The sequence below is a fragment of the Dioscorea cayenensis genome, chromosome 18, assembly GCF_009730915.1.
Source record: "Dioscorea cayenensis subsp. rotundata cultivar TDr96_F1 chromosome 18, TDr96_F1_v2_PseudoChromosome.rev07_lg8_w22 25.fasta, whole genome shotgun sequence".
In the NCBI taxonomy this organism is placed as follows: Eukaryota; Viridiplantae; Streptophyta; class Magnoliopsida; order Dioscoreales; family Dioscoreaceae; genus Dioscorea; species Dioscorea cayenensis.
The window spans coordinates 14,158,073-14,230,161 of record NC_052488.1 but is presented as its reverse complement, the minus strand read 5'-3'; the positions used below and the strand labels follow the sequence as shown (position 1 = coordinate 14,230,161).

At 39.2% G+C, this 72,089-nt stretch overlaps 1 protein-coding gene and 3 non-coding genes across 4 annotated transcripts; all 4 read left to right on the top strand.

Annotated features, from left to right (window-relative positions):
- The first annotated feature begins 12,128 nt into the window (after positions 1–12,128).
- Positions 12,129–14,931, top strand: LOC120282426 (WAT1-related protein At1g21890-like). The gene is made up of 7 exons (XM_039289238.1): positions 12,129–12,362; positions 12,472–12,534; positions 12,776–12,892; positions 12,988–13,225; positions 13,346–13,504; positions 14,303–14,454; positions 14,558–14,931. Exons 1-7 carry the CDS (start codon positions 12,172–12,174, stop codon positions 14,709–14,711), a joined length of 1,074 nt encoding a protein of 357 aa, XP_039145172.1. The 5' UTR covers positions 12,129–12,171; the 3' UTR covers positions 14,712–14,931.
- An 11,025-nt stretch (positions 14,932–25,956) lies between these two features.
- Positions 25,957–26,063, top strand: LOC120283160. The gene has a single exon (XR_005543160.1). It is a non-coding gene; the product is annotated as a small nucleolar RNA R71 (small nucleolar RNA).
- A 19,879-nt stretch (positions 26,064–45,942) lies between these two features.
- On the top strand, positions 45,943–46,049 carry LOC120283221. The gene has a single exon (XR_005543216.1). It is a non-coding gene; the product is annotated as a small nucleolar RNA R71 (small nucleolar RNA).
- Positions 46,050–49,611: 3,562 nt separating this feature from the next.
- Positions 49,612–49,718, top strand: LOC120283084. Its single transcript, XR_005543085.1, has one exon. It is a non-coding gene; the product is annotated as a small nucleolar RNA R71 (small nucleolar RNA).
- Positions 49,719–72,089: the final 22,371 nt, after the last annotated feature.

The window sequence follows — 72,089 nt, the reverse complement described above, 5'->3', positions numbered from 1 at the left end:
AGCGAGTGGACGCCTAACTGGGTTACCAATCTTGTGTGTCTCCTTCTTGTTTGGTTTATGTGAGCTTTTTATGAGTGTTTGAGTGTCCTCTAAACCACAAACCACATCAACGGAACTAATAAGTGGTATCAAAGACTTGGTCGCCATGTTCACTTTGGTTTCAAAGTCGGCGAGGTCCTAACAAGTTCCATTGATGGCCGGAAAAAAAGGAGCTTCTGTCACACGACCGCCGTTGCTAAATGGATCCAATTACCCATATTGGAAGGCATGCATAAAGCCTTTTATCAAATCCATTTATGAGAGTGCATGGATTACCGTAGAAGAAGTATGGTCTCCTCCCACTCTAGTTGATGAAGACAAGAACACGATCATGAAGAAGAAAAGTAATTAGAGTATTGAAGACATGCGCAAAGGCACAAACTTGGTTAAACTTGGTAAAAACATCCAAACTCCATAAAGGCACAAACTTGGTAAGAACATCCAAACTCCAAATGCTAACAACTATGTTCGAGAATCTCAGGATGGGAGAAGATGAGACGATAGCCATATTCAATGCCAAGTTAATGGATATTGCAAATCAAGCTTTCCAACTCGGCAAGAAGTACTCGGATAAAATGCTAGTCCGAAAGACTCTGAGATCTCTACCAAGAAGATTTGATGGTAAAGTCTCTACAATAGAAGAAGCCAGAGACATCATGACTATGAGACTTGACGAGTTGATGGGATATTTGCAAGCATATGAGATGAATCTAAATCCTAAAAGAAAAATAGAAGATATAGCTTTTATGGTAGAAGCAACAAAGCAGAAGGAGCTACAACAGACTGTTGTAACAGAAGATGAAACGAAGAAAATAGTAAATTTATATTTCTGTCAAGAAAGCTGCACAACATGACCAGAAAATACAAGACAGAAGGCAAGAAATTCCATAGAAAAGATCCCCCTAGTGAAGAAAAGGAAGAATTTGAAGATCATCAAAAGAAAGTCAAGTGTAGAGAATGTGGAGGATTTGGACATTACCAAGCCGAATGTGCTAACACTCTCAAGAAGAAAGGAAAGTGGCTCAATGCTAGATGGAGTGATGATTTAGATGGTAGCATGGAAGAAGACGATGAAGGAAGTCTGAGCAACCATCATACATCCTTTCCCACTGTGATGAATGAATCCAAGCTTGTTGAAGAATATGTTGCAACATCAGTTACAACATCCACTGAAACTGACAGTGAGTACAATGAGGTAACAAAAAATGATCTTCTCACAGGTTATAAAATTATGATGAACAAATTCAATGAGATGATGTTGCAAAACCAACTTTTGTAGGAAATGTTGAGTGTATGCAAACAAAAGTTATGCCATGCGGAGAAGACCTTGGACTCCATGAACAAGTGTAAAGCCAAGATTGATGAGATTCTATCTGTTGGAAGACCAAGTAAGCCTGACATGGTATTGGATATATTGGGGAAACTTCAAGTGTCATGACAGAAGGTTCAGGAGTTGTGTTTGTCAAGTCAACTGCTCAATAAAACAATGAAGAAAAGCAAGTCAAAGTAAGGGAAGAATCGAAAAGAAAAGTGCCTACATGCTTTCATTATAGAAAGACTGGCCACATAAGACCCAAGTAAATCAAATTAAAAGAAGACTTGAAAAGTGATGTAGTTAGACATGAGCAGGCAGTCATCAAAAGGAAAGTCAGAGGAAAAACTATTGTAATCAAGAAATTATGAATCTAAAAAGATAAAAAGCAAAGAGAAGATGTAGAGGTCTCTAGTTCTGATATGAAGATAGTAAAAAACGGACAGATACAACATCATGTTACAACCAACAATGTGTTGACCTTGGACCTATGAAGTCAACAAGCAAACTACTCTAACGAGTGAAAATCTCTTGATGTCTCTCAAAGATTTAAAAAAAATTCAAAAACAAAAAAAAAAGGAAATAAAAAGGGGGAAATTTAAAAAAGAATTTTAAAAAAAGGAGGGATATTTTTTTGAAAAGAGATTTTTGAAAAATATGAAAGGATGCCTTGGAAGTTATAACTAATTAAAAGGGCATAAAAACCCTAAATCCTAATTTATTTCCAAAGCGTTTTTTAAATCAGGAGGAGAAAAAGAAGAAGAAGAAGAAGAAAACGGCGTTTGAGAAAAGATGAGGACGAAGAGGATGGCCCGCCATGCTCCTGCGATCCCACGAGAAATTGCTACCTAATAAGTGCTTATGTATTAGTAATACAAAGCATTTTTTTCTTACAATGAGCATTAATTTTCTCATATTTTATCGCTCATACATGTGAATTTGTGTTACTTTTGTGCATGTAGGGTTGTGGAGACAAGTATAGAAGAAAGAAGCCAAAGTAGATTGCGTTTGCACTTTGTTGATGGAATCTTGGAGTGAACAAATGTGAAGACACAAGTTGTGCTCAAAGACATGTGAGTGTGTGCCAACCTCCGTTGTGCTCAAGTGAATATGCAAATTGGAGAGAGACAAAGGCAGTCACAATCATGTGTTCCGACTTGTGCAATGCTAGCAAGATTGTCGTCAAATGTGTTTTTATTTGAAGATGCAACGCGATCTACAGCATTGACGTATACACATTTATGTTGCCTCGATAAAAAGTGTGGATTCAGGAGTATTTTGGCGGAGTACTGTAGCAAGTTATTGTAGTAATTTACTACAGCAGGTACTGTTCACAAACCGCTGAAAAACGAATTTCTACAGATTCACACGGGCGTGTGGAAATTCCACATGCCTGTGTGGATACCCGATTCCAACCCTATTTAAGTCACTATTTCATCTCGATTTAAGGATCCCTCTTTCCATCCTTTGGCCTATCTTTTCTCACCTTTGGAGGCGCCACAGCTAGGGTTTCGAGAGGCTTTGGCTAGGCTTTTGGAGAGGTTTACGGACTTCGACACCGCATTTCCTTCGGAAGAGAGTTATTGGGAGAGCTTTCGTTGACACCGATTCGGTGAGGTGTGCCCTAGGCTTGACGAAGGGACCTTTGGAGATGACACGGCCACTCCATAAGACCATCGACACGAACACCAAGGGGTTTTATTCATGGATTGCATATTTTCACTTTTGATTTCATTACTGATTGTATTTTTCTCCATGAAGAGCTAAACAACTAGTGGGTACTTGGGCTGTAAACACTAGGATGCTATTGTTTCTTTGACCTCTTATTATGGTTTCATTAATTGATGTTTTAATTGAGTTCCAATCTTGAATGCTTATTGTATTGATTTTCCCTTAGAATGACACTAGGATTGAGAATCCGTCTTGGTAATCCTTGTGGATGAGTGTTACACCATGAGGGTTAGACAATGCTAGATTGGAGAGGGTTGAGAGGGTGAGTCGAGAGGTAGCGCAGCATCCCCTTTCTCCTCCGGTGTGATTTACCCTGCCTCCACGTTCCAAGATTTCTTTGCAGTCACAATAGAGTGAAGTGCTAAGAGACGAACTCCGCTTGGGCTTAGTTGCGCAAGCAACAGAGTGAAGCATTGAAGTAATCCTTAGTATTTGGGGCTTAATTGTGATTAGGGGTCTTTCGTATGGACCAAAGGATTAGATCTATATTAGGGAATAGGATTTATCACTTGGAATATTTAGAACCTAAAGCAACCTAACACAGTGTGAGGTGTCAAGACTGAGAGATTTGTCCACTGGGGCATAGTATAGGGTGAGTCACGGTTGACCTTAAGTTTTGGGATCGTGTGTGACACACCCCTTGCATGTGACCCGCAACTACATGGGTTTGTCGAAGTAATAATACCCAGGTGAGTGGGTAGTCGAATCCACAAGGAATAGTGATGAAAAACACAAAGATTGCTACTTAACTAAAGTGAAGATGAATCTATATTGGTGTGAACAAAATCAATATGAAAAGAACTAAAGAAAATAAGAAAGAGAGGCGCAATAAAATGAGAGGAAAGGCAATCAATAGAAAGTGGGGCACTCGGACATTGCTCCCTCTAGGATTATTGCTTCAAGTGCAAGACCAATCATTATGCCTCCTAACTGATGTCTAATGAGTCATGGAGATCCTTAAACACACGGTTCCAAAACTTAAGATCAATCGTGACTAACCCTACACTATGCCCTGGTGGACAAATCTCTCAGTCTCGACACCTCACACTGTGCTAGGTTGCTTTAGGTTCTAAAGATTACTTCAATGCTTCACTCTGTTGCTTGCGCAACTAAATCCCAAGCAGAGTTCGTCTCTTAGCACTTCACTCTATTATGACCGCAAAAAACTCTTGGAACGTGGAGGTAGGGTAAATCATACTGGAGGAGAAAGGGGACGCTCCGCTACCTCTCGACTAACCATCTCAACCCTCTCCAATCTAGCATTGTCTAACCCTCATGGTGTAACACTCATCCACAAGGATTACCAAGATGGATTCTCAACCCTAGTGTCACTTTAAGGGAAAAATCAACACAATAAGCATTCAAGATTGGAACTCAATTAAAAATATCAATTAAAGAAATCATTATAAAATGTCAAAGAAACAATATCATCCTAGGGTTTACAAGTCCAAGCACTCACTAAGGGTTTAGCTCTCCATGGAGCAAAATACAATCAACAATGAAGTCAAAAGTAAAGAGATGCAATCCATGAATAAAACCCCCTTAGTATTCGTCGGTCTGTGAATAGTAACTGCTACAGTATTTTGCTGTAGTGATTTGCTACGATAACCTGCTACAATACTCCACCAAAATACTCCTAAATCCACACTTTTCATCAAGGCAACAAAAACGGGCACACGTTAATGCTATAGATCGTGTTACATCTTCAAGTAAAAGCACATTTGACGGTAATCTTGCTAGCCTTGCACAAGTTGGAACACATGCCTTTGTGCCCCTCCAATTTATATATTCCATCAAGCATAATGGAGGTTGACACACACTCATATGTCTTCGAGCACAACTTGGGTCTTCTCGTGTGTCTACTTCAAGATTCCATCAACATAAAGCATTCGCGATCTACTTTGGCTCCTTTCTTCTCTATCTAGCTCCATAACCCTATATGCGCAAAAGAACACAAAAACACAAGTATTAGCGATAAAACCAGATAAAAGTAATGCTCATCGTAAGAAAAGAATACTTCGTATTCTTAGTACACAAGCACTTATCAGTGGGTTTAAAGATTTCCACGACTCATTAGACATTAGTTAGGAAGCATAATAATTGGTCTTGCACTTGAAACAATAGTCCTAGGGTGAGCAATGTCCGGATACCCCATTTATCATCGATTGCCTTTCTTATCTTTTATTTGCGCCTCCTTTTTCTTGTCTTATTTCTATTTCCATTGGTTCTTATTCACATCACTATTAATTCATTTTTCGTTCTAGTTAAATAGCAATCTGTGTTTCTAATCACTATTCCTTGTGGATTCGACTACCCACTCACTGGGGTATTATTACTTCGACAAACCCGTACACTTACGGTACACACGCAAAAGGGCGTTGTCACAACCCAAATTGAAGAAGTAAGGTTGAGAGAGACCAATTCTGGATGATCTCCTGAGATGGGCGCATGAGTCTTTTCTAGGAGCATACATCAAGAGAACTAAGGAAGATGAATAGGAGGACTCAAACTACAGTTTCAGATAAAGAAGGATTAGAAGAACAATAGGCTGATGTAGAAGATGCTGCAAAATAAGAAGCAACCCCAGCACAAGTAGAAGAGGCTATCAGAGAAAGAAGTATAGATGCTTCCACTGGTGCAGAAGAAGAGGCTACTGCTATTCTAAGTGAAGTCCTGAGTAACAATCATCAACATACTAATATACCTGTAGATTTTGAACATGTTGCAGCACAAGTTACAACATCTCCTGCAACATCTGACATTTCACATAGTTCTGAAAATATTCATCTCAAAGATCATATTTCCAAGATTGCTAAAAAATGAAGGCAATGTCAGGAAAGAAGTCCCTAAAAAAAGAGGATGTAAAGAAGTCCAAACGGAAGTCTTTCTCAGACCATGAAGTTGTAGTCTCCCTGAGGCCCAATAGAATGTGTACTGAAGCTGTAGAATGGGGGGGAGAAACCATCATCAAGCTCTAAAATGGAAAAGAAGAAGAAGGCAACTCAGCGTCCTGAAGATAGTAATGAAGACAAGTTTTTAGATAAGGCTTCAAAGAAGAAATTCAAGATAATAGCTGAGAGAGAAGTTGTTGCTGAAAGAGTGATTGATGAAGTAGCTTTTGAAAAGTACGGGCTAACTGAGCTACTAAAAAAAAGGTGTCTTTACAAGTCTGCAACATTTGCTGAAAGCTACAACTTTTCTCATATGCTTTGAAGATGGAGGGGAAGATACTGAGGGTGACTTCAGCTTGCCCCATCAATTGATAGAGCCAATGAATCCACATTTTGGGCACACCCTTCTATTGCATCCACAAGGGCCTGTAGACCACCAAACTCTCTTGTAAGTGTCTCAAATCCATGCAATAATTGGGTCACGATGTTGTCATCAGTTGCTTTCCTCGGGTAACCAATAGCAGGAGGATGACAATGGATGCTACAAGGAAGGTTGTTTTGGGGGGGAGGGGGGACGGGGACTGATCACGTTGTTTTTTACCTCTTCTGTCCTGATATATGGTGAGAATTTGGTTCAATGACCGGTAGAACTACTCAACAATTTTCCCTGACAAGGGCTTCTTCATCATTTCTAGCAGGGTCAAGGTCAAAATACTGTAATGGGGAAAGAGAAATCTTTAATTGAAAATAACTCAAATAAAGTGAAGAACATGTATTATAAAAGCTATTAATCAACATTAAACTGAAACATACACAATTATCTACACCAAAACCAATATATTACTCAACTCAACAGTAGTTAATATTTAAATAGAAACCAGTAGTATTAACGAAAAACTCAACATTTAAACAGAAAACATTGTAACAGAGCATAAAATATTATTTTCTTAGAGGAAAATGGTTTAATTGTTACAACACAGTTTATCTCCACAAAACAATAAACATACAATTGGGTTTCAGCCTCAAAGCTACATCACACAGTCTCACATATTTGGGGATGATGGCGGACACAGCATCGACAAAACCAACACCCAACTGAAACCCTAATTTCACTATAACAACACTTACCAACAAGGTTAGGGTAAAATCCTAAAGGAGAACGTAAAATCTTATATTGCAAACCCATAGACACATGTAAAAACCCTAGAACAACAAAAAAAAAAACATGAAAAATCCAACCTGCCTTCCTACCTTAGGCCACTACTTTCCTTGCTTCAGGAGTGAAGAAATGGTGTAGACGAGGTTGTCAAGTGTGTGGCAAGACTTTCGATATCAAACTCTCCGAACAGAGAAGAGGCGAACTAAACGAAGAAAGATGCAACTTCTCTTTGTGATTGCTGTGGAAGATAAAAGGGCGAAAGAGACAAACAATCCAATACCTTTTTCCAAATAAGCCTCGGGATTCACAACTGCCCAACTGCTTCCCAATGTCTGACATTGTAGGGGCAATTTCGTTAATACACTTCAGATTTAACACTGCTTGCTGATAGAAGTACTGAAGAAGAAAGCCATCAAAAAAGGAGGGACTTGGTATGAATACTAAAAATTATAAGGTTTTTTTTATGGATAACCAAATTTGAAGGCGACTTTTTGTTAATTATTTGAAAAGGCAAATGAATACGGTCGACTTGAAGGATCAGCAGTAGGCCTGCAAACGAGCTGAGCCGAGCCGAGCTTTGAAGTGTTTGAGCTTGGCTTGACAGAATTAACTACTGGCTCTAGCTCGGTTCGAGCCCAAAATTGTAAGCTCGAGTTCGGTTCGAGCTCGGCTCGGAAAAAACTCATTTATGCTATAAACGAGCCGAGCTCGGCTCGAAAGAAGTTTATTTATAATAGAAACCGAGCCGAACTCAAGCTCGGCTCGTTAATGAGCTTGTAAGCTCATTAAATCATATTTAGCTCGAGTTTGATATATTTACTTATGTAATAAAAAAATTATTTATATAATTAATTTAATATATATATCAATATTAATTAATGACTTATGCTTGTAGATATTGGTAGTAGTTAGTAAATTTTAATTAATAACTTTAGATAATGTCAATATTGCATATATAACCCAAATCTAAATGATTACATATATCATTTATATGGTGAAAATCAGTATTATATAACTCTTAATTTATATGTATGATGATAATGTCAATATGGGATGTATATGATTATTAATAATAATGCAAGTATATAATATAAGATACTTATTATAGACTAAATTATGTATACATGGATCTATCATGCATGCATAGATGGATGTGTGTGTGCTCCATGAATAATGTAACTATGTAAGATACTCAGGCCTCAGTGTGCGTTTGGTTAGCTGTAATTAAAAAAACAGTGGATTTCTATTATTAAATTAATTTATAAACATATTATTATATTTTGTAATAATATGGAATTTTAATTTTTCCAAATTTTGTAAATAATTTATTAACTAAATAAAAAGTTAAAGATTAAAATTGAGACGGTGAGCTCCATGAATTAAAAAAAAAACTTTTTATTTATTATTTCTAAGTTGAAAACTTATTTATATTCAAATAATTCAATATATATACAATTGAAGATAATAAATTTGATATATTAACATTAAGCAATTGAATATATATACAATCTCATATTATTTAATTCTTTTATTAATTTTAATACAATAATTTAAAGAATAAGAAATAAAAAAAATAATGGGAGGGGTTGATAAACTAGAAAAATTTATGCACTAGAATTAAATATGATTTATATACAACAAAAGAATTATGGGTATATAGAAACATTATTAATTTACCATGAATGTTGCATTTCCAGAACATTCATATATATATATATATATATATATATATAAAAACAAAGGCTGAAATCCCAAAAAATAAACATAATAAGCAAAAAATTAGACCAACCAAATAAAGAGATAATTATTTTTTAAAATTCTCTCAGTCTCTTCCTTTTGGTTTTTTATTTTTATTTTTTTATAAATTAATGCCAATAGTCTAAAAAACTAGTATTTTTTAAAAAATATCTATTAAACTTATTATTTGGTTGGTAGTGGTAGATATTTTATAAATTGGTTTATAACTTTATATATCATAAAAATTTATATTTTTAGAAAATATTTTTAGAAAATCTATATCATACTTGTTAGGAGGCTCGCTAGCAAGCTTGTTAAGAAGGCTCGTGAGCCTGCTCGTTAGAGCTTGTTTGTTATAAGGCTCGCGAGCCTGCTTGATAGAGCAAGTTTGTTATAAGGCTCGCGAGCCTGCTCGTTAGGACGCTAACGAGCAGACTCGCGAGCCTTAACGAGCCGAGCAGTATGTGGCTCGAGCTCGGCTCGTTTATAATTTCGAGCTCAAAATTCTGGCTCGAGCTCGGCTCATTTAGTTAATGAACGAGCTTTTTTCGAGCCGAGTTTCGAGTAGCTCATGAACGGCTTGGTTCATTTACAGCCCTAATCAGCAGTGCTTTTTGTCCTGAAATAAAAAAATATTAGATATCTGTTTTGTAGCCTTAATTACTTACATTATGTTTGATTTTACCTATATTTAAACTCACATGTAGAACTTAATATTTTAATTTTCTATATCCCTAATTGTTATGGAATATAAGTGCTTTATCCTAAACATTATTATATGAATAGATTAATCTCTTTGTACCAATTATCTTATGAACAATAATAATGGATTTACAATAGTTCAGTGAGATTCGAAAACAAATAATAAAAAATCATACATCAAAATCCATAATATATATAATTTTTATTACCATCTTCACATCAGGATGAGAACGCTTTTTCTACTAAGGGAGAGATTGGCTGTTAACTCACTATTATTGCATTGGTTAGATGAGTCACTTATCCACCTTAATACCTTAATATGAATATATATATACATATATATTAAAAAAACAACCCTCTATGTACCCTTGAAAAAGTCTCTAGTTTGTCAAGTATCAATGAAATACAATTTTTTTGTGAGCCCTTATAAGAGTTGAATTCTATCTTGTATGCTACCATGCTAACATTCACTTTTTGAAATAAATTTTAAAAAATGAATAATAAAACCATTTTTTTCAATAGCTTAAATAGAAATTTTTACTATTAGTTCAAATAAAAATGTTTTTTTTTAAAATTTTTACATTTATAAATCAATACAGCTATTTTATTTATTTTTTATGACACTAAGATACTGTTTAGTTCACAGAATCTTATATTACAACTCTGAATAAGATTACCAAATATGTGATTCCTAAATTATATCAATAGAAATATGTTTAACTTTTGTTTGGTTGACAAAGTAGTTATGCGGTTAAAATATAATATTACTATGTTTGAATAGGTGGGAATCTTATATTACCAATTATGATTTTACTAAAATAATTTTTACTTAATTGGTGCCAAATAGATTAAAGTTTATAATATTTATTAATGCAAATGTAAAAGTTGTTTAATAATAAATATTTATTATTATTAAAATTTAATTTTTAATATTAAAATATTTATTAATTTTACTAATATATCTACACAAGTAATAATCAAATCAAACTTAATTATTTTAACTAAATATAAAATTTTTCTCCAATTTAGTTGTTTAATATTTGAAAAAGTTTTAATCTCAAATGTCTCTATTATCTCCAATGAAATATTTGAAATTTTTTATTTTTAAAATTTTTAAAAATTGTTATTTTGATAATTATATTGAACTTGAGGATTAATAATGGAAAAAAAATTACATTCTCCCGGAATGTGAGATTATCATCTCTTCAAATGGCAATCGCATTTTTGGTAATGATAAACAAATTATCACATTTGGGGAATATGATATTTCTTCATTTGATAATCAAATGAAGTAATGCAAAATTATTTAATCCATATTCTGGGGTTAATATGATAGGACTCCAACCAAACACCACCAATGAGTTTAAATCTAGGGGTTCTTGGTCAGTATACATTTTCAAATAATATTTCAATTAATGAATGCAAGCCCAAGGACATATTAAAAAAAATATGATTGTTATAGCCACATATAAAATTTGATATGTTTTAACTGTATGCGGGAGTAAAAACAATAATATATATTTTAGGGTAATGCTAGTAGTCCTATAAATATACTTTCAAATAAATTGTCTATATATATGAGAAAAAATAATTATTATTATTTATTACACAAGTCAGCATGAAAAATTTAGCTAAAGGGCCTTTGGTACAACGGTTTTGGTCTCACTACAAAAGTTTTATTTGTTGGATTTTTATTGAGTGAGTTCAAAATGCATTTAATGCAGTGGCACTAAAGGGTCTCTGGTTGTGAGTGTAGGCTTGCAACCTAATTCCCATACCAGCAAAGTGAAGGGTATGGCTAGAAGCTTAATTCCCAACTGTGCATGTCTCTGAGTGTATATGCACTTGTAAAACTGACTGTATACACACTTGTAAAATAAAAATAAAAATAAAAATAAAAGTCTATGATCATAACGTTACTTTGATATATATATATATATATATATAATGTTTGCGAATTATCTCCAAGATGCCGAATGCATAATTAATTAATCTTCAACATAAACGGCTCATAAGTGGGAGAAGTATCTTTATAAATGTGTTTTTGAATGGAGGTGTGACATGTTTGTATGCCCTCCATTTAGCAAACCATAGACAACATGTCCACAAATTTCAAAGGAAGGAAGGGGAGATGAACATTGCCTCTTCTTTCAAAAAAACATAATCCAAAAGGGCCCTCCCATTTATCTTAACAACATTGTTAGCGCACTTACATATTCATCATCCATTTACTAAAACCCCTAATCCAAGTAGATGACCACTAATATCAAGATTATTGAATTTCTTATTACTAATCAGACCATAATAAAAAGATAAAAATGGAAACAGTACTCTCAAGAGCTTTTCTTAAAGCATGCCACTAAATGATGCTGCCTATCAGATACAACCCCTTGGAAATGGACCCCTTTTAGATGTTTTTCTTTATGGATAATGGATTCAACGGAAGACTCCTCTCATGCTCTAATGGATCAGACGTCATAGTATATGACTATCTACCTATCTTTCTATATATATATATGATTAACATTGTAAATTATCCATCTATGCTTATCCTTGAGATTGGTTAGCAAGCTATAGCTAATTAGAATAGTTAAGCAAGGATGTCTCTTTCAAAGGCTTTGAGCAGGGTGAAGCCATACTTGGCTATGATTTTGTTACAAGTGGGCTTTGCCGGGATGTATATCATCTCCTTAGCATCTCTCAAGCATGGTATGAATCATTATGTGCTCGTCGTCTACCGCAATATCATCGCCGCGGCTGTGATAGCTCCGTTTGCCTTGTGGTTTGAGCGGTAGATATATATATATATATATATTATAATTATATATTATCCTCCACTTTCCTCAACGTAAATCATGCATACTACAAATCTTGCATGTCTCAAATTATTTATACTGCAGGACCACAAGACCCAAGATGACATTTCGAGTACTTCTCAAGATACTCGCAATGGGACTATTAGAGTACTTCTCTCAACTCCTAGATTTTATACTACTTGTCAAATATTGTTAAAATCATGTCCCGCATCATTTTATGGAACTGTTAAACTTAACAAAACTTGATTAGTTTATTGTTTTTAAAACAAAATATTTTAATCGAGGGTTAAAGGCAACAGTTTACCCTACTTTAAAGGCCATTAATTAGTAGTTTTTTTTTACATTATTTACTAATTCAATGAAACTCTATTAACATCTACGACGACAGGCCAGTGCTAGATCAAAACTTGTATTACATGGGAGCGAATGCCACCTCAGCCGGTTTCGCTTCGGCAATGTTCAACATCCTCCCTGCAATAACTTTCATACTCGCCATCATTCTTAGGTATATATATTATTCAATGTCGGACTATATAGTTCATCTTATAATTAAAATAAAAGTTCAAAAACTTTTTTATGTTCATTCTTCATTAATTTTAGGATTGAGAAGGTGAAAATGAAAAGTGCAACTAGCCAAGCAAAGCTGGTAGGAACAGTGATCACGGTAGTTGGTGCCTTAGTAATGATTCTTTACATGGGTCCAACAGTGAAGCTCCCATGGACCAAGTCAAGTGTCCACCGTAGCACCAGTGCAAACCAAAATGGTGGTAGCTGGCTTATAGGCACTTTCTTGTTGTTAGGAAGCTGTGTATGTTGGTCTGGCTTCTTTATTGTGCAGGTGAGTAGGTTACTTTTTTAATTAATGTTTCATTATTAATCTTCATATTTGGTTATTCATTGGGAAGTGTTGTGTTAATTGTATGCACTATGGTGATGGTATAACTTGACTTTGATGCAGTCTAACACATTGGAAACATACACTGCTGAGCTTTCTTTAACTACACTGATATGCTTGTTTGGTGCCATGGAAAGCTCTGTTGTAGCTCTAGTCATGGCAAGAGGTACCAAGCCTTGGTCCATTGGTTTTGACACAAGGCTCTTCACTGCTGCCTACTCCGTAAGACAATAATACCTTTTTTTTTTAATTTACTCTTTTTATTTTATTTAATTTAGGAAGAATTAGCTATCAGTCCTTGGAATTTTACTACCTTTTAATCCCTAATTTTTATATTTTCTCTTTTCAAACTTCATTATCCTAGTAATTTATTATAATACTAATAATACTTCTAACTCACCAAAATCAGAGTGTCTTATGAGCAAGGCTAAGGATAATTTAAAATTTTCATATAAATTTGAATTTAAAAGTAAAGATTTGAAAAACATGGACCTATCACTTTTCATTAGAAAGATGGCAATTCTCTCCCTTATCAAGTGAATAGTTGAGGAATTAATTCCCTTTCACAACGTTGGTAAAGGTTAATGTATTATCCATATTATTAAATATATATATATATATATCAGTATATATAAAGCATAGATCTTGAATTTCAAGGATACAAAAAATTTTGTGAATTATTTTATTTTAGTTTATTTTATTATGAACAGGAAGAATTGGAGGGATCTTGATATGTCTCTATAAAGTAATAGTTACTCTATGTCGTTTCAAAATATGTCTCTAAAAAAGCATCAGTTGCAAATTTTACATATTTATAGTGAATTTTCAACCATGTCCTGTTTTTTATTGCAATTTCTTTAATTTTAAAATTTATTTAAGGAAAAAAATGTTTTACAAAAACATTGACGAATGTTCTTCCGTTATTATATTTTCAAAACAAATAAATAAAAAGAAAAACATATATTTATTAAAAGTAAATAATACTAAGAATATGATAATTTATTGACCATATGAATGCAGGGAATTGTGTGCTCAGGGATTGCTTATTATGTGCAAGGAATAGTAATGAAAGAGAGGGGTCCTGTGTTTGTCACTGCTTTTAACCCTATGTGCATGATCATTACTGCTATATTGGGAACTATCATTTTAGCCGAAGAGATCACCTTAGGAAGGTATTTCACATGATATTTCTTTTATAAAACTATATTCATTTAATATAATTCATTAAACATACTAATTGTTGAACATTTTTTTCCTTGTTTTCAATGTTCGTAGGGTTATTGGTGCAATTATCATAGTTATAGGTCTTTATGCTCTTTTATGGGGCAAGAGCAAAGATCATGCATCAAAGGCCAACGAGATAAATGATGAGAAAGGAGGGTTGGTTCAGTTACCAATTACAACATCAAGTAATGTTGGGAAGCTCTAATTTTCCATCAAATATAATTTTTATTTAATGGAGAATTATGAAGTGGAGATGCTGTGAGAGTATTAATTAGATACGTGTATGTCTTTTGGACTCTAGAGGATTCTTAATGTTTCCACTTAGTCCTCTTTAATTAAGTATAGTTTGATAATTTGTTATGAGCAATCGAAAGATGTGATGAGATAGACATTCGCAATCAACTCATAAATAAATTACTAAAATTTTGTGGACTAAAGTTATTAATCTCTTTATTCTATTTTTCATTAAAATATCATTCATTGTGTGAATTGAAGTAAAAGTGGTATTTCTATTATACCAGTAAGAAAGTTGAAAATTATGGTTTATCCCATAAATAATGTATTTTATGTATTTGCATGTATTTAAGTTGACCATTCAAGAATAATGAATCATAAACGGTCAAATGTTAATGTTAATTATCCAAGATTTTATCATAACAGCCTTCTAGCAAGAATAAGTGAATGTGAATGACAAAATAAAAGAAATTACAAACTAACTTCAAGAAACATATACTCCCCTGGCAATCCATACATTGCTCCACTCTGCAACTTCATAGGTTACTGGGTGAGTAAATGTGGGCAGCTGCCTGGATGTTTTACACTTATAGTAACCGAAGTTATGCATCATTCTCCACCAATCCATGACTTGTAAAGAATGCAAAGGTATCATTGAGAATTACAGACCTCAGTGTGCATAATTAGTTTGGATAACAAACTTACTGCAGCTGAGTTACTGCTAACAATGTTCAGGATTTTCTTAAATTCTGTTATCTTTATGAAGATTCACTCACTGCTTTCCAAACTGCAACTGGATTGAACATGTGCTTTGGTCTTAAAGATTTCAATGTGTTCAATTTCATTTGATGTAATCAGAAAAACAAAACAAAGAATGCTTGGTGCAATGTTTGCTTATCTTTTTTCGTGTTGTGAACTATGACCGGGTTGTTTGATATGCGAAAAACAAAAGGTGGAATGATACAATTGAATCATGGAGGGCCTCAGCCATTGAAGTATGTAGTGAATGCTGCTTTCTTTACTTCTCTTTATACCTTTTTGGTGATTATATGGATGCAGGCAATGAATCTGGATGGTCTTGTGGGGCTTTCTACTTTCCTGTGCATGTTCTCCCTTTCTCTGCTTCTTAGAGGTAAACAAACGTCAATCATATATACATACATTATATAGGACCTTTTTTCTTTTTTTTTCTTTTTTCCTTTTGAGTTGGCTGGGGAATTGAGTAACCAACTAACATTCTTTTTATCTTTATATTTAACAGTATTATTTATTTAATTATTTATTTTTTTTCAAATGCTCAATGTATAATAATTGCGTATATGACAAAAGTCTTTAATTTCGCCCATGATACTACTTCAATATAGAGTTTGATTAAAAACATTTCTGATGTTCCTATTATCGGCAACATGAATATATTAGCATAAAAGAACTAAAAAAATAAACATGATATATGATATTCAATACATTACCATAAAATAAAGTGTAAATTTTGAATACAGTAATCATCAATTTAAGATTATGTTCATTGCTGGTTGTTCTGTTATTTGGCATAATTTTTCATTTAGTTTAATTAGCAGTTGAGTCTCTTTTGTCTAGGGCTATATTATTGTAATTAGAATTATTTTCATTATTTACCTCCTGTAGCATATTGTTATCATTTGATTATTGTTACCATTTATGTGCATGTGAGTGTGTTTACATAGAAATTGTGGATTGAATCTAAGATTTTGATGGTATAAGTACAATACATCATAGGAAACAATCTAAAGAAAATGGGCTACATTGTAGGATATGAGAAGAAATTAATATCCTATGTATGTACACCTCAATCGTTCATTGATGCTAAAAAATGATGTGAAATATTTGATGAGTGCCATTTATATATATAGATTTTGGAAAGCTTATTTGTTATTTTTGGATGTAATTATAGGGCTAAAATTTGTATTTTACATAAATTATATATTTTAATGAATTAAATGCTTTTGATATAAAATTTTATTATTTTCAAGGAAAAATATAAAAAAGAGCTCCAAAGAATGAAAGAATTCGGTGGAAAAAGTAGCGAAGGCTATTAGGCATAAAGATTTGATTGACTTCAAAAAAATATAAAAAAATCTCCTTTAACTCTAGAGTCTAGACTAAAAAATTAAAAGATTTTATGCATCTTGGGAAGAGATCTTCAAGCCATACAAATTTAGGTGTAATGAGAAAGGCGGTAAGCACCGGAATCTAGGGATATGCATGTATGGGGAGCAAAGCTCAATACCGACCCACGTGCTCTCATCTTGCGTAGGACATAAAGTTTGATCTCGGGTCCTCCCTGAAACGAACACCCTACGCAAAGAATCCGATATCAATTGACATAAAAACCTTCTAAATAGGTCAAGTTACAAATTAGTCCCCTATTTTATTTTGGCACTAGGATATCTATAATATTTCAATTGAAAAATATTCGTCCAAACCCTAACAGAAGATAGTTTCCCATCCATTAGTTCTGACTTGGATTTTTTTCAATTAAAATATTATTAAAAATAAAAATATTCAAAATTGGTTCACTATGTAACAATACCCATTTAACTAATTGGATCTAGATCCATATCGGATCCAAATTTAAAACCTAAACTAACCCCTTTTCTTCCACTCTTTCTTGCACACTGGACATACTCATGATCGTGCATCCTACCACCGCATTAGCGCCGCCCGATGTCAAGCCCTTTCTTCATAGTGGGAGAACGATATTCTTCAATAGTCATTTTCCCAATTCTAGATCGCCATTATGTTTGCATTGATTATGCATTTTTCACCATTCGAGATCCCACCAACCAAGGAAGACATTTTGAAGCCATTTACAACCTCCACCCACCTAAAAATAGCCTAACCAGTTCCCTTTGCCAAGTGGCCAGACAAACATTAATTATTTGGCATTATGCTTTTGCGGTTTATATTGTTTAGTGATGTGATGTATGGAATGCAATGTAGATTTGTTTTTGTAGTCATGAGACTTGTTGCCCTTCAGATTGGCAAGGATGTAAAGCTTTGTAATATATTTGTTTGTAAGCTGAGACTGCACTTAATTAGTTCTGTTTTATAATGCAATCGTCTACATTAACATATTTTGTCTTACATTGTGGCATGGTTGTTCTAGTGAAATCTTGGATTACTCAACAGTTTGTTTATAATTCTAGATTTTATATTTCTGTCTCACACTTGACAGTAATATGGAAAAGAAATTATATATATATATATATATATATTAGTAATATAAATGACAAGCATACACTATAAACCCTTACATATGTGATAAATTATAATAAATCTTAAAAACGAAAAATTTGAACTACTAAGCTGTTAGTTTAAGGGCCGTTTGGTTCCAAGATTGAGATTGGTGAGGAGTTGAGTAGGAATGAAAAAGGAAAGGGGAGTGGAGTAGGAATGAAAATGATGAATGTGTTTGGTTGGTAAAGGAGGGGTAATTCACTAAGAATGGGAAAGTAAAAGAAGAAAATATGGTCAAATAATTTTCATGCCTTTAATGCAAGTAAATAATATTATATATATAAAATAGAGTGTTAGGTTAAATAATAGTTGTTATTTAATTATAAAATATTTTGAGTATTGTTGATTTTATTATTATAATTAAATATTTGAATTAAATATTTCACTTTGATTATTATTTATTATTAAAGTTATATATTTAATTTTTATCTGAATTAGATTGTTATTTTAATTATTAATTATTGTTATTAGTAGACTTTAATTATTATTTATTACTTTTGAACATTCAAACATTCACAATTATTAGTAAAATGTTAGGAAATAATCTTTAGACCAACATTAATAAATAACACTTAGGGCTTGTTTGGATAGCCATAAATTATGGCATAATCTGTATAATATGCATAATTTAACATTTTTTGAGAATTATGTCATATTGGCTATTTGGGCAATTATTTCAGAATATAAAATTATTGCATAATATAGGTATTATGGCATAAAAAACATATTTCACTGAGAATGGAATATTTTCTCATTGTAAAAAGTCTCTCTCTCTTTTTTGATCGAGCCACCAGCCACCAGTGGCCCAGCCAGCCTCCGGCGACTAGCCACCTGTCCACTAAGGGTCTGGCCACTGGCCGGTAACCCTCCAGTGACATGTCGAAGGTCCACCGGTGATCCAGTCACCTATTAGCTGGCATCTGGCGACCGACCACCTATGGTCCGCCCATCGGTCAATCTTTGTAATTTTTTTTATTTTATTAACTAAACACTCATTCTGTAAGAATAAAATATACCACAATTTTTGTAATAATCACTTGCACTTCCTACATAATAAAATTATGTTATATTTTTTTATTTTGCAACCAAACAGGCAGTTAATTTTAAAATTATATATGGTGAATAAGTTTTACAAATATTTATAAATGTTATATTAAGTTGATATTAACAAATGTTACTAGATAATCACTATAACAACAATTATAAATGTTGCAATAATTTAAAATTAATATAAAGAAAACTTGTAGTAACATTTTTAAATGTTACAAAAAATGATGCTTTATTTCAAAATTAAATATAGTGGATAAATTTTACCAATATTTACAAATGCTATTTTTTAAAACTAATATTTACCGAAGGTCGCAATAGGTAATTTTAAGTGACCTTTAACAACTGTTAATACATAGTCTCTATACTAACAATTAAAAAATGTTGCAACATTTCAAATTATGGCAATGAAAAACATGTGGGGACATTTGCAAACATTACATAAAATAAAACATTGTTATACTCAAACCATGTGCAAATGTTGGAATAATATCCATATTGAGACTTTATAAAAATCGGAAAAATGTCATAATAAATGTTAGAATATATAAGTACCAAAGTTTCTCCAAAAATGTCACAACAAAGTATATAAACTATGGCAGTTGCAACATATAATCGACATTTGTTATAAAGATCAGTATAGATCTATTCCAACCCTATTTAACCTTTTTATGACATATGACAAAAGTTACAATAAATATTTTTTGTTGCATTGTTTACATTTGAAGTAAACTAAATAATGGTAGGATATGATATGAATTATATATAAATAAACAAAATTACCTTTTATGATATAGTTATATTTCTTTTAAAATAGACTTTTTGAAACTATCTTGTTGTTGATAGGCCTCTTGTCCCATGTTTCGGGTGTGGTGATAGAGAGAGGGATACAATGAAACCCTAGAGAGATAAAAATCGACTAAAAAGGTAAAAAGAAATTTTTATTTTTTTATCCTATTTTACCTATTTCTATCGTGACCATCCCCATAATTTTTTTAAATTTTTTTTATTTTTTTTGCCAAGATGAGTGGCTAGGCCACTGAGAAAGGGGGGCTGTATACAAGCCTCGGTGAAGCAAGTGAGGGCAGGCCTGTGCACACGTGAGGGCTGGGACCACCTGCACGCAACAACTACTTAAAGTCCAAGAAATGTGCCTTCGCCTATGATTCGAACTCTCTCCCTTTGTGAAGGGTTCTAATGGTGACCCAGCTTCCAATAGACCACTTGGTCGTTGGTCCCATTAAATTAATTATCAGGTGGTGGGTAGGATGAAATGGGTCAATATATAGAATAAGACTATTATATCTTATTCGCTCATCAAACAATTGATAATAGTAGGATATGATATATTATTCTTTCCTATTCTTTTTATCTTGTCCACCAAATGGGTCCCAAACAATATATGATAGCATAAAATACACTTGATATAGATATTAGACATACAAAGTAAATTTTAAAGTGACGGGCTCCTTATGGGTGTGTGAATTATGCAAATATATAAACATGCAAGTATGCACTTAATACTACAATTGGTCCATTCTACCGCATGTGTATTGGTCATTAAGTAATACCTCGTGGGTGAGCACGAGGGTCGTATTTCCCTAAGAATGGTGAGAGGCTCCTATTACTTTCTTTTCACTTAATTAATAACCTAATCGTTTGCGCTCTTTTTTTATTTTACTTGTACAACACTATTAAACAATACAATTGAAGACGTCATTAAGCACACTTAGAAGGAGTGGGGAGTATGTACTATAGTTATCTTTATTACTACCTCATTTCCTTTTTATCTGTCGTGAATAACCGAATCTCACATACCAAGAAAGTTGGTTATTTCACATAATTTAATAAAAAATTTGTTATATTTCCAAAATTATCCCTAATTTATATCTTCACATTTCTCTCTCATATTAAATTTCAAGAAGAGAATTGAATATAGTGTTAGGGTAATTTTGGAAAAAAAAATAATAAATGCTTCTTGAAGTTTAAAAATGATAGATAAAAAGAAACATGGGTTTATGACAGATAAAAAGGAACGGAGGGAGTATTAATTATGGTAGGTGTTAAATGTCAATCGTATTCTAGGATCGAACCAGGGGAATTCAAAGGCCTACTAGTCCGAATAAGCCATGACAACTAGGTCTAAATTATTAGGAAGTTAAGATAGAATCTCTTTCACCCCAACCTCCTATGTTTGCCTTAAGTGCAGAATCCCATGAGAAAAGACCAACCAAACCCTGAGCCTAAGGGGCAATCAATCCCTAATCCAAAAACCTAGCTATGCCTAACCTCTTAGAACATGCATGGCTCTATCATGGCATGGCGTCATCAATATGGGGGCATATCCTCCTCATCCACATCAACAATAATAAGCAATTAAGAAAATGCAATGATTATGAAAACTAGAAGTATTTATATTAATCAATAAAGATTCATAAATAATAACCGAGAGACCTAGGCATAGAATTTCCATCGAATTAGGTTCTTATGGATCATACAAAGCAAAGCATCAAAGCACAAGAGAACCACAATACCAAATAAATAATAAATAAGCATTTAATGTATTCCTAGACTAACTCCCTCAAATAGTTCTCTGAAGGTTAGGGATTAGAGGTGATAAGAGTCCAAATGTATGTACTTATACGCAAGATTTATACATGCTAGCATTCATTTTTGAATGAATCGATGCTTGTTTTATGCCTAAATTAGGTATATTTGTGTTACAGGCCTCAGGGAAGCCAAAATGAGCTCAAGAATACAATTGGGGAGAAATCGGCACCAAAAATCACTTTTTTTTTAAGTAAGATACTGTATCAAGCACTGTAGAAAAGGGAACGGGTGTTGTAGGAAATCGGTTATAAACCTCACGGGCTCCATGCGCTTGCATGAAGACCATGAGCCTCACTGGAAATTTCAAGACCAGTACTATAGATAAATCACTGTAGTAAAAATTACTGTAGCTATTTACTATAGCAAAGTACTGTAGCACATACATGTTTTTGTAGCACATACCTGTTTTTTAGCCTCAATGGCAGTGAGCCTCAATGGCTCCATGAGCCCGTAAGGCTCGGGCAGAGCTCTTTAAAGATAAAGTTAGGGTTCAAAAGAAAAGGATCCTCTTTGAACACTTGAAGACCACTAGGAGGAGGCAACTTCACCAGTGCATTTAAAGGTGAATCTTGCAATCTAGAGAGAGAGAATCGAAGGGAGAAGTGTTATTAGGCAAGATCTTCACCGATTTCACCTTTGGGAAGCTTGGAGATGACGAGGGAAGCCGCTCCTATTGCGGTACCCGTGGAAGCCATCCACGCTGTTCCTTGTCCTGTTCTTGTTTCTATCATTTGAGGGAGTTTTATCATACTTTTTATAGTTGTTTCCATGAACCTATCTTATGTATTTGCTTGTATGGACGGCTAGACCTCAAGGTCAACGGATGTAGGTGAACCTTGGGGTAAACTTATTTAATTGAATGCTTTGAGTTGTTCAATGAATTTTGTTTGCTTCATGGTTTAAGCTTTGTGATCTTTGATGTGTTGATATGTATGAGAACTCTGTATTTCAACTTCTAGGTTATACTTGGTTGCGTGACCAACGCCCTTGTACTAGACACACTTAGGTTAATGGGATTCATATATGAGTATGCCATGACCATCGGATACTTCATACCCCTTTAACCATTAGGGTTGGACCTAGGTTGAGTATCGACCATAATTAGAGATAAACACTGTTTACTTAGTTTTAGTTTCATCAGTAGTGTTTATTCCCCGAACTTGACTTGGTAGGTTAGACAATAAGTAAAGAGGAAGTAAGGGTAGCTCCTTGGGCCAGGGAAAACGACTCTCTTGTGCTTGTATGAGAGATATTACTTAATGACCCTGTGCACATGTGGGACGATCATCAAGAGAATCCCAAGATTATCCAGATAACGTGTATCACTTACATCCATCTAATGATGATCTTTGAGAATGCCTGTCATACATGATCTTCTCCGATGATGCTCATTTATGTACTCTTGAGAAATCCACTGGAATCCATTGGAATATGGAAGAAACACCATCTCCCACCTCTTAGACCTACAGAAATCTAGTCACCCTAGGTTATTCGGTAAAAGAGTCTCCCTGAATTTAGAGAAAACTAGGGTATTTATAGTAATCGGCTTTGACATAGCCTCACCATGGGCGTTGTGATGCCCGTTGTGAGTAAGTTGTTATTTGGACTCCAAGTCACGGCCTACCACGGTCTTTTGGAGTTATGTGTCTTGACAACGGCTATTATGGACTTCACAACGGCCATTGTGAGGTCATTCTGGCTTCTATGTTACTACCGGTGAGCTCATGCTGCCATGACTTGATCACAACAGTGGTAAATGTAGATAATAGGTGTTGTGAGTTTCCATAACGCCTGTTGTGAGACGTGGTGCAACCTTGATTCAGCAATTGGCTTCATTTTGGTTGAAAACATCCTTGAATTGTCTTCTTTCTTCTTAAAATAGAAATAGGGGTCATTATGAACAAAAGAATGAAATTTTGTACTAATGATATGCTAAACAAGTACAATTTCATGCTTAATGCAGTATAAATGATATAGAAAATATGATCAATTTAGCACTTATCAAATATCCCCACACTTAAGTGTTTGTTTGTCCTCAAGCAAATAAAACAGATAAAAGGAGAATACATGATAAATGATTGATGTCAGACAACTAAATATGGAGTTTCAGTAGTACGGGGGAACAATCAAATGGCAGACAGAATGATTATTCCTTTAGAAAGAGTAGTCTACTCTGACAAAAGGTACTTTGCCAAGTGTTGATCTCCTGTTCTACAATCTTATAGTCTAAATCATGTAAAGAAACTTTTTGAGGTTTTAATCAGTCTCACTCTTATACTTTTCCTAATTTTTTTTATACATGGTTACCCTTTTTCTCTCTTTTTTTCCATAGTCAGTAGCTTTCACACTTCCCAGGAAGTATCCTTCTTTTCCACTAGTCATACACTTTGTATCCAACTTTTAGGGAGTGACTATGTGCTACAAAGGAGGTAGCTCTTTCTGCTGTGTATATATCTTAACTTAGATTAATAAAGTAAGTACTGATCATACCCCAAATATAAAAATATCACTACAAGAAAAAAATAAGGTGCAAGATGAAGTTAAGAGGGGCACAAGGTAGGGTAAAGACTCGCCGACCAGTCAAACACTTGAGGGCGAATGAAAGAATTGCTAGTCTAGCACATCATGTCCCTAAACTAAAGAAACTCCAACAAGTAAGTGCAATGGCTTCAAAGATCAACACTAGCATGTTTATAAGGTACAAGCACCCCTGAAAAAATCTCACAAGATAGATAGTATAGTAATATAGTATAGTATAGTACTAAATTCTCAATATAGTGCAAAGAAAAGCAAACATACACTCCCTCCCACACTTAAAGATGTACATTTTCCCCAATATAGGCATGCATACATAAGTGTACTACTTTATAATAAGAAAAGAAATTAAAAGAGTGTATGATCACTAGTACTCCCCTAATTTCTTAGTTTGGCCAACCAGGGCGATGAAGTTACTCTTTTCCAAGTCACAAATTATGCAGGCCAGAACAACACACGATCACCTAAAACCTTGATGAGATACAATTGGGGTAGTTATATATAAAGAAAACAAAACTATATACTGCTATAAAATAAAATCCACTAAGATCAGAAAGTACAAAAGTAGTAGGGCAAGGTGTCTCTTGTTATAATAAAATGTACAATGTACTGAAATATAAAAGTACAAAAGTGGTATATAAAAAATCAAAAAGGTTAAAGCTGACAGGAGATGTCTAGCGCGGTATATGACCGATGAAGTACAAGTGGTATCGGTGAAGCTGGAGGAGACTTCGGCGCCGCTGGAGCTGTAATAGTGGGTGATGTAGGCACCAGAGTTGTCAAGAGGTCCTGACGCTACAAATGCGCTAGGCTCTGTCATAGTAGACCCTCGATCCTCACCTAACCCTTATCGAGATGGATCAAGCACTCCTCAAGAGCTAGTGGAACTGATGGAGTCAGTGCAACAATCATCGGAGGAGGAGGAGCAGCAGTAGTAGCAATAGCAACAACAACAGGGGCTATAGCCATGATTTGGAGAACTGCGGTGGTGGTCACTGGGAGAGACTCCTCATCATCCAAAAACTCAGAGTCGGTCTCATAGACCACTCCGTACTATACCTAATGGGGTGTGTCCCGCCACTCAATCATGCACATGGCTCGGAGCGTGGTGACTCCGAGCAGCTACATGTCTCTTTCACGCTGCATATTGATAAGTGATTGTGTACGACCGACTGAAAATGTATATCTGATGATTGAACAAATCTGGTCAAAGCTTACTCTAGATCGGTCATACGGGTCTCCAAGCTCGAAACTCTATTTTTCATGTTTGGGCCTTTTGCTACCCTTGGTTACTCCATAAGAAATTGGGGTGGTTCCTCCACCCTTGGTTGTAGGTGGTGCTATAAGGATTACCTCGTACTCTTCCCGAATTGCCCACAAAGTCTACTTGTTCAGTCGAGGCTGCAGTAGCAATCAAAATAGGATAATCAGACGGTATATGTAAACCCCCACAACCATCACAACTCGTGATAGCGGCCACCCTCGGTGAAGTCAATGTATCTAATTTCTTGCTCAATGCCTTTACTTGGGCTGCCAAAGATGTAATTGCATCAATCTCATGGAGTCCGACCACTTTCTTCCTTTCCCTTATATTCCATTGGTAGCTATTCATGGCTATTTCTTCTACCAACTGTTGGGCTTTAACAGGGGTCTTGCTCCCCATTGTACCTCTTGCGGCAGCATATAGAAGTTTTCTTGTACTTGGATTCAACCTGTTGTAAAAAGTTTGAATGATCATCTATTCGGGAAATCCGTATTGTGGACACTTCCGCAAGAGATCCTTGAATCTCTCTCACGTCTCAAACAAGGATTCAAGCTCCATCTAAACAAATGATGATATCTAATTACAAAGCTTTGCCAACTTTCCCGGAGGGAAGTATCTTGCAAAGAAAGCTTTGACCATCTCATTCCAAGTCATGATGGATGCTTTTAGCAAGGAATGAAGCCACTGCTTGGCTCTTCCTTTGAGAGAGAATGGGAAAGCCCTCAATCTAATATCATCATCTAAAACTTCATTGATCTTCAATATGTCATAAACTTATAAGAAGTTTTCGATGTGATTGTTTGGATCCTCATCGGCCAAACCATTGAACTGAGCTAACTTCTGAACCATCTTGATGAATACCGGCTTTAGCTAAAAATTTGGAGCTATAATCGAGGGTCGCATAATACTAGATTATGTGCCCAAAACTGAGGGTCTGGCATAGTTAGAAAGTGTTCTCTGTTGTTCATTCTGCTCTGCCATATTGTCTGACCTTTCTATTTCAGCTTGATTGGTTGGTTCTTGCACAGGTTCTTTACCCCTTCTACTGAGTGTACGTTCAAGTTCAGGATCACCTTCAATGAATATCGAAGGGTTCCCTCGGGTCATAAAATGGAGTTACATCAGAAGAAAGAAAACAAATCAGAACGATGATAGAATAGAAAGATGTGAAATAGAATGAATGAATGAATAGCTAAGATAGCAAAGTGCAAAGTATCTCTATACGCCTACTCTCCGGCAATGAAGCCAAAAACTTGACTTGGCGAAAAAAAGATAAATGTGAAAGGTGAGAAGTTTGAGTGTTTATTAGCAAAATTTAATAAAAAGTATGAAAGGTGAAAATTTAGATGATCTAGTTGCATAAATTATGAAAATTGGTAAAAAAAAGGAAAAAAAAAATGAAAGTCTAACTTGGAAAAAATGTCATGAGAGGGGTTAAATGCAAAAAAAAAAGGGAGAAAATAAGGAATTTTGTGAAACGGAATGGTCTTTTTTGTAGATTTGCAAAAATCCTCCTCTTGACTCATTGATAAGGCCAATGCAAGGTAGACTTGCTCTTTGAGAGCTTTTCACCATTGCCTCTTGGAACTTAGAGGGAGGTAATTGAAAACTCCTGTTCTTTTTACCTATTAATGAGATTTAATACAATGTGGACTCTATCTTTGAGACTTTCTCACTTATGTCTCTTGACTCTTAAAAGGAGATAATTGAATATCCTCTTTTAAGAATTTGGCCTACTGATGAGATCTAATGCAAATAGAATTCCTTTTTTGAGAGTTTCTCACAGTTGCATCTTGATGCTAATACCCCTTAGAAGACTTCGATTCACTGATGAGATCCAAAACTTTGACCTACTGATGGACCTTTTCTTTGAGAGTTTCTCACCGTTGCCTCTTGACATTTACAGAAAGGCTATTGAATATCCTCTTTCAAAACTTTGACCTACCGATGAGATCCAATGTAAGGTAGACTCTCTATTTAAAAGTTTTTCACCATTGCCTTTTGAAGCTCTTATAGAGGCCGTTGAAGACTCTCTTTAAAGTTTTTAACCCTCTCATGAGGTTCAATGCAAGGTGGATTCTCTTTTTCAGAGTTTCTCACTAATGCCTCTTGACCCCTCATAAGAAGGTCTCTGATGACCCTTTTTTGAAGACTTTGACCCACTCATGAGATCCAATATAAGGTGAATCCTTTCTTTTAGAGTTTCTTACCATTGCCTCTAGGCACTCATAGGAAGACTCTTTCCCACTGATGAGATCCAATGCAAGAGTTTCTCACTGTTGCCTTTTGACGCTCCACTCTCTTTTAACCCACTGATGAGATCCAAGGCAAGATGGAATCGCTTTTTGAGAGTTTCTCACCATTACATCTTGATAGTCACAAAGAGGTTTATGAAGGCACCCCTCTTTTTTAACCCATTAATGAGATCTAATGCAATGTTGACTTCTTTTTTGAGAGCTTTTTCACCATTGTCTCTTAAAATTCATGGAGTGGTCTTTGAAGACTCCGCTTTTTTATTTTACCCACTAACGAGGTCCAATGCAAAGTGGAATCTCTCTTCTCACCATTGCCTCTTGAAGCTCACAAGGAGGTCTCCCTCATTAAAGGTTTTTCTTTAAAGATTTTGAGCCATAATTGTGTCTAATGTAAAATGTGATGCCCTCTTCTTGAGTGATGAAATAAAGAAAAGATGCTTTATGGTTTCTCAAGCAATAAGAAAGGAAGCTCATGCATTAGTCTATGAATTGATAAAAAAAAGCTTCCACATAAAAGCAAGGGTCTCTCATTAGTTAGTGGACATGATATTTTAAGCCAAGAAAATAAAGAGATTGGAAATATGTCAAAGAAATCAAGTTAATAACCCAATGATGTCAGAGGGTTATGCCTTATGATTTCAAATAAATGTAACTTCGAAGTCTCAAGACACAAAAATTAAAGACTCAAAAAAATGCACAAATCAAAATCTTGAAGGATTACAAGTATATAATGCCAAAGTCTTCAAACACCAAAGTTAAAGGAGATGAACTTCATGATCATAGCTTGAGATCCATTCCTAAACCAAACAAGTTAAATGTCATAGCCTAACGATATACAAGTCAAGGCTTAAAAGCATAAGAGAGTTAAGACATAAAAAATCTCAAAATGAATGAGAAATGCACTCTAGAGATCCCGCACACATTTAGCTTTTATTGATGATATTTTTATTGTGCTTATATGCATGCATTGAGGAAAATGTACATTTTAAGTGTGGGGAGTGTTCACCTTATGCATGTCTTATACTTGTGTTTTCATGAGCATGCTCTTGTTGCCAATGAAGGTTCACCATAGGATTAAGAGTTTAATTCTTACTTTTTGGAGGTTGTAAACACTAGGTTTTATCATGCTTTAGTTTTCATCCAATTTTCTTGAATGTTTTTGTCCGATTCCTACTTCATGTACTTTTCTTACTCATTAGACCTATGAAAACTCTAGTTCAATATTTTTTGGACTTTATAGTGCTAGTACATGCTTGTGTATAAGTAATACGAAGTATACTTTTCTTACATTAAGCATCGATACTGATGACAAGGTGGTTTTCTCTATGGATTGATTGCATTTATCTTTGATTTTATCCTTGACTTTGTATTGCTCCATGGAGAGTTAAACCACTAGTAGGTGCTTGGACTTGTAAACCCTAGGATGATTTTGTTTCATTGATTCCTATTATGTTTTCTTTAATTGATGATTAATTGAGTTTCAATCTTGTGTGCTCATTGATTCAATTTTTCCTTAGAGTGACAATAGGGTTGAGAATCTATCTAGGTAATTTTATGAAGGGGTGACAACTTCATTAGGGTCAAACTTAGCGAGACTGAAGAGGGTTGAGAATGTGAGTCGAGAGGTAGTGAAATGTCCCCTTTCCTTTTTGACGTAATGTATCCTACCTCCACGTTATAAGAGTTCTTTGCGATCGCGATAGAGTGAAGTGCTAAGAGATAAACTCCACTGGGGATTAATTGCATGAGCAATAGAGTGAAGTGTTGAAGTAATCCTTTGTACTGGGGTTTAATCGTGATTAGAAGTCTTTTGCCTGGACCAAAGGGTTAGATCTATATTAGGGAATAAGGTTTATCACTTAGAATCCCTAGAGTTTCAAGCAGTCCTACACAGTGTGAGGCATTGAGAGTATCTCTTTCCACCGGGGCATAGTGTAAAGGACTAGTCACGGTTGACCTTAGGTTTTGGACTATGTGTATTTGGATCTCCACGACTCATTAAACTTTAATTAGGAGGTATATTATTAGTCTTGTACTTGAAACAATAGTCCTAGGGTGAACATTGTCTGAGTACCCCATTTTACGATCGATTACCTCTCTTTATTCCTTGTGCTTTCTCTTATCTCTTTTACTTTCATTTGCATTGATATTTTGAAGCAACATCACAAATTGGTTTTCAATCTAGCTAAATAGCAATACTTTGTGCTTCTGAACAACTATCCCCTGTGGATTCGACTACCCATTGATAAGTGTTTGTATACTAAGAATATAAAGTATTCTTTTCTTACGATGAGCATTACTTTTATCAGATTTTATCGCTAATACATGTGTTTTTGTGTTCTTTTGCCCATATAGGGTTGTGGAGACAAATATTATAGAAAGAAGCCCAAGTAGATTGCGATTGTACTTTGTTGATGAAGTCTTAGAGTGAACAAATGTGAAGACACAAGTTGTGATCGAAGATATGTGAATGTGTGCCAACTTCCATGCGCTCAAGCAACTACATGGTTTGGAGGAGCACAAAGGCAGTCACATTTGCGTATTCTGACTTATGCCATGTTAGCAAGATCTTCACCAATATAGCATTTTATTGAAGAAGCGATGCGATCTACGGCATAGACATGTGCCCGTTTATGTTGCCTCGATGAAAAGTGTGGATTTGGGAGTATTTTGGCGGAGTACTGTAGGAGGTACTGTAGCAAATCGATGTAGCAATTCACTGTAACAGTTACTGTTCACAGCATGCAGAAAATCAGATTTTTAGAAATCCACAAGGGCGTGTGGAAATTCCACACGCCAGTGTGGATGCCCGATTCCAGCCTTTTATAAAACCGCGATTTGTACGATTTGGGGATCCATCTTTCATCCTTCTCTCTATCTTTTCTCCAACTTTTGGGAGGTCTGTGGCTAAGGTTTAGAGGGGCTTTGGCTCCATGGAGAGCTAAATCGCTTAGTGGGTACTTGGACTTGTAAACCTTAGTTTTGGCACCATGTATTTTAGGATTTCCACAACTCATTAAGAATCAGTTAGGAGACATAATAGTTAGTCTTGCACTTGAATCAATAACCCTAGGGGGAGCAATGTCTGAGTGCCCCACTTTCTATCGATTGCCTTTTCTCTCATTTTGTTGTGCCTCTCTTTCTTATTTTTGTTAGTCTTGTTCACATTGATTTTATTGGCACTATTATTGTTTCATCTTCACTTATTTAAGTAGCAATCATTGTGTTTTTATTCACTATTCCCTATGGATACTATAACCCACTCGCCTAGGATTTATTACTTCGACAAACCCGTGCACTTGTGGGTAACACGCAAGTGGTGTTGTCAAGTTTTTGGCGCCATTGCCGGGGAATAGGCATTTTGGAAACACTTTGCACTTTGCCATTTTATCTATTCATCATTTACTCTATTTCATATCTTCTTATTCTTCCATCATTCTGATTTGTTCTTTTTCTTTGATTTTAGGAAAAATGATCAACATACCCTAATTATTTGACATAGTCACGGGAATGGTTGAAAATATAGAACCGAAAGTTCAGTTGTTTGCAGTGCAGTCCATTCCATGTTGTTCTCTGCAAGAGCAATTCACTATTTATCATCCCGTGGAAGGAACAATTGTTGATTATATTGATAGAAGTCAATATCAGAGTTGCGAGTTAGATAGTGTGCTAGATCAGTTCGAAAAGTTTGCATTGGCGTCTATGAGCATTCATTTGGAAGAAAGTTTGGAGAGGGTCCTTGCTCAATTTGATTCGTCCTATCATGAAGAAAGACAAGAACTTTTCTCATTGTGTGTGTCAACTTCAGGGCAGGAAATCAGTGAGATAGAGGATGTTGTTGTTATTGAAGACTATTTAGATGCACATATACAAGTAGAGGAGGTAGAGAACGATCTTGAACAAGCGTCGGACAATTTTGAGGAAATTGACAGATTGAAGGAAAGAAGATTATGACCATCGATTGAAGGAAAGAAGATTACGACCATCAATTGAGGAACCACCCAAGTTAGAGCTTTAAACTTTACCGGGACATTTGGAATATGCCTTTCTAATGGAATATTCAAAGCTCCCGGTGATTGTGGCCTTGAATCTCTCTCCAGAGCAGAAGGACATGCTTGTGAGCATGTTAAAAAAACATAAATCTGCTATTGTTTAGAAGATCTCTAATATAAAAGGCATCAATCCCTCATTTTGCACTCATAAGATCCTAATGGAGGGCAATTACAAGTCAATGATTCAACCTCAGAGAAGATTGAACTAGGACAGTTACGGGCTGGCTCGTTTGCATTGACTATAGAAGGTTAAATGATGCAACTCGAAAGGACTATTTTTTGTTGTCATTTATTAATCAGATGTTGAGGCGGTTGGCGGGGCATCAGTTTTATTGTTTCCTTGATGGTATGTCGGGGTACTTCCAAATTCCTATAGCTCCAGAGGAACAAGAGAAGTTGACATTTACTTGCCCTTACGGTACTTTTGCTTACAGAAGAATGCCTTTTGGGTTGTGTAATGCACCAGCGATATTCCAATGTTGCATGACCGCCATCTTCGATGATCTTTTAGAAGACATCATGGAGGTGTTCATGGATGATTTTTCAGTGTACGGAGATTCCTTTGACATTTGTTTAAGGAATTTGGAAAGAGTGTTAGTGAGATGTGAAGAGACAAATCTTGTTCTTAATTGGGAGAAGTGCCATTTTAAGGTCCAAGAAGGCATTGTCCTTGGACATAAGATTTCTCAAGTGGGAATGGAGGTGGATAAGTCAAAGATTGAAGTCATAGAAAAGCTTCCTCCACATACAAATGTAAAAGGGGTTCGTAGTTTCTTGGGACATGTGGGTTTTTATAGAAGGTTCATCAAGGACATTTTAAAAAACAACCAATCATTAACTAAACTCCTTGAAAAGGATCTTCCCTTTGATTTTGGGAATGACTGTATGATAGCTTTCAACTTATTGAATGAGAAATTAGTGCAAGCATCAATTTTGACCATATCGGATTGGAACACACCCTTTAAGCTCATATGCGACGCAAGTGATTATGCTGTTGGAGCAGTTTTGGGCCATAGGAAAGATAGGAAATTCTGACCGATCTATTATGCTAGAAAGATTCTCACAAGTGCTCAAGAGAGCTATACAACCACCAAAAAAGAGTTGTTAGCAGTGGTGTTTGCTTTTGACAAGTTTAGACCACACCTCATCTTGTCTAGGGTCACTGTATTTACCAATCACTCGGCACTCTACTATCTTATGAACAAGGCTAATGCGAAATCGAGGTTGATTCATTGGATCCTATTGTTGCAAGAATTCGATATGGAGATAAAAGACAAGAGAGGAATCAGAGAATGTGGTTGCAGAGCATTTATCTCTATTAGAAGGGTGTAAAGGTCAAGACCCAGCTAGAAAAGAGATTAATGATTACTTTCCCGTGGAACACTTGTATGCAGTTCAGAGTTCAGAATTAGAGGGCACTCCATGGTTCGCAGATTTTGCAAACTACTTGTCAGGGAGAGTACTTAAGCAAGGCCTCATATTCCAGCAAAAGAAGAAGTTCTTCAATGATTTGAGGAATTATTTTTGGGATGATCTGTACTTGTTCCGCATTTATGCATATCATGTAGTTCAAAGATGTGTCTCAAGGGAAGAAGGATGGAATATCCTTGCACATTGTCACTCCGGGCCAGTTGGGGGCATTATGTTTCAAGTAGAATGGCTGAAAAGGCTTTGGCTACCCGATTTTATTGGCCGACTTTATTCCAGGATGCACATCAGCTTGTTCTTTGATGCGACAGTTGTCAAAGGGCTGGAAATCTATCGCGGCGGGATGAAATGCCTTAGAATCCAATTCAATTTTGCGAGGTATTTGATGTTTGGGGAATTGACTTTATGGGCACATTTCCAAATTCTAATGGTAATTAATACATTCTGGTTGTGGTTGACTATGTCTCTAAATGGGTGGAGAGTCAAGCTTCACCTACTAACGATGCTAGGACCGTGGTAAAATTTTTGAAGAGGTTGTTCACTCGATTTGGGACCCCCCGAATTATCATTAGTGATTGAGGGACTCATTTTTGTAATACTCAGCTTGAGAAAGTGTTGAAATGCTATGGAGTGCATCATCGCCTTGCTATCCCCTACCACCCATAGACGAATGATCAGGTGGAAGTCACAAATAGAGAGCTTAAGAGAATTTTGACAAAATCCGTAGAACAAGGAAAGTAGGATTGGTCGGAATGCTTGGATGACACACTTTGGGCTTACAGAATGGCATATAAAACTCCAATAGGGACCACCCCCTCTAACTTGGTATAAGGTAAATTGTGTCATTTACCTATGGAGTTAGAGCATAAAGCCTATTGGGCCATCAAGGCTATGAGTTTTGACTTAAGCAAGGTGGGGGAACAAAGAATGCTTCATCTCAATTAGTTGGATGAATGGAGAATGAAGGCATATGAGAATGCAAGGATTTACAAGGTGAAAATTCAGAAGTGACATGATAAGCATATAAAAAATCCGAAAGAGTTCAAGGTCAGTGATCAAGTTTTATTGTTCAACTCTCGCTTGAGGCTATTTTCGGTCATTAGCTAAAACCTTATTTTGGTGGGGAGGTAAGTAAAGATGACAAGGAAGTATTCTTTCTCCGAGAGCCCCCGTGAAGTAAGGCAAGGTATGTCAAGCTAAGTGACGTTAAACAAGCGCTTCTTGGGAGGTAACCCAAGTCTTTACTGTTTTTCTAGGTTTTAGTTAGCGTTTGCATGAATAAGAGCTTAAGTGTTGGTGTCTTGATCTTTTACATGTTATTGTTGTGATTTTTCTCGTGGATCTTTGGTGTTTTCATGTGCTTAATTGTGTTTGGTGAAGTTTTTTGGTCGTTTGAGTATGTTTTTCATGTTTCTCTAGTTACTTTTGCATAATATAGATAGGCTTTGAGTACTTGTAACTATTCAGGAATTTCCTGCTAAGTCTGTCTTTTTTTCTAAGTAATCTAGAGAAAACACACGGCCTTGTGACAATTTGACACGAGCATGTGTTTGCATTCAGAGCTCATCCCGAGAGGATATAGGGGCGTGTGCCTGCCCCTGTGAATGAACTTATAATAGTCACACACTGATAAGTGCTTGTGTGCTAAAAATACAAAGTGTTCTTTCCTTAAGATGAGCATTACTTTTATTAGGTTTAAGCGCTAATACATGTGTATTTATGTTCTTTTGCGTATGTAGGGTTGTGAAGGTAAGTATTAAGAAAAGAAGCCATAAGTAGATCGTGAACAAACTATTTGGTGAAATCTTGGAAGGAACAAACGCGAAGACACAAGTGGTGCTCTAAGATACGTGAATGTGTGCCAACCTCCATGTATTCAAGCAATTACGATGAGTTGGAGGGGCACGAAGGCAGTCACATTTGCGTATCCCAACTTGTGCAATGATAGCAAGATCTTCACCAATGAACCCGTTTATTGAAGAAATGACGCGATCTACGGCATAAACGTGTGCCCGTTTATGTCGATGAAAAGTGGATTCGGGAGTGTTTTTTTTGGGGGGGGGGTATTGTAGCAAATCAGTGCAGCAATGTACTGTAGCAGTTACTGTTTATAGCCGGCAGGAAATAAGAATTCCAGAGAATCCACACGGGCATGTGGAATTTCCACAGGCTCGTGTAAAAATTTCACAAGGGCGTGTGAAAATTCCACAAGGGCGTGTGAAACATCCACAGGCCCGTGTGGATGCCTGATTCCAGCCTAGTTAAAGCTGTTTTTCAGCTCGATTTCAGTAATCATTTTCCCCTCTTCTCTTCCACTTTTCTCCATCATTTGGGAGGCCATCGGCTTAGGATTGGAGAGGCTTTTGGCAAGTTTTTGGAGTGGTTTAAGCGATTTGACACCGTGATTCGCTTGGAAGAAGGTTATTGGGGAAGCTTTCGTCGGCATAGATCGGACGAGGTGTGCCCTAGGCCGGACAAGGGGACCTTTGAGGTAGACTTGGCTACTCCACAAGACCATCGACATGACTACTTAGGGGGATTTCTTATGTAACACTTGTTTTTTACTTTTGATTTCATTGTTGATTTTATTGCACTCCATGGAGAGCTAAACCCCTAGTGGGTACTTGGATTTTGTAAACCCTAAGATGTTATTGTTTCATTGATCTTTTATTATGCTATCCTTAATTGATGTTTCAATTGAGTTCCAATCTTGAGTGCTTGCGGAATGATTTCTCCCTTAGAGTGATACTAGGGTTGAGAGTCCATCTTGGCAGCCTTTGTGGATGAGTGATACACCATGAGGGTTAGACAATGCTAGATTGGAGAGGGTTGAAAGGGTGAGTCGAGAGGTAGAGGAGCATCCCTTTTCCTCCTCCAGTGTGATTTATCCTACCTCTATTTTCTAGAGTTCTTTGCGGTCACAATAGAGTAAAGTGCTAAAGGATGAACTCCGCTGGGGCTTAGTTACGCGAGCGACATAGTGAAGCATTGAAGTGAACTTTAGTATCTTGGACTTAATTATGACTAGGGGTCTTTTGCCTGGACCAAAGTGTTAGATCTAAACATAGGAATAGGGTTTATCACTTGAAATCCCTATATCTCCATGCAACTTTGCACAGTGTGAGGTGTTGAGACTGAGCGATTTCCATGACTCATTAGGCATCAGTTAGGAGACATAATAGTTGGTCTTTCACTTGAAACATTAGTCCTAGGCGGGCATTATCCGAGTACCCTACTTCTATCGATTGTCTTTCCTCTCATTTTATCGTACCTCTCTTTCTTATTTCTTTTAGTCTTTTCATATCAATCTTATTCACACCATCATTGACTTATTCTCATCCCAGTTAAATAGCAATCATTGTGTTTCTATTCACTATTCCATGTGGATATGATACCCAACTCACCTGGGATTTATTACTTCGAAAGGGGCGTTGTCAAGTTTTTGGCACCGTTACCGGGGAATAGGCATTTTAGAAGCACTTTGCACTTTGCACTTTTCTATTTTAGCTATTTATCATTCATTCTATTTCATACTTTCTTATTCTCATTTGTTTTCTTTTGTCATGTCTTACTCTTTCTTGCAAGGAGCTTAAATGATGATTGATTCGCTTTTTACTCTATATTCTCAAGTTGAATCTCTGAGTAAAAAAGTTGATAGAATTATTACTTCACAACAATAGAGCAATCCATGTTACAACACATATCATCCAATTGAACTGGGCTACGCAAACCCATTATGGAATAATGATGGACAACATTGGGAGGAACCTCAAGGTGAATGTCAAAAGGGTGAGCTACTTGGAGAGGATGCGCTTCAGTTGCAAAAAGTATTAGCTAATTTTATTGAAGCGACCGATGTCCGTGTCCAAAATGTTGAGACCACATTTAGATGTCATGAAGCCTCCTTTAAAAACCTTGAGGATCAATTAGGAGGGATACTTGACACACTCTCTAAGGAACAACAAGTATTTAAGCAAGCAATTCAAGTTCCTTCTAGAAATGATGTGGTAGTGAATGACAATGAAAAAGTAGGACAGAATGGGTATGATGTTGTACAGAGTGAGAGGATTGAAGAAGAATCTTTCTTTCAAAGTGGGAATTGCATCAATGGACAGTGTGTTTGTGAGCAAGGAATGATGTAAGAAGGCCTGGTGAAGACATATTGCTTTCAAGTTGAAATTGAAGAAGAAGCAAACCCTAAGATAATGGAACAAGCATCTCTCTTTGGGATTAATCAACTCATAAATTGCAAGAAAGAGATTTTGGGTTTGGAAAAATATGTGGGTAGGAGATTGAAGCCATCCAATGACCCACCTGTGCTAGCTTGGACAATTCCCAACCCAAATTGTTTCCTTGGAGGCCAAAGGTAAGATGGTTGGACTCTCCAACAAATATTCCGCCCCGGCAAGTAGATTTTTGGTTTAAAGGAAGTAGCTATGCAATGTCTAGTCGGGAGGAACACACTCTTTTCAAGCCCACATAAGGTAAGGAAGATTTACGTCAAGCTAAGTGACGTAAAACAAGCGCTTCTTGGGAGGCAACCCAAGTTTTTAATGTTTTTCTAGTTTTTAGTTAGTATTTTCATGAACAAGGCTTTGAGTGTTAGTGTCTGGATCTTTTAGATGCTTTTGCTGTGCTTTTCTTGTGGATCATTTAGTGTTTTCATGTGCTTAAATGTTGACAAGTTCCCTTGCGTATATCCCGCAAGTGCACGGGTTTGTCGAAGTAAAAATCCCGGGTGAGCGGGTATCGAATCCACAGGGAGTAGGGAATAAAAATACTTAATTTGATTCTTAGCTATGTAAAAGATCAATGATAATGAGTGTGACAATGATTCAATTCTCAACAGTAAAAGCAACAAGTAAGAGAGCACAAGTAAAGAAGGGGGTAAGGCAATCGATAAAGATGGGGTACCCGGATAATGCTCCACCTAGGATAATTGTTTCAAGTGCAAGAACCCTCTATTATGCTTCCTAATCAATACAATGGTGAGTCGTGGAAATCCTTAATTACATAGTCCCAAATCTAAGGTCAACTATGCATAACTTTATATATGTTCCGGAGGAGAAATCGAACAATCTCAACACCTCGCACTCGCATAGAGTTGCAATGGGCTCTAGGGTTTCCAAGTGATAAATCTCTTCCTAATTATAGACCTAACCCTTTGGTCCAGGTGGAAGGTCCCTAACCACAATTACACCCTAGATACTAAGATCACCTCAACGCTTCACACAGTTGCACGCGCAACTAAGCCCCAGCGAAAGTTCATCCCTTAGACCATTCACTCTATTATGACCGCAAAGAACTCGAGGAACGGAGGTAGAATCTATCACGTCGGAGGGGAAAAGGGACGCTCCTATACCTCTCGACTCACCCTCTCAACCCTCTCCAACCTAGCTTTGTCTAACCCTCGTGGTGTGTCACTCACTCACAAGGTTACCAACAAGAACTCTCAACCCTAGTGTCACTCTAGGGGAAATGTTCATACAATCAAGCATTCAAGGTTGGAACTCACATTAAACATCAATTTATTGAAAGCATAATAAAGAGGTTCAAAGAAACAAATATATCCTAGGGTTCACAATACCCGAGTACAAACTAGGGGTTTAGCTCTACATGGAGCTAAGTACAATCAAAGAAATAGAATGTAAAAGCAATGAATCAACAAAGAAACCCCCTCGATAGTCGTGTCGATGGTCTTGTGGAAAGTCCTCTTCTCGTCGTCCAAGGATTCCCTCGTCCGATATAGGATACGCCTCGACGGAAGCTCCCCTACCAACCTTCTTCCTAAGGAATTACGATGCCGGAGCCATAGAACCTCTCCAAAACCTTGGCCAATACCCCTCGAAACCCTAGCCGAAGCCCTCTCTCAAGTTGGGGAAAAGATGGAGAAAAGAATACCAAAATCGGGGCTAAATCGGCTTTAAATAAGGTTGGAATAGGGCGACTACACAGGCGTGGATGCTCCACGCGTGATCGCTTCCCCGCAAGTGTACGGGATCGCCAAGTAATACCTCGTGCAAAGACACGAGGATCGTATTCCACGGGGCTAAGGATCTCCTATTACTCCTTCTCGAGCTATTATCTAGCCTAAGATCTTAAGTGATGGATTTTACTCTACTAAATACAAATAAAAACTAAACACAAGATTTTGCTAGCAAATTAGAGAGAACAAGCAATAAGCAAGCAAGAGAATCAATGAAGTGCAAAAGGCCTATGGATGTGGATCCCCTTGAGGGGTTATCATGCAACATGGATGATGATTTAAAGATGCAAGGGTAAATTGGACCATGAGATTCCAAGATTAGAACAACCCCAATTTCTCGGCGATTGAACCCTAATCCCATACGAACATAAATAGGAATTTCTTCCAAATCTACATTCCTACGATTGCATTAAGTACAAGGAAATCTCGCTTAGGAATAAACCTACTCTTCTTCGGATTAAACCTACATGGAGGGCTACCAAACACCCAATTTCTCGGCGTGATGATACAAGTATCCCCTTCTAATCCATTCATGACCTAATACATGCGAGCAAGTCACATCTACATGCATCATTCATAAAAGAGCTACGGATGCTCCACGCGCCCATGCGGAATTTCCACACGGCCGTGGATAATTTCTGCACGCCCATGTGGATTCTCTGTTTCTCGGGTTTCTCGGCCGGCTGTGAGCAGTGCTGCTACATTATATGCTACAGTGTTATGCTGTAGTATCCGACCTGAATAGCTTCTCAATTCCATACTTTCAATGGGATAACGCAACGGGCACACGTTCACATCATGGATCCCTTGCTTCTTCAATGGTGTACACGTTGGTGGAGCTCTTGTTCTATGCGCATAAGTCAGAATGCTCGAATGTGACTGCCTTTGTGCCCCTCCAAATGGATGTGCCCACTCGCATACGAGGAGGTTGGCACACACTTTAGCATCTCACACCTGACCTATGTCTTCGCGTTTGAACCTTAGCAAGACTTCCTCCAAAATTGGTGCATTATGATCCACATTGGCCTATTTCCTTCATACTCGGCCTCACAACCCTGCCTGCATAAAAGTAACATAAAAACACACATATTAGTGTAAAAATCTGAGAAAATTAATGCTCAACATAAGGAATGAACGCTTCGCATTCGTATCGCACAAGCACTTATCAAACTCCCCCACACTTAAGCTTTTGCTTGTCCTCAAGCAAACATTAAAACATTCTGTGCATTAATGAAGAAAATATTAAAAGTGCTTGGCCTTAGGTTCACCAAGGTACACAACGAAAGTATTCTATAATTAAGGAAAATTTCAACACTAAATACGAAAAAAATCAATGCTCTAGCTAAAAACTTGAATCAAAAAGGACAACAAACCTAAATTTCGTGTATGTGTGTGAATTCACTCAAAACAACCCAAGATATACTCCTCAAAGTTCTAAGTGCAAGGGACTTATTTATCTACAAAAGTGACAACAATTTCAAAGATGGTAGTAGCTTCACACATATTCTAAGGTAGCCCTTTCCAAAGCGGCCGCTAAGGTGGCTTTCACACTTTCGAGGTGGTAGCTCTTTCTACCCGAGTGGTAGCTTTCACTCATCCTATGAGATACCTCTTTCTCTCATTAGGGCATAACTAGTATTCGACTTGTGAGAGTAGCTTCATACTTCATAGGTGGTAGCTCTTTCCACCCAACAAACACAAATAAACAATAACACTATTTTGTTCCTTTTTTTCATTTTCATCTTTTTATTTTATTTTTTTTTATTTTTATTTTTATTTTTTTAGAATTTAGCACAAGAAAATAAACCTAACTAGTCCCTTTAACATCGAACATGAGTTTCCAGTAGAGTTCAAAGAGTGAGTAGTGCACTAAGTGTAAATCGGGCAAAAATTCCTAAAAATTCAAGCAAGAACTAGAGCATGAAAACATTCAATGTTAGAAATTCTCCTAAACTTAAGAATACAATCATTGCAACTAAGGTGAACCTCCATTGGCTATGTGAGCATATATCAATCAAGAATGATAGAAAAGATGTGCGCATTATGAAACTCCCCCCACACTTAAGTTGTACATTGTCCTCAATGTACACATGCAAGCTCACTCAAAATATATATATCATTCAAAAGCAAATGTGGGAGAAGCAATCAAAACAATACTCCCCTGACTCCTAGTGTTGCGTTTGATGAAGCTAATTCCATGGGAGTAGTGTTCCGACAGGTTGAGAAGCTCACACGGCCAAGTGCCTCAGCACCTTGGCCGTGCCCATGACTAAGTCTCAATTCCCAAGAAGACAAGACCATCTGCACGCATACACGAGGGGGTTTAGTGAAGCTCAATAAAGATAAAATAACTCGAGTGTATATAAAAGATGAAGCAATGAATACAACTCGATGATGCGAAAATGAAAATAAACTCAGAAGGGGAATCCTTTCCGAGTGAACAAGTCTAAAAACAAGGAAAATAAAATAAAATACAGGAAAGTAAAGGAGGAGTCAAGTGTCGGTGCTGCTCTCAGGCTCCTATGCTGCTGCTACTATTGGAGATGCAAATGGTGGGTCCACCGGTGCTGGGGTCGATGATGGAGGTGCTGGAGGAACTGAGGGTGTCTGAGGAATCCTCGGCCACAATACAAATGATGAGGTGACGTCTCGCTCTAAAATCTGCTGTAACACGTCGAAACTTGCCATGAACTCTGTATACTGAGTAGCCTGCGTAGCACTAATCTCGGCAACCTCAGCTCGGACCACCCCTATAGCATTCTTGAGCCTCTCAAAGCGATCATTGGCTCGAGATGGTGAAAAAATACGCACTGGGGGTAGCTCCTCTGCCACTGGAGGTGCCTCTGTCTCCATCGTTGCTGGCTGAGGCTCGGGAACGGGCTGAGATGCTCCGGCTTCATCACCCTCATCTCCGGCTATCTCTAGAGCTGGTAGTACTAAAGCAAAAACCCATGTCCAAACTCTACGGACCATACCCATAAACCGCATCGTCTCTAGACTAAGGGGAGAAGGTACACTCGTCTTCTCGGCCCCGCGAATCGAATCCAAGAGACCCATGCCCATCATTAATCTCATAATGTAGGGGCCCGAGAAGATCGCTCCCAGTCTAGCATAGTATCTCTGATGTCTGATGTACTCTGCCAGGATGTGCCCTAAGTGAATCGGTACACGCTGTACTATTGAGTACAAGTATAGTAGCTCCTGACGGCTCAGGACACCAGTGCTATCACCACGGCCATTCACCGACCTACTCATAATGGCATGCAAGTATCTATATGCAGGTCAGGAAAGGCACGTGGCCTTGGACACCCCCGGCTCGTACTGACCTTGAGCACATAACACTCTGTAAGCTCTCTGCGGTGTCAAGGTTCCAGGGTAATTAGTCGGTAACTGTGCATATTCCTCTGTATCTGTAAATGCCTCTTCGTACAAGCCAAGTAGTACTGAAAACTGCGTAATGCTCAAGCTATGGTGGTGTCCAAATACTCTGAACTGACGGTGTCCACACTGTCGAAGCTCGCATATGATCTATCAAACTCGAATGATGATAGCACCTTCAGTGCAAACTCTTGGATGGCTGGCTATTTAATCGTCAACAACTGTCGTAAACCACCTTCTGAAACGAGATCCTCGATCTCATCAGCAAACTCATCTCCCTGCTGCAGATCTCGCAATATAGTCGTGTCTAAGAATCGAGTCTGCCCAAAACGGAGCCTCGACAGGCGCTCATAGCGAACTTGATGCTCTTGAATTGCGAACCGCATGCCTTCTGGCTCAGGAGATGACTCACGTGGTCTCTTATCAGCTTGCTTCTTTGACCTAGGTGCCATAATCTGCAAGATTTAAACGAAATTGATCAAACAAGTTGATAAACCAATACTACAGAAATCCACACGGTCGTGTGGAATTTCTGCATGCCCATGTGGATCCACGGGGCGTGAGAACCGCACGGCCATGCTTCAACAATCCAAAAATACAACTTAATAATGCTTTTAACTTCGTTCTAAACATAAATCGTCTTTCCAATTGAAGAAACGAAGCATTATTAACCAGGTTAATCGATATAAACCATGAATTGGCAAGGAAGATGATAAAAAAAATAACTTACAGACGCGATGGAGTAAGAAAATGAAGAACCGGCCAGAAAACTTCACTAAAATCCCACCAAATTAGCACTCTGAACTCGGAGAATACCTTGAGAGTGTTTTCAGGCGAATAGAAATCGTGAAGAGGGAGAGGAACTATCCTCTTTTAAACAGACTTCACGACTTTTGGCGTTCTGTGCATCCACACGGGCGTGTGGAAATTCCCCACGCCCGTGCGCCTCACTTCCCGCACGCCCCTGTGCTCTTTCGGGAAAACGCTCTTTTGACTCTGACTTCTCTCGCACGGGCGTGTGGAAAATATCCACAGGGGCAGCCGCACGTCCCCTGTGGCTTCCCTGGACATCCGAGAAAAATACTAAGTGTTTCACACACCTGTGCGGAAATTCCCCACGGGCGTGGACATTCACATGCCAAACTCACAGAGGCAGCCGCACGCCCCTGTGTTTTCTCGGGATGGAGAGAACTCCTCTTCAGAGTTTCACACGGGCGTGCAGAAATTACCCACGCCCATGCGTGGTTCACAAGGTCGCTCATAGGGGCGAGTCCATGCCCCTGTGTGCTATCGGGAAAAAGTGCCCAACTTTGTAGGAATTCACACGCCCGTGCGGAAATTACCCATGGGCGTGTGACAGTCGCATGGTCGTTCACAGGGGCAGCCGCATGCCCATGTGCCTTCTCTGGATGAGCTCGCTGCAACCACCACGGGCGTGTGGAAATTCCACACGCCCGTGTGTTTTCTCTGGATGACTTAGAAAAATCTGCAGGCTCTGCAAAAAATTTCTGAACATGTTTACACACTCAGAGCCTGCCTTATTATGCAAATTTTACCAGTGAAAAATATGAAATACAGCTCAAACGACCAAACTTTCGCCAATTCCTCATAAAACACACGATGAATTTTAAAAACCCACAACAAAATCGTAGCACAAGCATCTAAAAATTACGACACCAACACTTAACAATTTATTCATGCAAACAAACTAAACTAAAAGATAAGAAAATAGTAAACACTTGGGTTGCCTCCCTAAGAAGCGCTTGTTTAACGTCACTTAGCTTGACGTATCTTGTCTTACCTCACGGGGGTTCATGAATGAAAGTCGCCCTCTTACCCATGGCTTGGAAACATGATGTGCAAAGTCTCTTGAGGGTAGAGTGTGTATTATCGGGCTTCGAGAGAATGCCGCATGGCTTCAGCAAGGCGGTAAGTGAGTTTGTCATCTCCAACTCTCAATGTGAGCTCTCCGCCGTCCATGTCAATCAATGCTTTGGAAGTCCGCAAGAACGGTCTCCCAAGTATCAAGGGTACATCCGCATCCACATCGACATCTAGCACTACAAAGTCAACCGAAAAAATGTACTTTTCCACCTTGACAAGCACGTCTTCAATGATACCTCTCGGATGTCGCACCGTTCGGTCCGCCAATTGTAAAGCCATCCGAGTAGGTCTAGGCTCTCCTAAGCCTAGCTTTTGGAAGAAAGTGTATGGCATGACGTTGATACTGGCCCCTGAATCCGCTAGTGCCAGTTCCTCACCTAAGTTGCTGATGTTACACAGAATGATGGAGCTTCCTGGGTCTTTCTTCTTGTTCGACATGTTCTTTTGCAGCACTGCCGAGCAAGAAGCATGTAGCACCATTGAAGCACTCTCCTCCAACTTCCTCTTGTTAGTCAACAAATCTTTCAGGAACTTCGCATACTTAGGCATTTGAGCTAATGCCTCTACAAAAGGAATGTTGATGTGGAGTTGCTTGAATAAACTCAGGAACTTCTTATACTGTTCATCCCCTTGGTCATTTTTTAATATAGAGGGATAAGGGATTCTTGGCTTGAAAGGTGGGGATGCCACCTCTTTCTCTTTCTTTGCTTCCTCCTCAACCTCTACAACCTCGGGTGCGTGTTCTAGGGTTGGTTTACGTATTTCTTGGTAAACTTCCATGTGGCCTTTCGGAGAGAGACTTCGCAATTTGCCCCACCTGATTTTCAAGGTTGTGCAAAGAGGCGGTGTGGTTGCGAAGTGTAGCCTCGACTGATTCAAACCGTGTATTTTCCGATTGAATAATTCTAGCCAAGTGCTTCTCTAAATCCATCATTCGTTTTTCCAAGCCTGAAATTCTGTTTTCCACTTGAGGGGCTTGTTGTTGTTGTTGGAAACCCGGTGGCCCCATGGCCTTTTGTGGTCCTTGATTACTCCATGAAAAGTTGGGATGATTCTTCCAACCTGAATTGTAAGTATTGCTATATGGGTTCCCTTGAGGTCTCATGCCATTACCTACAAAGTCAACGTTTTCCATTGAAGAAACATCACCAATAACGATCGGGCAATCAGAGGGAGCATGTCCTCCATCACAACCGGTGCAATTGGTCACGGCCGCAACTCTATTCGAATCTATGAGATCTAGCTTCTTACTAAGACTCTCTACTTGCGCCACCAATGAGGTTACCGCATCAATTTCATGGAGACCGGCCACCTTTTTCTTCTCCCTAGCATTCCATTGGTAGCTATTTAACCCCATTTCCTCAATTAATTGACGAGCCTTATAGGGAGTTTTGCTACCTAAGGTACCTCCTACTGCCGCATCCAAGAGTTGCCTTGTACTCGGATTCAAACCATTGTAAAAGGTTTGAACAATCATCCACTGCAGGAATCCATGATGCGGACACTTTCTCAGGAGTTCCTTGAACCTTTCCCATGTCTCGAATAGAGACTCCAATTCCAACTGAACAAAGGACGAGATCTCATTCCTAAGCTTTGCTGATTTTCTGGGAGGAAAATAACGGGCTAGAAAAGCTTCTACCATCTCCTCCCATGTAGTGATTGATGCTCTAGGTAATGAGTGTAGCCACTGCTTCGCTCTCCCTTCAAGGAAAATGGGAAGGCTCTCAATTTGATGGCATCATCCATTACTCCATTTATCTCCAGCATATCGCACACCTCGAGAAAGCTCTCTATGTGACTGTTTGGATCTTCATCGGCCAAACCATTGAATTGTGCGGACTGCTGCAGCATATGAATGAATGCCGGCTTTAGCTCGAAGTTTTGAGCTGTAATCGGGGGACGCACAATACTCAATTGTGTCCCCAACACTGAAGGTCTGGCATAGTCGGATAGTGTTCGCTGTTGCTAATTCTGTCCTGCCATGTTTTCAGATTCTTCTGCTTCCAAATCAGCTGAATTATGCTGTTCTTGCACAGGTTCCATCCCTTTTCTTCTAAGTGTACGTTCAAGCTCAGGGTCTCCTTCAATCAATATTGATGGATTCCCTCGAGTCATAACCTGGAGCTGCACCAAAAAGAAAGAAAAAGAAAATCAGAATAATGATAGAATAGGAAGACATGAAATAAAATGTGTGGTGAAATAGCTAAGAAAACAAAGTGCAAAGTATCTCTAAACGCCTACTCCCCGGCAACGGCGGCAAAAACTTGACAAGGTCCCCTTGCGTATATCCCGCAAGTGCACGGGTTTGTCGAAGTAATAATCCTGGGTAAAAGGGTATCGAATCCACAAGGAGTAGGGAATAAAAATACTTAATTTGATTCTTAGCTATGTAAAAGATCAATGATAATGAGTGTGACAATGATTCAATTCTCAACAGTAAAAGCAACAAGTAAGAGAGCACAAGTAAAGAAGGGGGTAAGACAATCGATAAAGATGGGGTACCCGGATAATGCTCCACCTAGGATAATTGTTTCAAGAGCAAGAAGCCTCTATTATGCTTCCTAATCAATGCAATGGTGAGTCGTGGAAATCCTTAATTACATAGTCCCAAATCTAAGGTCAACTATGACTAACTCTATACATGTCCCGTAGGAGAAATCGAACAATCTCAACACCTCGACTTTCGCATAGAGTTGCAATGCGCTCTAGGGATTCCAAGTGATAAATCTCTTCCTAATTATAGACCTAACCCTTTGGTCTAGGTGGAAGGTCCCTAACCACAATTAAGCCCTAGATACTAAGATCACCTCAATGCTTCACTCCGTTGCACGCGCAACTAAGCCCGAGCGAAAGTTCATTCCTTAGACCATTCACTCTATTATGGCCGCAAAGAACTCGAGGAACGGAGGTAGAATCTATCACGCCGGAGGGGAAATGGGACGCTCCTGTACCTCTCGACTCACACTCTCAACCCTCTCCAACCTAGCTTTGTCTAACGCTCGTGGTGTGTCACTCACTCACAAAGTTACCAACAAGAACTCTCAACCCTAGTGTCACTCTAGGGGAAATGTTCATACAATCAAGCATTCAAGGTTGGAACTCACAATAAACATCAATTTATTGAAAGCATAATAAAGAGGTTCAAAGAAACAAATATATCCTAGGGTTCACAATACCCGAGTACAAACTAGGGGTTTAGCTCTACATGGAGCTAAGTACAATCAAAGAAATAGAATGTAAAAGCAATGAATCAACAAAGAAACCCCCTCGATAGTCGTGTCGATGGTCTTGTGGAAAGTCCTTTTCTCGTCGTCCAAGGATTCCCTCGTGCGATATAGGATACGCCTCGACGGAAGCTCCCCTACCAACCTTCTTCCTAAGGAATTACGATGTCAGAGCCGTAGAACCTCTCCAAAACCTTGGCCAATACCCCTCGAAACCCTAGCCGAAGCCCTCTCTCAAGTTGGGGAAAAGATGGAGAAAAAAAAACCAAAATCGGGGCTAAATCGGCTTTAAATAGGGCTGGAATCGGGCGACTACACGGGCGTGGATGCTCCACGCGCACGTGCAGAATTTCCACACGGCCGTGGATAATTTCCACACGCCCGTGTGGATTCTCTGTTTCTCTAGTTTCTCGGCCGGCTGTGAGTAGTGCTGCTACAGTATATGCTACAATGTTGCTACAGTCCATGTCAATCAATGCTTTGGAAGTCCGCAAGAACGGTCTCCCAAGTATCAAGGGTACATCCGCATCCTCATCGATATCTAGCACTACAAAGTCAACCGAAAAAATGTACTTATCCACCTTGACAAGCACGTCTTCAATGATACCTCTCGGATGTCGCACCGTTCGGTCCGCCAATTGTAAAGCCATCCGAGTAGGTCTAGGCTCTCCCAAGCCTAGCTTTTGGAAGAAAGTGTATGGCATGACGTTGATACTTGCCCCTGAATCCGCCAGTGCCATTTCCTCACCTAAGTTGCCGATGTTACACGGAATGATGAAGCTTCCAGGGTCTTTCTTCTTGTTCAGCATGTTCTTTTACAGCACCGCCGAGCATGAAGCATGTAGCACCACTGAAGCACTCTCCTCCAACTTCCTCTTGTTAGTCAACAAATCTTTCAGGAACTTCGCATACTTAGGCATTTGAGCTAATGCCTCTACAAAAGGAATGTTGATGTGGAGTTGCTTGAATAAACTCAGGAACTTCTTATACTGTTCATCCTCTTGGTCATTCTTCAATCTAGAGGGATACGGGATTCTTGGCTTGAAAGGTGGGGATGCCACCTCTTTCTCTTTCTTTGCTTCCTCCTTAACCTCTACAACCTCGGGTGCGTGTTCTTTCGGCTTCTCACTCGGAAGCCTCCCTTCAACCTCACGACCACTTCTCAAAGTGATCGCCTTCACATGTTCTCTAGGGTTGGTTTCCGTATTGCTTGGTAAACTTCCATGTGGCCTTTCGGAGAGAGACTTCGCAATTTGCCCCACCTGATTTTCAAGGTTGTGCAAAAAGGCGGTGTGGTTGCGAAGTGTAGCCTCGACTAATTCAAACCATGTATTTTCCGATTGAACAATTCTAGCCAAGTGCTTCTCTAAATCCATCATTCGGGTTTGCAAGCCTGAAATTCTGTTTTCCACTTGAGGGGCTTGTTGTTGTTGTTGGAAACCCGGTGGCCCCATGGCCTTTTGTGGTCCTTGATTACTCCATGAAAAGTTGGGATGACTCTTCCAACCTGAATTCTAAGTATTTCTATATGGGTTCCCTTGAGGTCTCATGCCATTACCTACAAAGTCAACGTTTTCCATTGAAGAAACATCACCAATAACGATCGGGCAATCAGAGGGAGCATGTCCTCCACCACAACCGGTGCAATTGGTCACGGCCGCAACTCTATTCGAATCTATGAGATCTAGCTTCTTACTAAGACTCTCTACTTGCGCCGCCAATGAGGTTACCGCATCAATTTCATGGAGACCGGCCACTTTTTTCTTCTCCCTAGCATTCCGTTGGTAGCTATTTAACCCCATTTCCTCAATTAATTGACGAGCCTCATAGGGAGTTTTGCTACCTAAGGTACCTCCTGCTGCCGCATCCAAGAGTTGCCTTGTACTCGGATTCAAACCATTGTAAAAGGTTTGAACAATCATCCACTCCGGGAATCCGTGTTGCGGACACTTTCTCAGGAGTTCCTTGAACCTTTCCCATGTCTCGAATAGAGACTCCAATTCCAACTGAACAAAGGACGAGATCTCATTCCTAAGCTTTTGTCGATTTTTCCGGGAGGAAAAATAACGGGCTAGAAAAAGCTTCTACCATCTCCTCCCATGTAGTGATTGATGCTCTAGGTAATGAGTGTAGCCACTGCTTCGCTCTCCCCTTCAAGGAAAATGGGAAGGCTCTCAATTTGATGCCATCATCCATTACTCCATTTATCTCCAGCATATCGCACACCTCGAGAAAGCTCTCTATGTGACTGTTTGGATCTTCATCGGCCAAACCATTGAATTGTGCGGACTGCTGCAGCATATGAATGAATGCCGGCTTTAGCTCGAAGTTTTGAGCTGTAATCGGGGGACGCACAATACTCAATTGTGTCCCCAACACTGAAGGTCTGGCATAGTCGGATAGTGTTCGCTGTTGCTAATTCTGTCCTGCCATGTTTTCAGATTCTTCTGCTTCCAAATCAGCTGAATTATGCTGTTCTTGCACAGGTTCCATCCCTTTTCTTCTAAGTGTACGTTCAAGCTCAGGGTCTCCTTCAATCAATATTGATGGATTCCCTCGGGTCATAACCTGGAGCTGCACCAAAAAGAAAGAAAAAGAAAATCAGAATAATGATAGAATAGGAAGACATGAAATAAAATGTGTGGTGAAATAGCTAAGAAAACAAAGTGCAAAGTATCTCTAAACGCCTACTCCCCGGCAACGGCGGCAAAAACTTGACAAGGTCCCTTGCGTATATCCCGCAAGTGCACGGGTTTGTCAAGTAATAATCCCGGGTAAAAAGGGTATCGAATCCACAAGGAGTAGGGGAATAAAAAAATACTTAATTTGATTCTTAGCTATGTAAAAGATCAATGATAATGAGTGTGACAATGATTCAATTCTCAACAGTAAAAGCAACAAGTAAGAGAGCACAAGTAAAGAAGGGGGTAAGACAATCGATAAAGATGGGGTACCCGGATAATGCTCCACCTAGGATAATTGTTTCAAGAGCAAGAAGCCTCTATTATGCTTCCTAATCAATGCAATGGTGAGTCGTGGAAATCCTTAATTACATAGTCCCAAATCTAAGGTCAACTATGACTAACTCTATACATGTCCCGTAGGAGAAATCGAACAATCTCAACACCTCGCACTCGCATAGAGTTGCAATGCGCTCTAGGGATTCCAAGTGATAAATCTCTTCCTAATTATAGACCTAACCCTTTGGTCTAGGTGGAAGGTCCCTAACCACAATTAAGCCCTAGATACTAAGATCACCTCAATGCTTCACTCTGTTGCACGCGCAACTAAGCCCGAGCGAAAGTTCATTCCTTAGACCATTCACTCTATTATGGCCGCAAAAAACTCGAGGAACGGAGGTAGAATCTATCACGCCGGAGGGGAAATGGGACGCTCCTGTACCTCTCGACTCACACTCTCAACCCTCTCCAACCTAGCTTTGTCTAACGCTCGTGGTGTGTCACTCACTCACAAGGTTACCAACAAGAACTCTCAACCCTAGTGTCACTCTAGGGGAAATGTTCATACAATCAAGCATTCAAGGTTGGAACTCACAATAAGCATCAATTTATTGAAAGCATAATAAAGAGGTTCAAAGAAACAAATACATCCTAGGGTTCACAATACCCGAGTACAAACTAGGGGTTTAGCTCTCCATGGAGCTAAGTACAATCAAAGAAATAGAATGTAAAAGCAATGAATCCACAAAGAAACCCCCTCGATAGTCATGTCGATGGTCTTGTGGAAAGTCCTTTTCTCGTCGTCCAAGGATTCCCTCGTGCGATATAGGATACGCCTCGACGGAAGCTCCCCTACCAACCTTCTTCCTAAGGAATTACGATGCCGGAGCCGTAGAACCTCTCCAAAACCTTGGCCAATACCCCTCGAAACCCTAGCCGAAGCCCTCTCTCAAGTTGGGGAAAAGATGGAGAAAAGAATACCAAAATCGGGGCTAAATCGGCTTTAAATAAGGTTGGAATAGGGCGACTACACAGGCGTGGATGCTCCACGCGTGATCGCTTCCCCGCAAGTGTACGGGATCGCCAAGTAATACCTCGTGCAAAGACACGAGGATCGTATTCCACGGGGCTAAGGATCTCCTATTACTCCTTCTCGAGCTATTATCTAGCCTAAGATCTTAAGTGATGGATTTTACTCTACTAAATACAAATAAAACTAAACACAAGATTTGCTAGCAAATTAGAGAGAACAAGCAATAAGCAAGCAAGAGAATCAATGAAGTGCAAAGGCCTATGGATGTGGATCCCCTTGAGGGGTTATCATGCAACATGGATGATGATTTAAAAGATGCAAGGGTAAATTGGACCATGAGATTCCAAGATTAGAACAACCCCAATTTCTCGGCGATTGAACCCTAATCCCATACGAACATAAATAGGAATTTCTTCCAAATCTACATTCCTACGATTGCATTAAGTACAAGGAAATCTCGCTTAGGAATAAACCTACTCTTCTTGGATTAAACCTACATGGAGGGCTACCAAACACCCAATTTCTCGCGTGATGATACAAGTATCCCCTTCTAATCCATTCATGACCTAATACATGCGAGCAAGTCACATCTACATGCGTCATTCATAAAAAGAGCTATGGATTTCTCCTTGGTGTAACACTTAGCATGAAAAACAATGGATTAGATCTCAAACATACCCAAGCATAGAATTAACAAGTAATCATCCAAAAATACATGATAAAACCCCCCAAGGTTCACCAACACCCGGTGGCCTTGGGGGTCTAGTGTGTCATCATCTCATAACAAAGCATACAATCAAGCAAAAACATGAAACAAAGACATAGTATGACACTCCCTAGATGAAATGGTGAAGGTTGAGGCGAGAGTATGCCGAATGACGCTTCCCCCGCCAAAGGAATGCCGAATGACGCTTCCTCTAGCCGCGGTTCTTCTTCCTTCAAGTCGTGATCGATCTCCCCTTTGAATGATGTTGCCTTCTTGCCTTGAGAGCCTTGGACCTTGGGCTTGAATGATCTTCTAGCTTTCTCGCCCTTCTTCTCCTCCCCAAGGTCGCCCAAAATCTCCCAAATGATCTCCCAAAAGTCGGCCAACAAAAAGTCCCTTAATCAGCCCTAAAAGTGAGTATATATACCCCCCGAGGCATACGGGCCGTATAGGGGTCATATGGGGGTCGTATAGCACTCAGAAACCCTAGATTCGCGTTCCATACGAAGTGCATACGGCCTCCATACGGCCCCGTATCTTTGGAGTAGTATGGAAATCTGGATAGAACACCAAATCAATCCATTTGCTCACGATAGCATACGGCCCCCATCTTGGGTAGTATGGGGGGTAGTATGAAAATTCTCTTTTTTTTCTCTTTTTTTGCCCAAATGATATCTTCTTGTTCTCCATGGCTTCCATATGCCCTACAAAGCAAATAATAGAGCGATTAAGCGCGAAAGCGGGCATCAAACCTCACAAAATACATGCAAAGTGCATACGATATATATATGAAAACACCTACATTTAGACACTTATCAACGCGCCCGTGCGGAATTTCCACACGGCCGTGGATAATTTCCGCACGCCCGTGTGGATTCTCTGTTTCTCTGGTTTCTCGGCCGGCTGTGAGCAGTGCTGCTACAGTATATGCTACAATGTTGCTATAGCGCTCTGCTACAGTATCCGACCTAAATAGCTTCCCAATTCCATACTTTCATCGGGATAACGCAATGGGCACACGTTCACGTCGTGGATCACTTGCTTCTTCAATGGTGTACACGTTGGTGGAGCTCTTGTTCTATGTGCATAAGTCAGAATGCTCGAATGTGACTGCCTTTGTGCCCCTCCAAATGGATGTGCCCACTCGCATATGAGGAGGTTGGCACACACTCTAGCATCTCACAGCTGACCTATGTCTTCGCGTTTGAACCTTAGCAAGATTTCCTCCAAAATTGGTGCATTATGATCCACATTGGCCTATTTCCTTCATACTCAGCCTCACAACCCTACCTGGATAATAGTAACATAAAAACACACATATTAGTGAAAAAACCCGAGAAAAGTAATGCTCAACATAAGGAATGAACGCTTCGCATTCATATCGCACAAGCACTTATCAAATGTATAGGGCGAAGTTGTTGGTCGTTTGAGTGAGTTTGTTGTGTTTTCCCTGTTATATTTTGCATGATAGGGCAGGCTTTGAGTGTATTGAGATGTTCAGGAATTTTCTGCAGAGCCTACAGTTTTTCTAAGTCATCCAGAGAAAACACATGGCCGTGTGGAATTTCCACACGACCATGGGTCACTACTGTTTGCTCTTCCCGAGAGGACACAGGGGCATGGACTCGCCCCTGTGAATGACCTTGTGACGATCACACGCCCGTGGGTAATTTTTGCACGGACGTGTGTCTCTCTCGAGAGACTGAGATTTTTCCACATAAGACACATGGGCGTGGACTCGCCCTTGTGGATGACCCTATGATAACCACACTGGCGTGGATAATTTTCACACCCCGTGTGGATCTTTGTAGAAGAGCTCTCCTCCATCCCGAGAATACACAGGGGCGAGTGGGTGCCGCTGTGAGCTGGCCATGTGAATGTCCACTCCCGTGGGGAATTTCCGCATGGGCATGTGAAACACTTAGAAGAATTTCTCAGGTTGGATAGAGAATACACAGGGGCGTGCGTCTGCCCCTGTGGGTCGGGCACAAGGGCATGGGGAATTTCTACATGCCTGTGTCAATGCATTCAGAAGCATAGGGTATCATCCCGAGAAACCACAGGGGCATGCGTCTGCCCCTGTGGGTCTCTCCTGTGGAGTCACACGGGCTTGGGTAATTTCCACACGCCCGTGTGGATGTACAGAACTCAAAAAAACTGTGTTTTCTCTTTATAAATTTATTTTGTCTTTTCATCTTTTCACTCCCAAACATTCTAAGAGCGCATCCTTGTACTCTCCCGACCTCTCATCGTCATTTTACAGGGTTGTTACTTGAGTTTTCCGGCCGTTTTCTATTCTTTCATTCTCATTTCATTAGTAAGCTTCTCTTTCTCTTTTCTTTGCCCAATCTTCATTTATTTTGCAGCACCAGCATCATCTTCACCAGCAGCGGCAACAAATGCACCAGAAATTGACACCGACACTTGAGGTGTCTTTACCTTCTTTGTTCTTATTTTTCGTATTTTATTTTTACATTTTATTTTGGACTTATATACTCATAAAGAATCTTCCTTTTGAGTTTATCTTTTATTTTTGTCTTGAGTTGTATTTCATTGCTCTATCTTTTATATACTCAAGTCATTTTTGTTTATTGAGCTTCATTTAACCCCCTTGTGTATGCGTGCAGATGGTCTTGTCAGTATGGGAATTGAGAACTAGTCATAGACACGGTCAAGGTGTTTTACACTTGGCCGTGTGTGCTTCACAACCCATTGAAACTTCACTCCCAAGGACTTAGCTCCATCAAATGCACCACTAGGTGTCAGGGGGTTGATAAGTGCTTGTGGGATAAGAATACGAAGTGTTCTTTCCTTGTGTTGAGCATTACTTTTCTCGTGTTTTAACTCTAATATGTGTGTAGTTATGTTACTTTCATGTAGGTCGGGTTGTGAGGCCGAATATGAAAGAAAGAATCCAATGTGGGTCGTAAATGCACCAATTTGATGGAAATCTTGCTAAGGTTCAAACGCGAAGACATAGGTCGGATTCGAGATGTGGGAATGTGTGCCAACCTCCTCGTATTCAAGTTAGTATAACCATTTGGAGGGGCACAAGGGCAGTCACATTTAAGTATTCTGACTTGTGCATATAGAACAAGATCTCCACCAACATGTCCGTTATTGAAGAAGCAAAGCGATCCACGACGTAAACGTGTGCCCGTTTGCGTTACCTCGATGAAAGCATGGATTTGGGAGTATTTCGGGCCGGTATTGTAGTAGGGTACTGTAGAAAAACTATAGCAAGAATATTGTACTAGTACTATTCACAACTGGCCGAGAAAACAAGAAAACAGAGAATCCACACGGGCTTGTGGAAATTCCACACGCCCGTGTGAAAAATCCATAGGGGCGCTCACACGGGCATGTGGATTCCGGATTCCAGCCCTTTAAAAGCCGATTTCAACCCCGATTTGAGCATTCTTTTCTCCATTTTTTCCCCAACTTGAGAGAGGGTTGCGACTATCCGAGGGGCATCATTGAAGATGTGCTTGTCAAGGTGGACAAGTACATATTTTCTATAGACTTTGTAGTGTTGGATGTCGATGAGGATACAGATGTTCCTTTGATACTTGGGAGGCCATTCTTGCACACTTCCAAGGCATTGATCGACATGGACGGCGGGGAGTTGATACTGAGTGTTGGAGATAGCAAGCTCACATACCGCCTTGCCGAAGCCATGCGACATTCCCTTGACTTTGATGATACTTTATATTTCCTTGACACAACTGATAAACTAATCGATGAATATGTGCAGGAAATGTTGAATTCGGACCCATACGAGGGGTTGCTAGACCAAGAGATGGATAGCGAAGAAGTAATGATGCTTGGTCTAGAAGAGAAAGTACCATCTACTCCGGGGATCATGAAGAAGGTGCTCTGAAAGATAAAGTGGGCGAAGAGATGCCACAAGAAACGTTCCAAGGCTATTGGGGATGTGTAATAACCGAACAATGTGGACGAACCCTTGTTAAGTGGTACCAAGCTCGATAACTCTCCTTCTACCTTTAAGAGGTTATGTTCATCGTGCTTTAAAGTCATGGGTAAGAGCGAAACCTTTATCTATGATACCTCGTGAGCTAAGAAAATGTACATCAAGCTAAGTGACGTTAAACAAGCGCTTCATGGGAGGCAACCCAAGCACTTACTATTTCATTAGTTGTTAGTTTAGTGTTTGCATGAATAAGACATTGAGTGTTTGTATTTATATGTTTTGATGCATCACTGTGATTCTCTTGTGGACGAGTTGGTGCTATTGTGTGTTTAAATGCATATGGCGAAATTGTTGGTCGTTTGAGTATGTTTCATATTTTTCTCTAGTATATTTTGCATGCTAGAAACAGGCTCTGAGTGTTTTTATTTGTACAGGAATTTTCTGCAGAGCCTGCAGTTACCCTAAGCCATCCAAAGAAAATGCAAAGCGTGTGGAATTTCCACACGCCCGTGGGTCTTTACTGAGAGCTCATCCAGAGAAGGCACAGGGGTGTGGATTCACCCCTATAAATGACCTTGTGAGATACGCACGGCCGTGAATAATTTCCACACGGGCGTGTGTCTTCCTCCAGTGATTTAGAGATTTTCTTGAGAAGACACAGGGGCATGGACTCGACCTTGTGGATGACCCTCTGATAAACACACGGGCATGGGTGATTTTCGCACACCCGTATGGATCTCTGTAGAGGAGCTCTCTTCCATCCCGAGAATACATATGGATGTGCGAGTGCCCTTGTGAACTGGCCCTATACAAGTCCACACCCGTGGGGAATTTCCACATGGGCGTGTGAAACACTTAGAGTTTTCTCGGGTTGGACAGAGAAGCCACAAGGCCGTGGGGATGCCCCTGTGGGTCGGGTGCACTGGCGTGCGTATTTTCCGTACACATGTGTGTATGCATTCAGTGAGACTTGAGTGTTTTCCCAAGGCCGCATAGGGACGTGCGTCTGCCCCTATGGACTCTCCTGTGGTTTCACACGGGCGTGGGTATTTTCCTCCCACCCATGTGGATTTGAAGAAATCATAAGGCTGCAATTCCCTTTAAAAATCTATCGAGCCATTTTTATTTTCACTCTTCCACAAATTCGGAGAACACTCTCTCGCACTCCCCCGATCTCCTACCGCTAGTTTAGAGAAGCTCACTTAAGTCTTAAGGCCGATTTATCGATTTTGAACTTCATCTTGTCGATAACCTACTTTTCTCTCCAATCTTCGTCATTGCTCGATTTTTTGTGATCTCGTTGATTAAATGGGTGAATGTGAATTGGTTTTGCTTTAAAAAGGGTTGAAATTTATTCACGATGAGTTTAAAAGCGATTCAGGGATGTATTTGTTGATTTTTGGTCAAAGAGCCATGCGGTTTTCATGCCCTATGGATCCATATGGGCGTGTGGAATTTTCACAGGCCCGTGTGGATTCCTGCAGCATTGTCTTGTGAATGACTGAAGATTGATTTCTTTTCAATACTGTAGGTATGGCTCCCAGAATAAAGAAAGTAGATGGCAAGCGCCATCGAGAGCCTACACCTGAGCCAGAGAGCATGTAATTCACCGTCCCTGAGCACCAGGCTCGGTTTGAGCAACTGTCAAAGCTCAAATTTGGTAAGATGCTATTTCCGGATTTGAGCTCGCTCAGGGAGGTACAGCTTGCAGATGATATTGCGGATGAGGTCGAGGAGTTGTTGTTAGTGGGGAGTTGGCGTAAGCTGTTACTTATGCTCATTTCGATAGCATTGACGCCATTCAGTTTAAAGCTTGCGGACAGCATTATAGTATGGTGTCATATAGTTCTCTGTCAAACTCAGATTATATGATGAGGCATTTACTAAGATAGAGGAGTACGATTGGCTACCAACCAACTTCTCATGAAGTTTGACTGCCCAGAAGGCATATAAGATACTGTGTGGTCAAGGTTGGTACGAGCTAGGTGTCTCCAAGGCTACATGCCTCTCCCGACCAAGCTATAGATATCTTCACGCCATCCTGAGTAGATCAGTGAATGGTCATGGCGATAATACTGGAGTCTTGAGTAGACAGGACTTCTATACTTATACTTCGTGGTGCGAAGCGAGCCGATTCACTTAGGACACATCATAGCCGAGTACCTGAGGCATCAGGGACATCATTCCAGGATTGGTGTCATTTTTTCCGGCCCATACATCACTAGACTCCTCCTGAGGATGGGAGTACGAGACATGATCAGAAGGGCCGAGAAGATGACAGTACAAGCACCCCTTGTGTTAGAGACGATGAGGCTCATGGGCATGATTCGAAAGTATTCGGGTGGGGTTTATGTACTGAAAGTGCCCCACTAGAGCCATTTGAGACCGAGGGAGTTACAGTAGAGGGTTCTCAGCCGGCACTAGAGGCACCGCCCGAGCAGGATCAGATAGAGGGGCCCCCTATAGCGTACGAACCTCCACTAGTGAGGATATTTTCCCTAGCTTGGGCCCATGATCATTTTAAGAGGCTCGAGAACGCGGTAGGGGTATTGCGAATGTGGCCGAGATTCTTGCGACACAGAGAGCGCAACATACCGAATTCATGGCACATTTCTACATCATACAGTAGCTGTTAGACTGAGACATGGGACCACCATTTGTGATGCGACCTTGGACCCTTCCGGCCGTTCAAGCACCCTCATTACCGATTCATGTACTGTTCGATCAACCAGTCTCCTCTTCTTTCCCCATAGCCATAGCACCAGCAGCAGTAGAGCCAGAGGGCGACACGAACATTTGATGCATTTTTCATTTCTTTATTTCTGCATTCTACTTTGGACTTGTACACTCATAAAGGATCTCCCTTCTGAGTTTATCTTTTATTTTGTCTCGAGTTGTATTCATTGCTCTATCTTTTATATACTTGAGTTGCTTTTTTTATTGAGTTTTATTGAATCCCCTTGTGTATGCGTGTAGTTGGTCTTGTTAGTATGGGAATCGAGAACAAGTCATGGACACGGCCAAGGTGTTTTGGCACTTGGCCATGTGTGCTTCACAACCCATTGGAACATTACTCCCAAGGATTTAGCTCCATCACATGCAATATTAGGAGTTAGGGGAGTATTCTCCCATATATATTTTTGATTGATATACACTATTAGTGAGCTTGCATGTGTACATTGGGGACAATGACAACTTAAGTGAAGGGGAGAGTTCACGTTGCAGATGTCTTTTATATAAGTTTTGATTCACATACATGCTCACATAGCCAATGGCGGTTCACCCTATTTGCAATGATTGTATTCTTAAGTTTAGGCGAATTTTTAACATTGAATATTCTCATGCTCTAGTTTTTGCTTGAATTTCTAGGAATTTTTGCCCGAATGACACTTGTTGCACTACTCGCTCTTTAAACTCTTTTGGAAACTCAATTTTGATGTTAAAGGGACTAGTTAGTATTACTTATTTTGTTAATTCTGCTGAATAAATAAATAAATAAATAATTTGTTGTTTGTGCATTAGGGGTAGAAAGAGCTACTACCTATGTTGTATGTAGCTACTCTCATAAGTCGGATACTAATTATGCCCTAATGAGAGAAAGATCTATCTCATAGGATGAGTGAAAGCTACCACCTCGAAAGTGTGAAAGCCACCTTATCAGCCGCTTGGGAAAGGGCTAACTTAGAGGATGAGTGAAGCTACTACTATTTTTTTTATTTTGTTATGTTTTGTAGATAAATAAGTCCCTTATACTTAGGACTTTGAGGAGTATACTTTGGGTTGAATAGAGTGAGTTTACACACACTTACACGATTTCGGGTTTGTTGTCCTTTTTTATTCAAGTTTTTGGCTAGAGCATTGATTTTTCGCATTTAATGTTGAAATTTCCCTTACTTGTAGAATGCTCTCCTTGCATGTTTTGGTGAACCTAAGGCTGAGCACTTTCGATATTTCCTTCTTCTATGTTTCAATGTGTATTTCTTTGCTTGAGGACAAGCAAAAGCTTAATTGTAGGGGAGTTTGATAAGCGCTTGTGTGATAAGAATGTGAAGTATTCTTTCCTTATGATGAGCATTACTTTTAGCAGGTTTAAGCGCTAATACATGTGTATTTGTGTTCTTTTGTGCATGTAGGGTTGTGAAGCTAAGTATTGAGAAAAGAAGCCAAAAGTATATCGTAAACGCACTATTTGGCAGAATCTTGGAAGGAACAAAGATGAAGACATAAGTGGGACTCCAGGATACATGAATGTGTACCAATCTCCATGAATTCAAATCATTAAAATGAGTTGGAGGGGAATAAAGGCAGTCACATTTGCGTATCCTGACTTGTGCATTTATAACAAGATCTTCACCAACGAAGCCTTTGATTGAAGAAGAGTTGTGATCTACGGCATAAACGTGTGGCCGTTTATGTTGCCTCAATGAAAAGTGTGGAATTGGGAGTGTTTTGGCTGGGTATTATAGCAGGTTACTGCAGTAAGTACTGCTTCAGTTACTGTTCACAACCGGCTGAAAACAGGATTTCCAAAGAATCCACACGTGTTTATGGAAATTTCTGACGCCGGTGTGAAAATTCCATAGGCCCATGTGGCAGATTCACAGGGGCATGTGGATGCCCGATTCCAGCCCTATTTAAGCCGAGATTCAGCCCGATTTTGGAAATCTTTTTCCCCTCTTCGCTTCCACTTTTCTCCATCATTTGGGTGGCCATTGGCTAAGGTTTGGAGAGGCTTTTGGCAAGTCTTTTAAGTGGTTTGAGAGATTCGACACCGTGATTCACTTGGAAGAAGGTTATTAGGGAGCTTTCGTCGGCATAGATCCGGCGAGGTGTGGCCTAGGCCGGACAAGGGGACCTTCGGAGAAGACTTGGCTACTCCATAAGACCATCGACACAACTACCAAGGGGGTTTTCTTATGGAACACTTGTTTTTACATTCAATTTTATTATTGATTGTATTGTGCTCCATAGAGAGCTAAACCCCCTAGTGGTTACTTGGATTTTGTAAACCATAGGATGTTATTGCTTCATTGATCTTTTATTATGCTTTCCTTAATTGATATTTCAATTGAGTTCCAATCTTGAGTGCTTGCGGAATGATTTATCCCCTAGAGTGACACTAGGGTTGAGGATCCATCTTGGTATTATTGTAGATGAGTGACACACTACGAGGGTTAGACATTGCTTGATTGGAAAGGGTTGAGAGGGTGAGTCGAGAAGTAGCGGAGCATCCCCTTTCCCATCCCGGTGTGATTTATCCTACCTCTATTTCCTTGAGTTCTTTGTGGTCATAATAGAGTGAAGTTCTAGAGGATGAACTCTGCTAGGGCTTAGTTGTGCGAGCAACAAAGTGAAGCATTGAAGTGACTCTAGTGTCTGGGGCTTAGATGTGACTAGTGGCCTTTCGCCTGGACTAAAGGGTTAGGTCTATACATAGGAAGACGGTTTATCTCTTGGATTCCCTAGAACTCCATGCAATTTTACACTGTGTGTGGTGTTGAGATTGAACATTGATTAGCAAGTATAATAGTTGGTCTTGCACTTGAAACATTAACCCTAGGGGAGCATTTCCCGAGTACCACATTTCTATCGATTACCTTACCTCTAACTTATTTTTGCCTCTCATTCTTTTTTTCTTTTTATCTTTGTTTTCATTACATTTTATCAACACTATCATTATTCACTTTCACGTGGTTAAGTAGCAATTTAAGTATTTTTACTCCCTACTCCCTGTGGATACGATACCCCACTCACCTGGGATTTATTAATCGACAAACCCGTGCACTTGCGGGTAACACGCAAGGGGCGTTGTCGATATACATCATGGGTGGTAGCTCTTTCCACCCTATGTACAAACAACAACCAATTGCCAAATTTTTTCAATTTTTTTTATTTTTTTGATTTTCATAATAAAAGTAGCACACTAAAGTCCCAAAAATAATGAACTAGAGTCTTCTTAGGTCTAATGAGTGAGAAAAGTGCATAAAGAGCAAGCAGGCAAAAATATTTAAAGAAATTGGATAAAAACTTGAATAAGATAAAACCTAATGTTTACAACCTCCAAATACTAAGAATTAAACTCTTAACCTTACGGTGAACCTTCATTGGCAATAAGAGCATGCTCATGAAAACACAAGTAAAAGTCATGTATAAGGTGAACCTCCCCCACACTTAAGATGTACATTGCCCTCAATGTACACATGTAAGCACACTAAAGATAGCATCAATGGAAGAAAAATGTGTGTGGGAATGCAATTAAAACAATACTCCCCTAAACTCCTCATTAATAGTTTGGTGAAGTCTAACACATGGGCCATGTGACAGGTTGTGAAGCTCACATGACCATGTGACAAGGTCACATGATCGTGTATATGACTAAAACTACATCAGCATCACTCTCAAGGCCATCTGCATGGAATACAAGGGGTTCAGTGATGCTCAACAAAATAGAAAAGAAAATACGAGTTCACACCAATAGACAATAAAGCATTTACTCATAAACAAAACACAGACATGAAGATAACTTTTAGAATGCGAAGCCTTTCCTAGTACACAAATAAAAGCAAAAGAAAGTAAAATGAGGTCTCATGAGTGTGACGCCTCAAGCGTCGGCATCTGGTGGTGGTGCTGGCGCAGGTGCTGGTCCGGAAGCAGATGAGACCTCCTCATCAAGGGTCTGCTGAATGCGATCAAGTCACTCCAGAATCCGCGCCTAGTTCTTGATGATGGTAGCCACGACAGCCTTGACTCGAGTCAGGCGCTCGTAAACTCGGGTGAAAGATGACTCAGGGTCTGCTGATGCTACCGGTGCTGCCTTGGAGACCATGGGCTTGACTGCAGGTGGTGCCTCTATAGCCCGAGCAGGCTCATCATCAGCCTCAGAAGATGGTTCCACTAGTGCATATCCACCTGAACCTGTGCATCTCACAAAACCCATAAAGCAAAGACTGACCAATCCTGAGCAGATCAGACTCATCTTGAACATGAGACGAGTGATATAAGGTCTCGAAAATAATGCTCCTATGTGCAAATACTCACTTTAGTGGCGAAGGTAGTCGGCAACAATATATCCCAAATGGATTGGTACTCTCTGCACCGTGGAGTGAAGATACAAAAGATCGTTCATACGAAGTGAGCCTATACTATCTCCATGACCTGTTACTGACTGGCTGATACTAACATGAATATACTTGTGAATCGGTCATGTCAGTAGAGAGGTCTTTGACTGGCCCAAAACATACTGGTAGCCACCGCATAGATCATGAAAAACCTGGCCTGGAGTGAGATCATGAGGGTAGTCGATAGGCAACTGTGTGTACTCGATGGTGTCAATATAATCCTGATCGTATAAGCAGAGTAACACTGGGAACTGGGTTAGAGACATCCCATGTTGCTGACCAAAGGCTCAAAAATGAATGGCATCCTCCGTGTTAAAGTCAGTGTCGTCCATGGTACAATCGAAAGAAAATGAGGCAAGAACCTCCAAAGTGATTTCTTGCCAGACGGGCTCCTGAATAGAGAACAGTCGGTCCCAACCTCCCATGCTAATAAGCTTACTGACCTTATCAGCAAGACCAATCTCCTCTAGTGCGTCCCAGTCAATGAAGCGTTACTGTCCAATCTTGAGGTGTTGGAGACGCTCGAACCTCTGCTGATGAATAGGGTTAGAAAACTCGACTTCTGATGGTGGGGTCAGCTCCTTATCATGACGAGAATGTTTTTGAGCCAATTTCTTGGTCCTTGGTGCCATACTTAGGAAGAAAATATTAAAAGAAGTCAGTCCAGCATGAATACGATGTAAACTGAGCAGTATGTATATAAGGGCAATGAGCAGGGGAAGAAACATGGCCAGTTGGCCACTATCCCAGCCCACGTTCCCGCATGGGTGCGTGGCTAGCTCAGCCAAGGTGCCACGCGACCCCGTGGTGGGGTCGGCTCCCTATCTCTTGTTGTTTATAAAAAAGTTTTTATTAATAAGAACTTTGAGAGTACATGTTGGGTTGACTTGAGTGAGTTTACACACACTTACACAATATAGGGTTTGTTGTCTTTTTTTATTCAAGTTTTTAGCTAGAGCAATGATTTCTCCTACCCGATGTTTGAATTTTTCTTTACTTGTAGAGTGTCTCTTTTGCATGCTCTTGGTGAACCTAAGGCAAGCACTTTTAATTTTCCTTCTTAGATGCTTGAATGTTTTATTTTTGCTTGAGGACAAGCATAAGCCTAAGTGTGGGGGAGTTTGATAACTACATGTGTACAAGTAATACAAAGTATACTTTTCTTATATTGAGCATCACTTTTATTAGATTTTATAACCCAATCATGTGTATTTGTGTTCTTTTGTGCTTTTAGGGTTGTGGAGACAAGTTTGTATGAAAGGAAGCAAAAGTAGATCGTGGATGCGATTATTAACAGAATTCTTGCATCGAACAAGGGTTAAGGCACAAGTTGTGATCATAAACATGTGGGTGTGTGCCAACCTCCAAAATGCTCAAGTGAATATACAAATTATAGGGGCACAAAGGCAGTCACACTCATATATTCTAACTTATGTAACATTGCCAAGAGTTTCATCAATATAGTTTAATTGAAGATGCGACATGATCTAGCACATGGTTGTGTGCCCAACTTTGTGGCCTCGATGAAGAAAATGAAATCAGGAGTATTTTGGCAAAGTACTGTAGCAGTATTGTAGCAAATCCCTATAATAAGGTCATTGTAGAAGTTACTGTTCACAGCGCGTAGGAAAAGGCAACCTGGAAATCCACACGGCCGTGTTGAAATTCCACACACCCATGTGGATGCTCGATTTTAGCCCTATAAATACCGCTTTGACCTATCATTTGGGGAGAGCCCGGCTAGGGTTTGAAGAAGATTTTGCTAGGGTTTATGAGTGGTTCTATGACATTCAACATCAATTCGGTGTTGTGTACCCTAGGCTTGACAAAGGAGTTCTTGGAGAAGATGAGGAGGCTCCTCAAGACCATCAATACAGATGACAAGGGGGTTTCTCTATGGATTGCTTGCATTTATCTTTGATTTTATCCTTGACTTTGTATTGTTCCATGGATAGCTAAACTACTTGTGGGTGCTTGGACTTGTAAAACCTAGGATGATTTTGTTTCATTAATTTCTATTATGTTTCCTTTAATTGATGTTTTAATCGATTTTCAATCTTGTGTGCTTATTGATTCAATTTTTCCTTAGAGTGACACTGGGGTTGAGAATCTATCTAAGTAATCCTATGAAGGGGTGACAACTTCATTAGGGTTAGACTTAGTGAGACTAAAGAGAGTTTAGAGGGTAAGTCGAGAGGTAGCGGAATGTCCCCTTTCCCTTCCGACGTTATTTATACCACCTCCATGTTCCAAGAGTTTTTTGCGATCGCGATAGAGTGAAATGCTAAGAGACAAACTCCACTTGCGATTAGTTGTGTGAGCAACAGAGTGAAGTATTGAAGTAATCCTTAGCGCTGGACTTAATTATAATTAGGGGTCTTTCGCCTAGACCAAAGGGTTAGATCTATATTAGGGAATAGGGTTTATCATTTGGAATTCCTAGAGCATCAAGAAGTCCCACACAGTGTGAGGCATCGAGAGTATCTCTTTCCACCATGGCATAGTGTAAAAGACTAGTCACGGTTGACCTTAGGTTTGGAACTGTGTGTCTTTGCATCTCCACGATTCATTAAACTTCAATTAGGAGGCATAATATTAGTCTTGCACTTGAAACAATAGTCCTAGGGTGAGCATTGTCCGAGTATTCTATTTTACAATCGATTACCTCTCTTTAATCCTCGTGCTTTCTCTTCTCTCTATTACTTTTATTTGCATTGATATTTTGAAGCAACATCACAAATTGGTTTTCACTCTAGCTAAATAGTAATACTTTGTGCTTCTGACCAACTATTCCCTTTGGATTCGACTACCCACTCACTCGGATATTTTATTACTTCGATGACCGATGCACTTGTAATACACACACACAAGGGGTGTGTCAGACCTCATAGGGGACTAATATCAGTGGCCTGGAAGTAGGGACTAATTATTCTTGGATTACCTCGATTCGTTTATCTTGGTTTAGAAACAAATAGTAAGTCTTGTACTTCATGTTGGATCTTGGGGGGGCACTGCCCGGGTACCTCATCTTTATTGATTGAGACTTCCCTCATTTCTACTCTTCCTTGCTCACTTGAGATAATTATATTCTTGTGATTGAATTCATTTCACCATAATCTTTATTCTGACTAGATAACTAAGAACTAGTTACTACTAACACTTCCGTTCCTTGTAGATTCAACTATTTGACTCATTGGGTACTTTATTACTCCCACACCCATGCACTTACGGTACACGCATGCAAGAGGTGTGTTACTCCCCGTAATTATCTCTTTTTTAGGAGTTTCTTGTGATTTCAATGGAAGCACAGTCTGTGTGCTCCTTTCATGGGCATACTCAAGCTCATCACGGGAAAAGCATGACCGTGCTCTCCTCATGATTATCTCTGGATGAAACTTAGCCTTTTTCACTCGGTAGTTCCAAGAGGAGCACGATCTGAGCACGACCATGCTGAGCCCGAAAGTTCCTTTTTAACTCCAAGATTTAGGGTTTCTTGCTATCATTTGTTTGGGAGTCTTCTTCTCAAGTGGAAGAGCTTTGAAGAGAACAATGATCTGCTTTCAGCGAACGAGCTAAGGAGATAAAGAGTGAGTTAGAGATGCCAAAGAAGTGGAGTTGTCCATTCCATGGAGTTCTTGAAGTATATTTGAAGAGATCTTGTGAAAGGGGAAAGTCTAGATGTCTCTCTTCCTTATGTTTATCTTATTCTCTCATTTGTATGAATTCATGAGAGGCTAACCATTCCACGGTACCCCAGGATTATGAACTATGTTGTCTCTTATACTTTGACTACTTGAGTTCTAATGCCTATAGAGTTCTATTGCTTTCTTGTGTTAATTCATGTGTTGTATAAGTTAGCGTGCTTGATTTGAGTAGATGTTTGTGTATAACTTGGTGTGTGTGGATTACCGTAGTTGTGATTACCTAGTGTATTTGCAAAACATGGCATGTACAAAGCCCGTAGTTACACTTACAGAAATTGGAGTATTTGATGTCCGTAGCTGCAACCATAAGGATCATAGAATGTACCTTGGTACGCATTAGACTCAAGTCAGTATTTTGAGCACATAGGAATCATCCCTCGTCATTGCTATTTTGTTATCGAAACTCAACCCTAATCTTGTTGGTTTGTCCACCCCTTTATTCCTTAGTCTTATGTAGTAATTAACTCCTTTATCACCCTTTTAGATTGACTAGACATTAGAGGATCAACTAGTACTAGAAGTCCAGTCCTTGTGGTTCGATAACTGATAATACCCCTTGTGTGTTACCCGCAAGTGCACGGGTTTGTTGAAGTAAAAAATCCCAAGTGAGTAGGGTATCATATCCATAGGGAGTAGATAATAAAAATACCAAAATTGCTTCTTAACCAAGTGAAGATGAATAACAATCGTGTTGATAAGATGTGATGCAAACAGAAATAAAAGAAACAAGAATGAGAGCTACAAGTAAGTGAGAGGAAAGTCAATGGATAGAAGTGGGGTACTCGGACAATGCTCCCCCTAGGATTAATGTTTCAAGTGCAAGACCTACTATTATACTTCCTAATTAATGCTTATTGAGTCGTGGAAATCCTAAAGCACATGGTCCCAAACCTAAGGTCAACCGTGACTAACTCTACATTATGTCCCGGTGGAGAAATTGTTCAGTCTCAACACCTCACACTGTATAAAGTTGCATGGAGTTCTAGGGATTCCAAGTGATAAACCCTATTCTTATGTGTAGTTCTAACCCTTTGGTCCAGGCAAAAGACCCCTAGTCACAATCAAGCCCTAGGTACTAAAGTCACTTTAAAGCTTCACTCTATTACTCACGCAACTAAGCTCCAGCAGAGTTCATCCTTTAGTTCTTCACTCTGTTGCGACCGCAAAGAACTCTAGGAAATGGAGGTAGGATAAATCACACCAAAGGGGAAAGGGAACACTGCGCTACCTCTCGACTCACCCTCTCAACCCTCTCTAATCTAGTATTGTCTAGCTCTCATGGTGTGTCACTCATCCACAAAGGTTACCAAGAAGAACTCTCAACCGTAGTGTCACTCTAAGGGAGAAATCATTCAATAAGCATTAAAGATTGGAATTTAATTAAAACATCAATTAAAGAAAGCATAATAAAAGGTCAAATAAATAATAACATCCTAGAGTTTACAAAATCCAAGTACCCACTAGGGGGTTTAGCTCTCCATGGAGTAAGATACAATCAATAATGAAATCAAAAGTAAAAACAAGTAATCCATAGGAAAACACCCTCAGAATTCATGTCGATGGTCTTATGGAGTAGCCTCTTCTTCTCCAAAGGTCCCCTTATCCGGCCTAGGGCACACCTTCTGGATCGGTGCCGACGAAAGCTCCCACAATAACTTTCTTCAAAGAGAAGCGCAGTGTTGAATCCATAAGACCACTCCAAAGGCTTCCCAAAAGCCTCGTCAAAACCCTAGCGAACGGCCTCTCAAAAGATGGAGAAAAATTGGAGAGTAGGGTGGATGATTCTTCTCAAAATCAGGCTAAATCACGGATTAAATAGGGTTGGAATCGGGCATCTACACACCCTTGTGGATTCTCCACACGGGCATGTGGCATTTCCACACGGGCTTGGGGAATTTCCACATGCTCGTGTGGATTCTCTGAAAACCTGATTTTCGGCCGGTTGTGAACAGTAACTGCTACATTATATTGCTACATAGATTTGCTGCATTAACCTACTTCAGTAGTCCACCAAAACACTCCCAATTCTGCACTTTTCATTGAGGCAACATAATCGGGTACACGTTTATGCCGTAGATCACAACTTTTCTTCAATCAAAAGCCTCATTGGTGAAGATCTTGCTATCAATGCACAAGTCGGGATACGTGACAAGGTCCCCTTGCGTATATCCCGCAAGTGCACGGGTTTGTTGAAGTAATAATCCCGGATGAGCGGGTATCGAATCCACAGGGAGTAGGGAATAAAAACACTTAATCCGCTTCATAGCTATGTGAAAGATCAGTAGTGATAAGTGTGATAATGATTCAATTCTCAAAAGTAAAAACAACAAGTAAGAGAGCACGAGTAAAGGAGGAGGTAAGACAATCGATAAAGATGGGGTACTCGGATAATGCTCCACCTAGGACAATTATTTCAAGTGCAAGAACCCTCTATTATGCTTCCTAATCAATGTAATGGTGAGTCATGGAAATCCTTAAATACATAGTCCCAAATCTAAGGTCAACTATGCCTAACTCTATACATGTCCCGGAGGAGAGATTAGATAACCTCTCAACCTCGCACTCGAATAGAGTTGCAATGAGCTCTAGGGATTCCAAGTGATAAGTCTCTTCCTAATTATAGACCTAACCCTTTGGTCCAGGTGGAAGGTCCCTAACCACAATTAAGCCCTAGATACTAAGATCACCTCAATGCTTCACTCTGTTGCACGCGTAACTAAGCCCCAGCGGAGGGTCATCCCTTAGACCATTCACTCTATTATGGCTGCAAAGAACTCAAGAAATGGAGGTAGAATCTATCACGCCGGAGGGGAAAAAGGACGCTCCTGTACCTCTTGACTCACCCTCTCAACCCTCTCCAACCTAGCTTTGTCTAACGCTCGTGGTGTGTCACTCACTCACAAGGTTACCAACAAGAACTCTCAACCCTAGTGTCACTCTAGGGGAAATGTTCATATAATCAAGCATTTAAGGTTGGAACTCACAATAAACATCAATTAATTGAAAGCATAATAAAGAGATTCAATGAAACAAATACATCCTAGGGTTCACAAATACCCAAGTACACACTAGGGGTTTAGCTCTCCATGGAGCTAAGTACAATCAAAGAAATAGAATGTAAAAGCAATGAATCCATAGAGAAACCCCCTCGATAGTCGTGTCAATGGTCTTGTGGAAAGTCCTCTACTCATTGTCCAAGGATTCCCTCATCCGGTATAGGATACGCCTCGACAGAAGCTCCCCTACCAACCTTCTTCCTAAGGAATGACGATGTCGGAGCCATAGAACCTCTCCAAATCCCTAGCCAATACCTCTCAAAACCCTAGCCGAAACCTTCTCTCAAGTTGGGGAAAAGATAGAGAAAAGAATGCTGAAATCGGGGCTGAATCGGTTTTAAATAGGGCTGGAATCGGGCGACCACACGGGCCTGTGGATTTTATACACGCCCATGTGGAATTTCCACACGGGCGTGTATAATTTTCACAAGCCCGTGTGGATTCTCTGAATTCCTGTTTTCTCGGCCGGCTGTGAACAATAACTACTACAGTGATTGCTACAGTACCTGCCAAAAATATTCCCGAATTCACTTTTCATCAAGGTAACATAAACGGGCACACGTTTATGCCGTCGATCGCTTTGCTTCTTCAATGACGGATAAGTTGATGGAGATCTTGTTCTATGTGCATAAGTCAGAATGTTTGAGTGTGACTGCCCTTGTGCCCCTCCAAATGGTTGTGCTAACTCAAATACGGGGAGGTTGGCACACACTCTAGCATCTCGCACCCGACTCATATCTTCTCATTTTAACTTTAGCAAGATTTCCTCCAAAATCAGTGCATTGTGATCCACATTGGCTTCTTTCCTTCATAATTGGTTTCACAACCCAACCTGCATAAAAGTAACATAAAAACACACATATTAGTGTAAAAACCCAAGAAAAGTAATGCTCAACATAAGGAAAGAATGCTTCGCATTCATATCGCACAAGCACTTATCAATACGCAAATGTGACTTCCTTCATGCCTCTCCAACTCATTGTAATGACTTGAATACATGGAGGTTGGCACACATTCATGTATCTTAGAGCCCCACTTGTATCTTCGCGTTTATTCCTTCCAAATTCCACCAAATAGTGTGTTCATGATCTACTTTTGGCTTCTTTTTTTAATACTTAGCTTCACAACCCTACATGCGTAAAAGAACACAAATACACATGTATTAGTGCTTAAACATTATAAAAGTAATGCTCATCATAAGGAAAGAACACTTCGCATTCTTAACACACAAGCACTTATCAAACTCCCCCACACTGAAGCTTTTGCTTGTCCTCAAGCAAAAATAAACATTGAAGCATAGAAAAAGGAAAACTTGAAAGTGGTTGGCCTTAGGTTCACCAAAGCATTCAAGGAGAGCATTCTACAAGAAAGGGAACTTTCAACACTAAATACGAAAATTCAATGCTCTAGCTAAAAACTTGAATAAAAAAGGACAACAAACCCAACATCATGTAAGTGTGTGTAAACTCACTCAATTCAACCCAAGTTATACTTCTCAAAGTTCTAAGTACAAGGGACTTATTTATCTACAAGCATAACAAAACAAAAGGATGGTAGTAGATTCACACATCCTCTAAGATAGCCCTTTTTGAAGCAGCTGCTGAGGTGGCTTTCACACTTTTGAGGCGGTAGCTCTTTCTACCGGGGTGGTAGCTTTCACTCATCCCATCAGATAGCTCTTTCTCTCATTAAGGCATAACTTGTATCCAACTTATGAGAGTAGCTTCATACTTCATACGTGGTAGCTCTTTCCACCCAAAATGCACAACTAATCAATATATCTATTTTTTCTTTCTTTTCTTTTTCCAAAATTTTTTTTCAGCAAAATAGAACAAGAAATGAAACTAATTAGTCCCTTAAACATCGAACTTGAGTTTCCAAATGATTTTCATGAGTGAGTAG

Bases quoted from the DNA above. Each gene is read 5' to 3' on its own strand.
- LOC120282426 (XM_039289238.1), top strand. From the start codon at position 12,172: ATGTCTCTTTCAAAGGCTTTGAGCAGGGTGAAGCCATACTTGGCTATG. The intron at 12,363-12,471 runs GTAGATATATAT...TTTATACTGCAG, and splicing joins TTTGCCTTGTGGTTTGAGCG to GACCACAAGACCCAAGATGA. The intron at 13,226-13,345 runs GTGAGTAGGTTA...ACTTTGATGCAG, and splicing joins CTGGCTTCTTTATTGTGCAG to TCTAACACATTGGAAACATA.